Source organism: Apium graveolens, chromosome 11, assembly GCF_009905375.1.
Source record: "Apium graveolens cultivar Ventura chromosome 11, ASM990537v1, whole genome shotgun sequence".
Lineage (NCBI taxonomy): Eukaryota > Viridiplantae > Streptophyta > Magnoliopsida > Apiales > Apiaceae > Apium > Apium graveolens.
In genome coordinates, this window is record NC_133657.1 from 13,335,880 (window position 1) to 13,407,968 (window position 72,089).

Consider the following 72,089-nt stretch of genomic DNA (forward strand, 5'->3'; position numbering starts at 1 on the left):
AATTATAAGTTTTGATTTATATCAGTTATAATTGCATATATGCTAGATATTAATAGTATATTATAATTTTGCAAGTTTTTATTATAAGTAAAATTTATAAATTTATTAAGATTCACCGAAAGTAAACTAAATATAATAACACGTAGTTAATTAGTATCTTATATATATAGAGTAAAGTTCTATGGAGTCCACCTTTAATTGGAGTCCTCGGAGTCCATATATGTTCTGCAAGTAAAATATAGCTTAAAATATTGCAAAACATATTATTTTTCGACAAACATCACTATTCTATCAAAAATCTTGTAGATTGCATACATTTTACAAGTAGAACATTGCAAAAATATATATTCTACAAAACATGTTTAGTTTGCAGAACATAAATGTTCATGTTGCAGAACATATTGCAGAACATACATATTGTACCGTAAATATATGAGATTTGCATGATTTTGTTGAAGTTATGCTATTTGTGTAACATGTTTTGCAAAATAACACGTTTTACAATATATTTTATTTGCAGAACGTAGATGGACTCCGAGGACTCCGATAAAAAGGTGGACTCCATAGAACTCAGCCCATATATAATTTAATAAATAAGAAATGATAAGAAAATGATTGACGAACAATATTGCCCTTGAAGTCTGATTGTGGACATAATAATCCTTGAGGTTGAGGGAGTATTGGAAGAAATTTTGATAAAAGGGTTAAAATGAACGGATCTCATACTTGAAGGTTAAAATATATCATTTTTTTAAGGGTTTATGTGTCCCAAGTATGTTAAAATATACCATTTTTTTTAAGAATTTTTTTTAAGGGTTTATGTGTCCATGTGTTAAGTTATAATTAAGTCATCGTTAAATGCAATACATTTGTACATGTATTGATATAATTACACTCATGGTTCTATCTCTTTTGGTCCCATTTTTAAAATGATTCCTTTAAACAGACTGTATATAACAGCCCAACCAAGAAGTACTACAGATGCTTGATGGGCTTAAAGCCATTTTAGAGTCTTGTGTGTGTCCAACCCAAAAAATAAAGTGAAAAACAAATGCATGCAAGCATGGACTTTAATATGATATCAGTAGGAATCCAAATCCAGCATCCTAATTGGATGATGAGATACAGTCAGCAGCACTTCCCCGAGGCCATAACAACATATCTTATCTCTCTGCACCTATCTACATACTGAACTAATCACTTGTAAAAAAATAATCCACATCAAATATCAGCTAAATAAAAGAAGCAAATAACGCAAAGAGGTACTGAACTAGAAACAAGTCTTACTTTGGTGTGGTGTCATGGCACTCCAAGCAGCAGCTACTTTACTTCCATCTGCAGCTATCACCATTCACAAAGAGGTACTGTATGCTCCTGTCAATTTATCAGCCCTTTCAAATTCTAGTTTTTTTACAAGTAAAACTGAATGCTTTCATGTTATTCATGTTTCAGGGTAAATCTTCTCTAACGGAGACAAGTTTCTTTGGAGTTTCCAAGTCAGACATTTACAAAGCTGACTTCAATCCTCTTTTCTTGAATAACCAGGTAAGGACACTGGTAGACATTAGTACTAAATACTCCATAATTTCACAGGAATTTTTCTAGTTAAACATGATTGGTAGGCATAATGTGGTGGTATCTTATCCCAAGACACTTATTCCTCTTTTTGCTATATTTCAAATTGTCCTCCCCTAAATTACGACAGTATGATGTTACCCTTATATTTCCAAGGGCCCTAATGTTGGATAGGATAGATGTAACAAAGGTTCTCTGCTCTAGATTGTCAAAGAAGTACGATAGCAGGCGAATTTAAGGGATTGGGGAAAAGATACATAGGTGCATTAAACAGATATCAGGTTGTGATTGTGAGTTTCTAAAACACATAAGTAGGATACCTCTTCTCAATTTGGAACCTCTCTGCCATTAAATTATATAACTGTAAACTTTAATCACAGGGGTTCAATAGAAGACTCCAAATTGGACCTATTAAAGCCCAAACCACTGCTACAACTCCAGCAGTCTCTTCACCACAAGGAAAGAAAACTCTAAGGAAAGGCAATGTTATAATCACTGGAGCGTCCTCTGGCTTAGGACTAGCTACAGCAAAGGCACTAGCTGAAACAGGGAAATGGAATGTAATTATGGCATGCAGGAATTTTCTCAAGGCTGAGAGAGCTGCAAAATCAGTTGGCATTCCTAAAGAAAACTATTCAATTATGCACCTTGATCTTTCTTCTCTTGAAAGTGTTCGCCAGTTTGCAGATTCCTTCAAACGCTCAGGAAGACCTCTTGATGCATTGGTATGCAATGCAGCAATTTACTTGCCCACAGCAAAGGAACCAACTTTTACCGCTGAGGGATTTGAACTTAGTGTTGGGACAAATCATCTTGGACATTTCCTCCTCTCGCGCCTGTTGCTGGATGACATGCAAAAATCAGACTATCCATACAAACGCTTCATCATTGTTGGCTCCATCACAGGTATAGACTTTTTTAACTTGTTTTACTGTTTGATACAGCTGGAGATAGGACTTCAAATTTATGAGATAAAAGTATTCAATCCTAGGACGAGTATTTCCAAAGTTCCAATATATATCTATATATTTGATCTTTAAAACAAGAATGTAGAATCGAAAATGTAGAAATAAGCAATTGGCTGAAACTAATAGGGATACATGAGCCTGAGAAAGAAATTTTAGATTTTCTAAACGTGAAAGTATTTTTGGTACAAAAATTGGATAACGCTGCTGCTACACAAAACTAGATTATATGTGCGCATGCCTCTTTGGTAATGTAGTTATGTAGATGTTGTTTGCTCTACCTAACTTCAGGAAACACAAACACCTTGGCCGGTAATGTGCCTCCGAAGGCAAACCTCGGGGATCTAAGGGGACTAGCAGGTGGATTGAATGCCTTAAACAACTCAGCTATGATAGATGGAGGAGAATTTGATGGTGCCAAAGCCTACAAGGACAGCAAAGTTTGTAACATGCTAACCATGCAAGAGTTCCATAAACGCTTCCATGAGGAGACAGGGATCACATTTGCTTCCCTATACCCTGGATGCATTGCTACAACAGGATTGTTCAGGGAACACATACCATTGTTCAGGCTTCTCTTCCCACCATTTCAGAAGTACATCACTAAAGGTTATGTGTCTGAAGAAGAAGCTGGGAAAAGACTTGCACAGGTCAGTTTGAACAGAATTACAAAATACCAGATTTCATTTTCCAGTAATATGTCATTATTAAGTAAAAAAACCTCTTGTATTCAGGTAGTAAGTGATCCAAGCCTATCCAAGTCTGGTGTATACTGGAGTTGGAACACCAACTCTGCCTCGTTTGAGAACCAGCTTTCTGAAGAAGCCAGTGATGCAGAGAAGGCACGAAAGTTGTGGGAAATAAGTGAGAAACTTGTTGGATTAGCATAAGGAACAAAGAAGACTGCCACATAAACATCGATGCAAACTAATCTGTGTCAGATTTTTGATTGTTATTAGTTACACGTTTGTGCTAGCCTATTAGGCATAATCTCAGAAGTTTAAATATCCTATCATCTACATTTTGGATATTTGTTTTGCATTTTTTCACATCATCTCATCTCTGTGTCAATTTTTTTTATTGGTTTACCTAACTGCAAGTGCAAGAATTTTATAGATAGTCCTGTTTTTAAGTAATTCTACGTTTCTACCTATATTGCAGAAGAAACTTTTTCAAGTTAAAAAAAGCACCTTATTGGTAACTCCTCAATAACATTATTCATGTGATCATGCAACATTAAATTCTTGAACATTAGCAGTTTAGTACCCACAACACTAGCATATGTATAAGGGCATTTAAAGTGATTGAATAGTGCGATTAATTTCATAAATATATTTTCCAGCATAATTTAAGCTTTTCAGAATCATTCTAAAGGAATTTCAAGAAAATATGTATTACAAAAATTACCAAAACTTTCAGTGATCAACTAGAAGAATAATCTAATCAAGTGGCAAGATTCAGTTGCAATAAAATTATGACTTCCAAGATGATCAAATAGATTTCATATAAAATTTGGATATTAGCAAAACAAATAAAGTAAATTGCCATACATTTTCATTTGTTTGCTGAGCAAACACATTAAAAAACAAATCTCCATACATTTCCTTGTGTTCAATAGAAGTCTGTATGCAAGTAACAATCAAGATAATCAGAAGAATACTACCTCCTGTAACAAGCATCCGAGTAATCAAAATATAGTAGCATCGCAGTAAAAGAACGATTTGTTCATGGTCACTAGTTTAAGCTAGTGTAAAGCTGCATATTATGAGAACATAATGAGTGAGAAAAAACTGATGATACTCTACAAAATAAGAGAATCTACGCTATCACAATAATTAACAAAAATTAATCAAGTAGCTAGAACTCGATGAAACAAAAATAAAGACTTCAAAGATGATCAAAAGAATATATTCTAACAAAAGAACACTTTATAGCATCAAAATACAATTTGAAGATCAACAAATAAAAATCGCAGTGCATAAAAATAAAAGTAAATCTCAATGCATTTTCATTTTTTAAATGGAAGCACAAATGCAAGTGTAATACAGTGCATGCTGTAGAAAAGCATAATATTAATCACAGAAATAAGTTGGCATTACCATCAAAGATCAATTTGTTCAAGACCACTACTTTATGCAAAATTCAAAGCTGGTCCAGACCATTACAGAATGAATAAGAAGAAACTGTAGAGCCTGCAACTCCGCAAGATACAACACAATATCTAATACTCCAATAATAGATCACATAATTTTCAGGAGTTGCATCAATTAGCTTTTGTTATCTTCAGGACCCTTTTCCTTCCCAAGTGCAACTACTACTTTCTTCAATATGACTTCTGTTGGCTGATGGGAATTTTCTACCGCCTTTGATATTGCTTGCCACTTCTCCCCATGTTTTGGTTCTGCAGCAATGCATCTTTTCAAAACATCCTTCTGGCTTTCTTCGTTGCCATGCTGTAATTCAAATTTATAATACAAAGCCCAGAAATCCCCAATATCTGGTGCAAGCGTTACTGCCCTGTTAAGCCAAGTCCTGGCCTTCTCTACCTTTCTGTCATGCCAAAACAGCTTAGCAACAGCAGCTATAACATGAGGGTCATGGTCACATTTCTTGAGAGCATCTGAGCTCTTGGTTTTTCGTTGAGGACGTGGAACCATCTCGATTGAAGCAGCCCATAGAATGCCACTGTTAGGACACTCCTGCAAAGCCTTTGCCATCAGAATCTCAGATTCCTTCTTATTGCCATGCCTGGATTCAGCTTGCACGGCCGCGAGCCAAAGTTCAGGGCTCTGAGGATTCTTCTTCCTTGCCATGGTGAGAACAGCCCTAGCTTTGCTCAATCCATTCATTTTCTCTTCAAGGTTTGCTAGTGAAAGCCATAGTGGAATACAATTCGGACATCTCTTTAAACCTGACTCATACACTTCCTTAGCTTGATCCAAACGATCAAGTCGCTCTTCTAGCTGTCCAAGCATCAGCCACAGTTTAAAAAATGTAGGGAAATATTTCAGCCCTTCATCAAGTAACCTTCTTTCTTCAGATATGTTTCCCAACTCCCTCTCAACTATGGCAGATTTCATCCACACACGTTCTGTGACTTTCGTCTCTCCTCGTGCCTTAGCAAGAAGCATTCTAGCTCTTTCAAACTCCAAGTTTTCAAATTCCAGCTTAAAAGCAGCAAGCCAGATTTCCTCTGAATTTGGGATGGCTGCATATGCTTCCCGAAGAATTGATCTAGCAGAAGGCACATCACCAGCAAGCCACTTCTCTTTTGCACCCATTAACCATAGTACTTCAGCCTGTGGCCGGTAAGTAACCGCCTTACGAAGCAAGGCATCAAGAGATTCTCTTGTCCCGTGACTCTTTTCAAGTTGAGCAGCTTTTATCCAGATGCTCTTTTTGGTTAAAAAGACAGTAAGTGCATGAGCATATATAGCTCTTGCTGTCTCAATTGAACCTCTTTTCTTGCATTCCTCGGCATCAGCAACCCATGTTCTTTTTCGATCTTCCTCCTCCACTCCAATACCAATAGTATTACTAATTATAGCATTACAAGTAACCACCGAACCTGCTCGCTCAGCAGCCTCAGCCTCCTTCATCCAGGCTTCCCTGTCAATCCCTAGTCCTTCTCTTTGCAAAGCCCTGATACCCCTTTCTATAATCTTCCCAACCATGGCAGTGTTACCATTAGCCTCTTCCAGCTTAGCAGCGGTGATCCATATCGCTGGCTCCTTAGGAAGCTTCTCCCTTGCTTTATTCAGAACCTTCTTAGCACTATCATAAGTTTCCAACCTCGCAAGAGCAAGCCACAACTCCACATGCAAAGGACAGCATTCCACAGCCCTATGTAGCAAAACCCTAGCATTTTCTTCACTGGCAAGTTCCACAACCGCCTTCCAGAGCCTGACGGAATCAGGAATCTGTTCTAGCCCTTTCCTCAAAACCCTACTTTTACTTTCCTCGTCCTGCTCCAACCTGGCTGCCTGCATCCACAACTTCACTGAATTAGGAATTGCCTTGACCCCCTTTGCTATCACAGCCTTGGCTTCAATCGGATTTGACAACCGACACGCCTCCAACCAAACATCCTCGCTCTTGGGACACTCCTCACAACCTTTACTCATCAACTGCCTAGCCACCACAATCTTACCAGCAACCTCCTCCAACCTTGCAGCCGCAATCCAACCAGGCGGATGCTTTGGATTTGTTTGAATAACTGACTTAAGCAACAACCTAGCCTTCTTAATATCCGAAATCTCCGCATCACTAGTTATCTTCATACTCTTTAAATCCGTCAAATAACCCTTAGGATCAACAACAGTCAACCCCGAAACAGAATCCGACAACTTATCCAACTTCAACGAAAGCACAGTCTCTCTCCCCTCACCAACAGCAGTCAAATCCGTTGTCTGCGCCCATGGCGTCTCCATCCCACCAGCCGCTCTACTCTTCGGATCCAACGCCGTAACATGTTCCTTCTCTTGCCTCGCCTTCTCAAGCAACGTATCCGGAACCGGAACAAAACTCTCAAACCTCTTCTTCTTATTCCTCGACGAATAATCCCCAATTTCCGGAATACTATCCCACTCCTCCGTCGACAAATCATGCAACTTCCTCTTCAAATCCGCAAACTGCTCCGTAATCTTGGGATTAGACGCCCTATACTTCTCAATCTCCTGCTTCAACCTGGCCTCCCTCCTATCCTTTCTCCTCAAATCCATCTTATTATCAATCTCCTCCCAAACGGCATCCGCCTCCTTATCATCCTCATCATACTCCGCAGACGCAAACAACCCAACATCATTCCCCTCAAACTCATCAAACTTCTGGTTCTCATCGTACCCCTTCTCCTCCTCCTCCCCTTCCTCCTCCTCCGCCTCACCTCCTTTCCCTCTCCCTCTCCCAGCCCCAACAGGCCCAACAACAGGCCCTCCAACACCCCCAGCCGGCAAATCAGGCGCAGCACGAGCAGGCCCAATATCAGATCGAGTCGTAAAGCCCGTAGCACCACGACCCAAACCGGCCACATAATTAGCCGGAGGCTTAGCATTAAGAAGCTCTAATCTAGCCTTAGGCGCATTAGTAACAGGAGCTTGCATACCACCAAATAACGGAACATGTAAAACGAGAGTCGAGTCACGATTCACACCGAGTGACTGAATCGACTCAGTTGCATTGAATTCATCGATAATTAATCGACGAGATGAGAGAAAGATGCGTTGGAGAGAAGCGGGGAGAGTAGTTTTGGATTCAATAGTTTGAATTAGGGTTTGGAGAGATGTGGAATTAGGGTTTAGATTTAGGGATAGGGTTTGTTGATTGAATAGCTTTATGAATACCATGATTATGTGTGTGTAAAGAAAGAGTTGAAAAGCTAGTAAGTTAGTTACCTGAGGATGTGGTGAAGAAGACGATTGATGAATAAGGCGGCGAGTTTCGAATTACGATTGCATCCTGGTATAATCATCTATGTTGTTAAAAAAAAAATCTCAGGTGATATATACATTATTGCTAAACTTTTACTCCGTGCAGTTAGTTATCTGTAATTATAAGTTTGAACTTCACTTGTATTTTATATTTTGTGCAAATAAATGTTTTCACTTTATTTCGTGCAAATGAATGCATTAAACAGGTATATTAAGTGATTCTCTAAATACAATAGATAATCATTTTAATAGTCAAACTCTCTTCTTCACTTTTTCAAATAAAAGATTGAGAAAATTATTTTTCTTATAAATGGGTATACTTAATAAATTAATCGGTATTATCTTAAATTGCTTTGTATGTCCCTCTTAAGTGGCGATCGTGTATGTATGTGTATGTATTACTCCCTCTGTCCCAACTTATCTGTCCAGTTTGACTTTTGCACGTAACTTAAGGTGCATTGACCGCATAATTTCGTTGATTATTTTTCAAATTTTCTTTTTGTGAATAAATATTAAAATCTTAAATTTTTATTCACAAAAATAAAATTGTCAATGCACCTTAAACTACGTGCAAAAGTCAAACTGGACACATAAATTGGGACTGAGGGAGTAATTTTTAAGAGTCCTTAATTTTTTTTAGACTTCAAATTTCGCCAATACTTTTTAATGTTTCATGGTTAATCATGTAACATAGATTAAAAAAATTCTAACAAAATTTCAATTGATCCAAAAATAATTTTGCAATTACAATTTTTTCAATTGATCATTAAGTGAAAAATATAATTTTTATTATAAAATAATATGACATGTGTACATAATTTATTAATAATTAGACCATCTCTTATCCAATTTCAAAATTATACTTTTACTGAAATGATCTATACAAGAATTTGTCCAAGTAAAACTTAATCCGAATATATTCGAGTTGAGTTTAACAATAATGTAAATTTTATATTATTTAGGCGTTAAAGTGTGATAAATTAGAAATTATTTTTATTTTGAGTTCTCATTTAATAATAAAATAAACAAAATTAAATATTTACTATGAAATACGAGAAAAGGGACGAAAGAAGTATATTTCAAAAAAATACGAGAAAAGCAGATAAATCGAAACACATAAAAGAAGTACTCCCTCTATCCCTTCTTAATTGTCATATTTTTATTTCTATCACTAAATTTTGAATTATAAAAAAACTTTACAAATAATGTTTCTAATTATTCAATCAAAATATTTTAAATACATGCAAAAATCAAAGCGTCATATAAAAACCAAAAATCTTTAGTTGAAATTAAAGAATTTTATCTACCCAAGATAGTTCAATTTTTTTTACATACTTTCTCTTTTTTGTAAGTATATCTTTTTACTTTATATAAATAATTTTTTCTATAATTTTATTCCGATTACAAACATAGTTACTAAGTTTTGTCACCATACTTTTATATGTTCACTTTTTATTTTACAATATTATTATTATTCGAATTAAGTATAAATATTTTTTAATTCAAGAATAGTATTTCCATATTTTTTCAAGTAATTGTATTACATTAAATTACATGTTAACAATTATTTTATCAAAAATATTAGTTAATGAGACAATTTGGATTAACAAATGGATGCAATTTAATTAGTTTTGGTTCACACAAGATTACAAGATTTGTTCTGATTACCGGGCTATTTAATACTTGTAAGATTACACGACTGCTATTTAATGTTTAACTGCTATTTAATACTTACACGGTTAGAGATAGGGATATAGTAGTAATTGTTGATTACTGCATGGAGCAAATTATTACTGCATTTAGCACCACCCGATATATATTCGAAATGTAACCGAAACCTTTTGCCCAATAATTCGATTTCTCGTAGTAAAATCTCTTCTTTTAGAAAAGAGGTTGTTTGAGCAAATTGAACCTAGGTCTTCAGACTCACAAACACATTATCTTACCACACTGTTACTTAAGTTTTTCATCATACACAACATAATATGTGAGTGTCGTAAATAACGATAATTTATTTAACTTTAAACATTATTACTAATATATTTGTAAAGTTAGTTTTGAACAATTGGATATGAGATATAAAGTTAAGTACAGTATATAAACGGATCATTACCTTATTTATTAAATAATTTAGTTTGAAAATTATGTCTCATATATTTTTAATAAAAATAAATTATATATATAATTAATTTTTTTATATGTTAAAAAGAGATACACTAATATAAATAATATATATATATGTACCACATATTTAGATAAATTATCATTAGCGTATTTCGATTTATTTCGAATTCAAAATTAGAATTTGACCAATTTTTTAAAAATACTCAAAATCTGACTAAATGTTGTGTCCATAAATATCATGTCACTACATAGGTTTACTTTGAATTACGAGTTTGACGAGAAAATCTTACCAACAAAATTAATATCTTTGAGATCTTTATAGAATCAAGTCAATTGATTTATGTATCAAAATTACTAGTTTCAAAATCAGAATTTTACCCATTTTGAAAAATACTCCAAATTTGAATACATGACCCAGCCGAAAATACATCATCACTATCTAGATTTAATAAATTTAAATTACGAGTTCGACGAGAATATCTTACCAATAAGGATAAATTTTATAATATCTTATATTAATAAAAATTAATATTTCTAAGCTCTTTATACGATCAAGTCAATTGATATTATGTATCAAAATTACTATTTTTTATACTATTTTATTTGCAGAACATATATGGACTCTCGTACTGAACTAAAAATAAGGACTCTCATATATATATATAAGAAACTTGTAAAATTATATAATTCAATATTTTGAAAAATAAAAATTAAATTAGCAATAATAAATTTACAAAAATATATTTAGTATTGAAAAATATTGTACAACTATTTTAAATTATTTGAAAAAAGGTTAAAATTATAATGTATTTTACTATTTGATTTAATTCATGTTATGCTATTTAAATAAAATAATTAATATTAGTTGATATTTTGAAAGGATTAACAAGTTCAACTAATAGTTAAAAAAATCATCAAATCGAAAATATTTAATTTTAAAAAAAATAATATACAATGTTATCAAGTTACTATAAAAAGAAATATTAGTATCATAAATGAAAGAAACTTTAAAATAATTTGAATGATGATATTAGTACAAATTAATCTTCAGATTCTTGAAAAAAAAAACTTTTGAATATCAGTAGTTAGTCTTAACGATATATGAATTATTTTTATGTCAGATCCATGACTCATGCTCTGTTGAGTAAAAATAGATATAGTTTGATTTTAAATGCTACTACGACTACGATATATAAATATTTATAATTTATTAATTAGATAATTATAATTTTTGAATAATCATAATACAAGTTATTTACTAAATAACAATTAAATATATACATGACCAAGATATCTAAAATATAAATAAACGAGACCAACATAATTTACTAAAAAATATAATAAATAATAATTTACATACATACACACATACACATGTGACTTTATCTCAACTAATATTAAAAGATTCAATTTTGATATATATACTAGAAGAAAATAACAAAAGTCTTTTATGTTCTGAAAATAAGAATGATCAATTAAATTTAAGATTTTTTTCAATGTGTTAAAAACTAAATAGATTATGTCAATTTTAATTTATGAATTGATAATAATCTGACATCTTATTAAATTAACTTTGTATAATGAAGATGATTAGAAGCTAAATACATGGTTGAGATCAATTTTAGTTAATAAATTAAGACATTAGCAATTAGCAATAATATTAAATTAATATAAACACTGAATTAAAGAAATAATATTTTTTTAAAAAAATAAACTTATATTAATTGAACTGTAAATTCTACTTTGTTGAATATTACGATTGCAGCTCTTGAACACTTTTATTATGCATTACTGATCCTTTTAAATTGAGCAAGATAATTATAAATTAGTAATGACTTTAGTAATAAAATACCTCATTATTCCGGGTTTATTTGACCAAAACTCAAAAAAATTACTCAACTTTGCAATATACATATATGTTAATTTTTAGTTTCTTTTTATAAACATATTGACAATATTTGATGGATTAACTACAATTTTTTTCTTTTACACGTATAGTATATTGACTACTCTGCTTGTATTTATTTAATAAATACAAATTACACGACACAAATAAGAAAATATATATTATAGTCAATGAGATATATTTAAAAACGTTATGAACGCTATTAATGTTTTACATGAAATCATACACATTGATAGATACTCAACTAGTATTTGATATGTTTTAGACGTTATACAATATTTATTAATAAGAAAACGATTAAGAATTTTACTACTCGTGCCTCGCACGGGTTATTATGCTAGGTATTAAGATAATACTTCAACCGTCCCTTAGTTGCACATTTCCTTTTATAGAATTGAAATTTACTAATTTTTGACCAAAAATTAAACATTACTCTTATATTATTTTAAAAAAATAAAAATTATATTTTAACGTAGATTAAATCTACTTTCCGGTAATATAATTTTTTTTATTTTATTCAATTATAAAATATTAATAAACTTCAGTCAAAATTTAGTCAATTTGACTAGGTCAAAGTCAAATGTGACAACTAAAAAGGGACGGATGGAGTATTATAATTATAAATATTTTTTATTACATTTCTAAAAAAATATCATAGTATCTCACGTATATTATATTTTTCTTATTTTCTTAACTTAATCTAAATAAATAAAATTGGTTAACAACTTTTTTTTATCGTAGGTAACCCGCAGGCGCTACCCTTCGGGTGCGCACTGGGTAAATCCTACGGGCTCACACAATAGCCTGCAAACCACATGAACCAAGGTTAATTGCATTTAAGCGACATGCTCTGCTTCAGGAGACATAATCATAAATTCTCCTCCCGTAGTATTCGAACCTGTGACCAAGAGGATAATTATCCCCTCTTAAATTGGTTAAAAACTTCGTTGATATGGGTTAAAAATAATCCTAATGACGTAATTAATGCGCATTAATTGTACTTGATTTGGTCTAATAAAAAGATCCAATTAATAAGGCCTGAAAGACTAATTATTTATTAATGTCGTAATTAATAAAAGATCTAATTAAACAGTCTAATAAATGTGTTCAAATAAGGAACTACTCCAACAAGAAGTAGTCTCTTAGCAACCTAAATTCAAGATAAACTAATTCCTACTTTCTATGGCTCCAAAGTCCAATCAGAGATGGAGGTTTGCCCACCAAATATCCCACTTATACCCTAATTTCTAGACTATAAATGTTTATATAAGGGGCTTACCCCCTCAAATTCAGAACCACATTTTGGACAAGAGTTCATCACGTCACAAAGCCGAGAAGGCATCTTACAAGCCACGAGGTCATTACCTAAAATGATGTTTTAGACTCAGTTCTCGAGGGACATCAAAGTCACTATGTCCTTGGTGTGCCCTTGCCGCCATAGGGCATAGCCTCGAGGGAAATAGTCACCAAGAGCTACATTTTGACTTGATACTTGGTATACACCAAGGTGCATAGGCATCTTGTGAGTGCATATTTAAACCACGAAACTCAAGCGAGACCATTAAAGCTCAAAACTTATCAAACCATGACATTAAATGTGCGTAATAAACAAATCTATGGTTTTTATCCATAACATTTGGTGTCATATGTGGGAAGAAGACGACAACCATGAGAGCACGAAGAAGCGCCGGGAAATCACCTGTTGTCATGCACATCATCACATTCACCGTTGAGATACCATTACAGTCAAATCTCAATATACGAGGGAGTAATCTCTCAGGGACGAAGATCCCCATTACTCAACTTCCAATTCAAAAAACGGTCTTCTACCTCAAGGGATGCATAATTAAGGGAAGAGTCCCAAACTGTAGAGATGCTCTCACCAATGAACACTCGAATTTCATATGTTAATAATTGTGATTCCTCGAGGGTGAATGATCATCCACCTTATGGGATGTAGAAGTTTGAGGAGGTAAACTTCAATGTCGAGTACATGAGGAGTACGAAACTCGCTATTTGTAAGGGTTAAGCCTCATTCAAGGGAGAAGTTACGATTTTTACGGTCCCTATATATCGAGGATAAGGATTGTTCATATGAAGAGGAGATCGCCCCAAGAAGAGTGCAGTCAAGCAAGGAACCTGTTGTCAAATGGCATTTTTAGCCCCGGAGATATGAAGGGATGAATCCCCAAATCAAAAGAGGATCTGTGTTCATGAAGCACAGTAAACTTCAGCGTCGATCGCACTAAGGGTACGAATCCCAGTATTTACAATGGTTGCGCCCCATTCATAAAAAAGTCTGAAATCTCTCTTGTCCAAATACCTAGGACAGTGATCGTCCATATGATAAGAAGACCGAGCCACGAAGAAGACGACCAAGCACAGGGTATGTTATCAAAATAAGTTCTCAGTTTCGAGGGCGCGAAAGGATGATTTCTCAAACCATTGCAAAAAACAAGATTTAACAAATTTAGAGATGCATTAAAAGAAACTCGATCTCAACCTGAAGGGACGATCCAAGATCCCCAAATTGGAAAGATGGAACCCTCAAGTTCAAGGGTCGAATCCCCAATTTCACATGGTAATTGAGACCTTAGCTCTAGCATGCCTAATGGGACATATTTTTCTACTAATGTTCTCCTTTTCCGAACCATGGATGATCTGGGATATGGGTTCAAATATTATAACCAAAGAAGTTGAATCCAATGTCGATCGTGCAGAGGTTATACGCCCCCTTATATTCAGGTATTGAAATCCATCAGTGACCAACTTTGTGATTATTTTAGTCCCTGTACGGATGATGATGAAATCTGTAAGAAGAATTTCTACAATCACATGAAGTAATGCGGAGATGCCGCGAGATTGTAGGAAACGTATAGGGTCGGTCGAGATTTATATGACTAAATTGGCTGGAGGCCTGACTAAGAAATAGGTTTGGGTTGCATGGATAGAAAAACCCTAACCCTAGTCTAGGTGACTTGTTCCCAAGAACTATATGAGGCTTGATCCCTATAAATAGGGAACGTAAGCACTTGTATGAGAGATTGAGGAGTCATCAAACAAGCTCAGTCACCACCATATACAATCTTCCTCTGTCCTCAAACACTGCCCTTGATCTATATTCTAACCATCAACTTCCAAAACACTGTTAAACGAATATCTACCTTTAAAAGTTATTATTATTAACTAGATTGGTATATTCCAGAATTTCTATAACTAAAATAATCTTGTTTGATATATAAACATGAGTTTAGTGATTATTTTAAAATTTAAGACCATTTTTAAACAACATAGACCTAACTGGAATTTTTGGAATCTCTAATTTATCTTTATCATTGTCTGTTCTTATTATAAAATCATAAAATTAGTTTGAAAAAGTTGATAGTGCGTTCATCTCTCTTCTACAATCTCAAGATTGCATCTCTAGGGAATGACAATTACTATAAAAAGTCATCGTGTGTGACTAATGCGTTAACAGAGTTACTAATACCCTAAAATAGAGGAAAAAGGCCCCAACTCTCACATTTTCAATTGAAAAGGACCAATACATCACAGACTAAGAAGAAGGCCCAAACTATTACAGGAAAACGTCAAAAAAAAACATGTGTTTATATAAATTGACCAATTTAGCCCCGACAGTTACATACACCCCACAATTGGACATTCTACTGAATAGATATACAAATGTAGTTCCAATTGGGGGTGTTCAAAAAATTAGGGTTCTTCAATTCAACAAATCTCGTATAATCTACCATGGAAATTCTTGTATATGTTTTAAATTCTCTTATATATACATACATATATTGTTGTGTTCATTGTTTGGTAACTAAACTGCTTCATTCATGTGTTTTATTAGCTGTTATCTTCATTTTTTAAGTGTTTTATAGTAAGAAATATTAATGATTTGTTGTTTAGTAATTCATATATTGTACGTCTGATTGTATTTATGTGTGTTTGTGATAAAATAAATAGATGCAGAAAGTAGATAACCTCATAAAAATTATTCAATGAAATATATTTAAGTAGATTTTTATACTTGCGACTGTTTGCGTATTTTTTATATTCATTGTAGTCTTCTTTTCGAAATATCAATTGGATACATCTTCATAACATCTCACAGCTTTACGTAAGCATTTTACTACCCTGTCTTAAATTTTGTATAGCATGTATAACTATTACATACATAAAATTGCAACAAAAATTAAAATGGGAACAATGCACTGCCATATTAAGATGATTTTGTAGTTTCATAGTTAATTAAACCCAGGGTCGGCCCTTGGGTAAGGCGACCAAGGCGGCCGCCTAGGGCACCACCGCGCACAGGGGCACCAAAATATTTCAATAACATATGTATATAGGTGTATTTATTTTTTATATTATTTATTTTTATTATTTTTTATATTTTAAAATACAAATTTTAATTAGAATACATTAACATATATGTATGTGATTGAGGGACATATTAAAATTTTAAAATATATTATTATCTTTGTGATAACTTTATTTTAAAATTAGAATATAATTTACTTTAATTTACTTTAAAAATATAATTAGTAAATTTATTTAATAAACAAAACAAAGTAAAAATGTGAAAGGTTTGGAGAAATTGAGTTTTTGGACTATGCGCGTCTATACCCATTACCCCAGATGGCCAGATGAAGTCATATAACAAAAGTACAAAACCCTCTCCTTCCCTCTGCTTAGCTACCGAATAAAATACAGAACACAGATTGTTCTCTGTTCATTCTGAATATCAATTATCAAAACACTGGAAGTCATCGACTCATCGTGAAGATCGGATCATCTGTGCTTTGCAATTCAGCAATTATAACACAGGTATGGTTTAAAGATTTCTATTCTAATTACTTTTTTAATAATATTGTAATTTACTATTTGTTTATTATTATTTTTCAATTTAAGGATTTGATGTGAATAATTAGAGAATAGTTGAGATTTGTTTTTGTAAAAAGTAGTATGTCTTTTGGGATTGGTGACTAAAATTAATTGCATTATTTTGTTTGATGACTAGATAATTTGAAAATGAAGCATAACCAGTTACCGGGGCATCAAAAAAGGCAAAAGAAATTGAAAGCGGCGGAAGCAGATAAATTGCAAATGGGCTCTCTTGACAAGTTTTTTGGGAAAAAACAACTAATAGTGGTGATATTGTGGTTCATATTGAGAATACAGATATTAGAAAAGAATCTGAAAATGAAGCTGCATATACTGAATTTGAGCAGGAGACTGAAACTGAGGAGCCAGAAACTCAAAATTTAAAAGATGGGCCTGTCGAGAATAATGTAGAAGAGACTAAGAAAGAAATTTCAGATGTTAGTATCAATTATGATCCTGGTACGTGGAAGAAAATTGATCCTGTGTTATTTGATGATCTTGGGGTTACTGCAGCTGATGATGATCAGAACTTGAGTGCTAAACAAAAATTCAGAAGGTATTATTTCTTGTATATTGTTGATCAAGGTGCTTTTCAACTCAAAGAACGGTTTAAACAGTTTCAAGATTATAAGGAAAAATTTGGGTTTTTATTTAACCTGAAGAAGCATTTATCTGGTGATGATGAGGGGTTAAAATCTTTTTGCATGAAGCTTGAGGGATTTCTCAGACATGATATGCGATATGATATTGTTGGCGCAGAGTTGTTTAACGAGTTGCTAGTGCTTCGAATGGTAATACCTGATGAGATAACAAAGGTAATAGTTAAGTTCTAGTTCAAGAAAAATAAATTATCCAAATGCTTGGATAGCTTATAGAATCGTTGTGACCATTCCTGTTATAGTGGTAGAGGCGGAAATGACATTTTCTAGATTGAAACTGATCAAATCTTATCTCCGCTCTTCGATGTCTCAAGATAGACTTAATGGATTGGCTTTATTGTCTATTGAAAGTGAGCTGGCAAGTTCTCTAGATTGTAGCAAAATCATAGAGAGATTCACATCTCAAAAGCCTAGAAAAAAGTTTCAAAATCAATAAAGGTAAACTCATTTTTATAACTTTATTTTGACATTGTTGTGTACTAGTAATGATGATTGTTCTATATTCATGATACTACATCAGTGGCTTGCAGGAGATTATTGCAGGAGGTTGAAAACTTGGATATTTAGCGTACAAGAAATTCATTATATTCACTTGCTACTTTAGATTCAAGTAAGTTTTCTTTTATACAATGAATATATCTTATTGTGATTTTTTGGTTATGAATATGGGGCACCATTTTTGAATCCCGCCTAGGGCACCCAAATACATAGGGCCGAACCTGATTAAACCTAGACCAGTGTAATACATAATGCTTGTATATTTGTAGTCATACGACTCTTCCGTATGAATTTATTAGAGTTCTCAAGTTGCATGTATGGATTCAACACCTTCCTATGTGTGAAATAATTCAGATGTCACATTTTCCTACTTAAATATCATATGTGGAGGGGGTACCTGATGTCTGAGAATTTTTATGACCATAGGCAAACAATTTGTACAGATACATATAATCCAACAATAGAGTCATAGAAGTGTTTTAGCAACACACATACACACAAAAGAACTTATTACAAAGGTTATCGGTACAATGTAGGTGATATATGTTAATTAAGTTTGTACGCATGTCAGGGCAATCAACTATGGTGCTAATCCAGAGTGTCATATATCAAGAAATAAGTTCATGATAATCTATAGGACGGTGCAAATTGTTTTAATATTTAGCCATGACATTTTAGTCAGATGATAGTATATGTAGTTAAGCATTCATGTGTTTAATATGTTCATATATGAGTTCAATAATTTGAGAGATTGTTATTTCTAGGGAATGTTGATAAACCTGCACACACATTTCCTTGCATACCCACTAACGTTCCACATCATTTATGTGTTCAATAATGTATTGCGCCATTTATGTATTTCTAAATATAACATATATCCATTTGAATTTTATTTAGGATATGGATCATGGACCTCGTAATCCTAATCTCCTGCATTTACTCTCTAAGCATAGATCTACAGAGGTTTGGAGACTCGGTGGTGGTGATGCTCAGCGATGTCGTCGTTCCAATACAAATAAGGTCCGACTTTCTGAATTACACCGCAATATGTTTCCATTATTACAATCAACTGGTTTCTATGGAATTGCAAGGGTTTCTTCCCTATAGCTGGATTGGGGTCTCATTTCAGCCTTAGTAGAAAGATGGCGACCAGAAACTCATACTTTTCATCTACCAGTGGGAGAGTGTTCAATCACACTTCAGGATGTTGGAGTTCTTATAGGATTGGATGTTGACGGTGATCCTGTTATTGGTGCCACTCCTAGTGTTGATGAGGCGTGGCCTGATATTTTTGGATCGGTTTTGGGGCATTTTCCTCCAAGCGATCGATTCAATGGTGGTAGTTGCAACTGAGTCGGCTTGACACTTTTATTCCAAAAAAGTTGGATGACAATACATCTGATGAAGAAATTAGACACTATATTAGATCTTATTTGTTATAGTTGATTGTGGGTTTCATGTTTACAGATCATTTTGGTGGTCTAGTACATTGTATGTGGATACTATATCTTCGGGATCTCGATGCATGTGGTAAGTATGCTTGGGACTGTTCTTGCTTCTTATACAGAGAGTTGAGCAAATGGTGATTTGAGATGGCTGGTTGTTTGATATTGCTTCAACTATGGGCTTGGGAGCGATTGCCAACTATAGCACCATTACGTACTAACCATTCTTCAGTTGATGATCATTTTTGGGCTGGACAGCTTGCTGGTCCACTTGTGTTACGACCGGCATTTTGTGTAATATTAATTTTGGACTTGGTATAATATTAGAGCCGAATGTAAATATACTTAATGGTTGTACGTTGTGTGAATGAAAATTTATGCATTTTAAATTTGGTTTATGTAGTATATGATTTTTCAAAGCAAGAGTTTATTTATTTCCCTTATTTTTGATTTATAAGGAATATTCTAAACCTTGGAAAATTTTCTTTTAAAAGTTATTTTGTTCACAAATTTTAAAAGAGATTTTATAAAATTTCTAAAAATCCAAGTTATTTTATGGTATAAATTTTATAATTTTTGAACTTGTATTTTATTTTATAAAAATAAATCTTTACAAATTTTATTTGTTATAATTAGCAAATTACATAGAAGCCCTTGCATGCAAATCACCCTTCTATTCTTTCAAAGGGCAAAGAAAACCTTTCCAACCCCACTAACTCATTTGTTGATTACCAAATTACCACACTAACCTTGCATGCAAAATGGCCTAACTTTAGCTAGAGGTCATTTTTGTACATTCTCACTTCCACTCATTATTTTGTCAACCCAAAAGCATAAAACCAAAAACCAAGTGGGAGAAGTCATTTTCACTCACTCCACACTCCAACACACCTCATTTTTCTCTCCTCCCCTCCCTCCCTTGTTGATCTCGGCCGAAGCCCCCCATCCCCCACTCCCTTCCATTTTTCATTCCATTTTTCATTCCATTTCTCATCTTCCCTAGTATAAATCTTCTACCTACATTCATTTTATATACTTTCCAAGAGTTTTGTGACTTGGGAGATGAAGTTTCATGGTTGCATGTGTAGTTCTTGTGTGATCTCCAAAGAGAAACTCTTGATTCTTGTGAATTCAAGAGCTCTTTATGAGATATATTTTATATATGTGTTAACTAAGTGTTTTATGGAGAAACCATGCTTTAAAATCCTTTGCATGCTACTGAAATTTCATTGTATATTCATGTTTAGCCATGCATGCTAGATTTAAGATATTAAAATGATGATCAACCATGTTTTGCATGCTACTCTTTTTGAAATCATGTTGCTATGTCTAAAAATCTATAAATTCGAAATATGTGTGCTTAAAATAGATTGTTTCCATGATAAATTTATTATTAATAATTACGAGAAGATTTATTTCATGAATATTAAGGATGAGTAATAGGTACAAGTTGAATTTGCATGCATTTAAACTTTATGCTTTAGCCGAAATCTTGTTAAGTGTTTTCATGAGTTGCATGTTATATTTTTAGTTGCATGTTGTTGTTCTTGGGCATGAATGATCTCCCCTCCTGTTGAGGCACTATTTTAGGACATTAATGCACTAGGTTTGCTTTGGTAAGGGTTGGATGCTTGGTTATTAAGCGGGAGTCAAGGTGGAAGGAGATTAGTTAGTGTTTGCATTTTTCCAGATTTGATGCACTAGTTTATGAGGAAGTTTTGAATGAGCATTTGTTGTGAAATTTGAGGTCCAAGCCACCAGAAGCTAGCACTAGGAGTATATAAAAGGTTTTAGGTGTTTATTGGAGGTTTGTAAGTCGTTTGGTTAGGTGCACGAGTGGAATCACAAAATCTGTCCAGCAAGGGATAGTTTTGTTGCAACTTAGAAATAGGAAGTTTTGACCATGTCATGGGTAGGCCCTCATTAGGCCCTGTTGGGCCTTAGTTGGAGGGAGTGTCATAGGAGTTTTTCCAGCCATAGTTCATAAGATTTGAGTTAGAACCATGTGTCACAAGTTAGTTCAAGTCAGGACATTTTCTGTCCAGAAAAACAGGGGAACCATGGAATTTAAGCTTAGGCCCAAGGAGGCCCAAGCTAGGCCCTTGAGTCACATCGAGTTTGGGAGATGCCTTATGGTCAAAAGAGTCTAGTGTAGAAGTTTTGGAGGTAAACTTGTAGTTTAAGAGTGTCTAATGCAGTCAAGAAACCATTGATGTCATTCTGAAATTTTTCTTAGTGAGCACTTTCACTTATCACATAGTTTTAGAGCACTTATGAGTGAGACCTAGGTTGACCACTATGGTTGCAAGATAGTATAAATCCAATAGAGTAAAAGGCCCAAGTGAGTGTCAATAGGTTTTGGATACTTTAGTAAAGGCACATCGAGTTAGGAGGCCAAAATTTGGAGACTTTGTCTAGTTTAGCGATCAAGTGACTTAGTTGGGGATCAAGATCATCCAAGCCTAGTGTTGCATTATGTTGTGTGTGATATTATTTGATATTAAAATATGATATGTGAGTATATGTGGCTATGTGTACTATTTTATTTATAAGGTGATTAGAAATTGCGTGCATATAGGCCTAAGTGCCATTTGTGTTTAATTTCGGGTTGTAAATAGGTTGAGTTGGTGAGAATATATTATAATAAGGTTATTATTATTTATGTAGTATCTCGAGACGAGGGTAAACTTGCCATAAAGGTCGAGTAAAGCTTCCAGTTGCTCCTACCAGCCAGACCAGACCAGCCTTTCTCAAGGCAAGTGATTCAACTTGTATTTCGTTTACACTGCAAATGTGTGATAATCAGTTCATATATATTGATGCGAGTATCCTGAGTTATCTTGATATACTTGAACCAAGCGATTCTTAAATCTATCTTTGTATTATATAGAAATGCCATGAACCCTCAAGTACATATTGCAAGTAGATCAAAAGTCATATCACGCTAGTATATCAAAGTAATTGGAATGCCATGATAAAATAAAGATTTGAGATAATACTTGATTGATCCTCTTGATTATCATGCTATTGATTCCTAAAATATTGACATCTCACCCTGATGCTTGAACCCCAATAGAAACTTTACCTTGATACCTAAAAGCCAGATAATTCTTTAAAGTTGTTCTTAATTGATTGATAACCCTTTTTCTTACCCTAAAGTTCGACAATCCTGATATACCTTGAGCTAAAGATCATTTTCTTCATACCTTAACACCCCTAGTATTTATGAAGCTTACCTTTTTGATGTTCTAGTACTTGTACCTTGTTGAAAACCATTGCTTTAAGCCTAGTTTGGCATTACTCTTTCATATTATCCAATAGCCTTGCTAAATCTCCTTGTCAAAGTTCTTGTATATGGAAAACTTTCAATTACCCTAATATAGTAAAGTCTAGTAGATCATGGCCCTAAAATTTGGTGACATATTTCCAGTGTTTCAAAGTTGATCTATAATCCCTTGATAAAAATGTTTACTGCTTAAGAGATTTTATTATAAATCGGCATCAGTTTTTGAAATGATTAAAATGTGGATTTTCAGTCCCAAAGGGGGATAAATGTTTTCTTTGAATAGTGGATCTGGACTGAGACGCGAGTCCTTTCCACACTTATATTGTAGGATTAAAAGTTGCCTAGGGATCCCATTAATGTTTTAGAACCCAGCGAGGTTCGGGATTACTTCGCGGCTGATCACCGCTGTAATCTGTAGCGTCATAAAATGATTTTGATTAAGGTATGATTTTGAAAATGTTTTGATTCAAGCAAATGATGCCATCACCCAAAATTTCATCTCTTGTTATTATTAGTTATATCTTCGCATTGTCATTCTTTAATATATATCTCGATTTATGTTTCGTATCGTACTGTTTCGCACTTGTTGAGCATTTGGCTCACTCCTTGCATTAACCCTGATATTACAGCTAGCAGTCATGGTTAGATTCAAGCAGATAGCACGTAAGACTTGTGACGCCGATGCGTATGTCCGAGCTCAGGTAGAATAAGAGATAGTTTTATGTGAGGATTCGATATTAAAATCAGTTGTAATAGATGGTAGTGTTGGGCTATTCCAAACCCTAAACTGTAAGATCTTGGATTCGGTTATATTTACTTTCTTTTAAATATTGTAATAGTTATATATTTTGTTTGTTAAGTTGGGGGTGTGACAAGTTTTGGTATCAGAGCTACGGTTTAGAGTCCCTGGACATCCCAAACAGGTTATAGGATATATGTATAGGTTATAGATAATATGCGAGAGAGTAGGTTAAGTAAATTTATTATTAATACTCCTCTTATTGGTTTATCAGCAAAGGGCGCATTCCTCGTCATCCTCTGGGTCGGACGACACTATTGCTTTCTCCGTGTATGCTGAGTTGAGGCGCGAGTTTGACATGCTTCAGGGCAAGTACGACCGACTGATAGACCGACTGAAGAACGTGTATCCGGAGAGCCGAAACTATGAAGGGAAGCCTGAGGAGCAGATGACTGCGAGACTTGAGACTTTGGTTCAGTATGTCAACACTAAGCTTGAGGAAATGCCATCACACCGAGACTGTACCAGTCTGTATATCATCCAGATGGTGCGGATGAGCTCCAGAGCATTGCGAAGACGCTTCAAGAGGAGAAGACTACCAAGCCCCATTTCGATGGAGTGGAGCCTTAGTTCTTTCCATTATCTACCTTCCATGTTGTAGTATTATCAGACTTCGTAGAAATTTCTAGTTGTTTCCTTTAAATAAGCATGTTATTCCTAGAATCAGACTTTATCATGATCTTGATGTAATGAGACCTTTAGATTTCCAATATTATGCACTATCGTTCCATTTGCTATCAACTGTTATCTTACGTCTTTATTTGCATCACCATATTTGTTTAATTTGAAACTTGACCTCATATGTAAATAAGAATGCCATGCGATACCCTCGAATTATTCCATTATTTATACCTGTTTTAACATAACTCTTATTTCAGGATCATGCCCCCCAAAAAGAAGAACCCAACAACCACATCCACCACAGATCCAAATATTCTTCGATTACTGGAAACCTTGCAACAACAAACCAACGCTATAGCTCAACAACAACTAACTCTTCAACAACAATTTGAAAAATAAGATAACCGTGAACCACACCAACCACCTGATCCACCAGTACCACCTCTACAAGTTGTCACTTTCAAGGCTTTTCAGAATGTGAATCCACCTGCATTTCATGATACCACTGATCCAATAATAGCTAACACATGGATTAAGGAAATGGAAAGGGCTTTTGAGTTGGTACAGTTAGGGGATGATCAGAAGACACCATATGCTACTTACTTCTTGAAGGGCGAAGTCATCTATTGGTGGGAATCAGTAAAAGCTATGGAAGCAACTCAACAAGTTTCTTGGGAAAGATTTAAGAAGTTATTTCTGGAAAAGTATTACCCTAAGTACATGCAGAATCAGATGGAGCTTAAATTTCTTGAATTAAAATAAGGGAACATGATTGTACTGGAATATGAGAAGAAATTCACAGAGTTGTCAAGATTTGTGACAAAGTATACCAGCAGTGAGGAGGAAAAAGCAAAGAGATTTCAACAAGGATTAGAGCCTTGGATCAGAGATAGAGTGGCTATGTTTGAGCTTGATACTTATGCGGGAGTAGTACAGAAAGCTGCTCTGATTGAAAATAATGGGATGCAGTCAAGAAAGGAAAGGGATAACAAGAAGAGAAAGGTTCCATTTTATGGAGAAAAGTCTGAAGCCGGAAATTCAAAAGATCGGAATGTAAAGAGGTTTGGATTCCATAAAGGCGGAAATTTTCAAAATAAAGGGAATTTGGGCAAAAGACAAGAATCGAAAGGGAACAACCAGACAAGTCAAGGGCAAGTTGGAGAAAACAGATTCCAGAGACCGGAATACAAGCATTGTGGAAGAAGGCACCCCGGAGTGTGTAATAAGCTGAGCATGACATGCTATAGGTGCAACCAGAAGGGACATTTGGCAAACGAGTGTAAGATGCCGAAGCCAGGAGTTACATGTTACAAGTGTGGAAAGACTGGACACATAGCTAGGGAGTGCAAGACAACCGGACCAGTCAAAGCTCTAATGAATGTGGCAAGTACTAGTGCAAGCATGCCAGCCGAGGTATTGGCATTACCTCCACCACCTACAACAACTCCACAAGCAACATCAAGGACATTCAATTTGAAAATGAAGGACGATGTTCAGAACTCTGAGGTGATAGCAGGTACACTTTTACTAAATAATGTCAAAGCTAAAGTATTGATTGATTCGGGAGCAACGAGATCTTTCATATCAGAAACTTTTGTTGATAAACTTCAATGTGATAAAATGATTATGAGCGAGGTAGTAAATGTGGTAATTGCAAACCAAGAGAAGATTCATGTGAATCAATTCTGTCCGAAGTGTGAGATTGATATTTTTGGGCATAAGTTTTCAGCCGACTTGATACTCTTCAAGTTGGGAGAGTTCGATATAATTTTAGGTATGGATTGGTTAGGGAAGAATAACGCCCAGATTAATTGTAAGACCAAGAAAGTGTATTTAAAGACGAAGAGTGGAGAGAAGGTAGTATTTAAGGGACAGAGGTAAGAGCAACTGTTTCTTACAATCGTTCAGGCTAAGAAGCTACTTAGAAAAGGTTGTGAGTCGTTCCTAGCTTATGTAGTGGATTCAGAAAAGGGCAACCCCAGCATAGAAGATATCCCCGTAGTTAACGAGTTCCCAGATGTGTTTCCAGATGAACTACCGGGCTCACCGCCAGATCGACAAATCGAGTTCGAGATCAACCTTGCTCCGGGCACAGAACCAGTTTTAAAGGCCCCATATAGGATGGCACCAGCAAAAATGAAAGAGTTGGCGAGCCATCTACAAGAATTGTTGGAAAAAGGAGTGATACGGCCAATTACGTCGCCATGGGGAGCACCTGTTCTGTTTGTAAAGAAGAAAGATGGAAGTATGCGGCTATGTATAGATTATCGGGAGTTGAATAAGGCGACGATTAAGAACCGCTACCCGCTACCAAGAATAGATGACCTATTTGACCAGCTAAAAGGAGCAGAGTGCTTTTCAAAGATTGACTTGAGATCAGGATACCATCAATTAAAGATCAAAGAAGAAGATATTCCCAAGATAGCATTCAGGATCAGATACGGACATTATGAATTCTTAGTAATGCCTTTTGGATTGACTAATGCCCCGGCAGCATTTATGGATCTGATGAATCGGGTATTTAAAAAGTATTTGGACAAGTTCGTAGTGGTATTTATTGATGACATCCTTATTTATTCAAAGTCGGAAGAAGAACATAAGCAGCATCTATGGATAGCATTGGAGATACTCCGGCAAGAGAAGTTGTATGCCAAGTTTTCCAAATGTGAGTTTTGGTAAAAGGAAGTTCAATTTTTGGGACATGTCATTGGAGATGAAGGAGTTAAAGTAGATCCGACAAAGATTGAGGCGATTATGAGTTGGGAGAGGCCAAAGACACCTACGGAAGTGCGAAGTTTTCTAGGATTGGCAGGGTATTATAGAAGGTTTGTCAAGGATTTTTCAAAAATCGCCACGCCATTGACTAAGTTAACCAGGAAGAATCAGAAGTTCGAATGGAGTGCAGAATGTGAGGATATCTTTCAAGAGTTGAAACAGAGATTGGTAACAGCTCCGGTGTTAGTACTACCAGATGACCAAGGAAACTTTGTGATTTTCAGCGACGCTTCACATAAAGGATTGGGTTGTGTGCTAATGCAACACAATAAGGTGATAGCGTATGCGTCAAGATAGTTAAAACTGCATGAATTAAAGTACCCGACGCATGATTTGGAACTAGCCGCCATAGTGTTCGCACTTAAGATTTGGAGACATTACCTCTACGGGGAAAAGTGTGAAATCTATACGGATCACAAGAGTTTAAATTACATTTTCACTTAGAAGGAGCTCAATATGAGGCAAAGGAGATGGTTGGAATTGATCAAGGACTACGATTGTTCGATAAATTATCATCCTGGAAAGGCGAATGTTGTAGCTGATGCTTTAAGTAGGAAGGAGAGGTTGAATATGATGGAAACACCAAAGGAACTGTCTGAAGAGATTAAGAAATTTGGATTAGAACTTTGTGATTGTGGAATAGTTGAAGAAGTTTGTCGTGTAATGACTTTTCAGCCAACACTAGTGGAAAGGATAAGGAAATGTCAGGAAGAAGTAATGGAGAAAGAAAAGAATCAGCTAATTGGAGAAGAGATTGGCACTCAAAGGGATGAGCAAGGTATACTAAGGTTTTCCTCAAGAATTTGGATTCCTCATGTACCTGAATTGAAGAATGAGATCCTACAAGAAGCCCACAATTCAAGATTTTCAATCCACCCGGGGAGCACCAAGATGTACCGGGACTTAATGCAGAACTTTTGGTGGCCAAATATGAAGCGAGACGTGGCATAATGGGTTGCAAAGTGTTATACTTGTCAGAAAGTGAAGGCAGAACATCAACGACCAAGCGGATTAATTCAGCCCCTAAAGATTCCAGAATGGAAATGGGAAAATATTTCTATGGACTTTATAGTGGGACTACCGCAAAAGAAATCCGGACATGACGCTATATGGGTTATAGTTGATCGCCTTACGAAGTCGGCGCATTTCCTTCCAATTAAGGAGAAGTCATCATTGGATAAATTGGTTCATCTGTACGTGCGTGAAATCGTACTAAGGCATGGAGTACCCGTATCGATAGTCTCAGACAGAGATCCCCGATTTAACTCGAAATTCTGGAAGTAATTTCAAGAAAGTCTTGGCACGAAGTTAAACATGAGTACGGCGTACCACCCGCAGACTGACGGTTAGAACAAAAGGACAATTCAAACAATCGAAGACATGTTGCGTAGTTGTGCAATTAATTTTGCAGGAAGTTGGGACGACCACTTGTCATTGATAGAATTCTCTTATAACAAGAGCTATCACTTCAGTATTGGCATGCCACCATACGAAGCTTTGTACGGACGAAAATGTAGATCACCGACAAGTTGGGATGAAGTAGGAGATGGAAGGATTCTAGGCTCAGAATTGGTACAACAGTTGCATGAGACAGTCAAGTTAATTCAGAAAAGGTTACTTGCTGCTCAAGATAGACAGAGGAAGTATGCGGATCCAGCACGTAAGGATGTTAGATTCAAAGTAGGCGAAGCCGTTTTGTTAAAGGTGTCACCAAGAAAAGGGTTGTCTAGATTTGGCAAGAAAGGGAAGTTAGCACCTAGATATATAGGTCCTTTTGAAATTTTGAGTCAAGTGGGGAAGGTAGCCTACGAGTTAGCCTTACCACCTCAGTATCAGCATGTGCATAATGTGTTCCATGTGTCGTTGCTTAAGAAGTACAATCCTGACGCCAGCCATGTGATAGAATATGAACCTGTAGAAATTCTGGCAGGCCTGTCATTTGTGGAGCAACCTGTCAAATTACTCGACTGGCAAGTAAAGAGTCTTAGGAATAAGTCGGTAAAGTTAGTGAAAGTACTTTGGAGGAACCCCAAAGTCGAAGAATCAACTTGGGAGTTAGAGTCTGATATGCGTTCCCGGTATCCTCATCTGTTCTCTTAGATTCTGGGGACAGAATCCCTTAAGGGGGAGAGGATGTTACGACCGGCATTTTGTGTAATATTAATTTTGGACTTAGTATAATATTAGAGCCGAATGTAAATATACTTAATGGTTGTATGTTGTGTGAATGAAAATTTATGCATTTTAAATTTGCTTTATGTAGTATATGATTTTTCAAAGCAAGAGTTTATTTATTTCCCTTATTTTTGATTTATAAGGAATATTCTAAACCTTGGAAAATATTCTTTTAAAAGTTATTTTGTTCACAAATTTCAAAAGTGATTTTATAAAATTTCTAAAAATCCAAGTTATTTTATGGTATAAATTTTATAATTTTTGAACTTCTATTTTATTTTATAAAAATAAATCTTTACAAATTTTATTTGTTATAATTAGCAAATTACATAGAAGCCCTTGCATGCAAATCACCCTTCTATTCTTTCAAAGGGCAAAGAAGACCTTTCCAACCCCACTAACTCATTTGTTGATTACCAAATTACCACACTAACCTTGCATGCAAAATGGCCTAACTTTAGCTAGAGGTCATTTTTGTACATTCTCACTTCCACTCATTATTTTGTCAACCCAAAAGCATAAAACCAAAAACCAAGTGGGAGAAGTCATTTTCACTCACTCCACACTCCAACACACCTCATTTTTCTCTCCTCCCCTCCCTCCCTTGTTGCTCTCGGCCGAAGCCCCCCATCCCCCACTCCCTTCCATTTTTCATTCCATTTCTCATCTTCCCTAGTGTAAATCTTCTACCTACATTCATTTTATATACTTTTCAAGAGTTTTGTGACTTGGGAGATGAAGTTTCATGGTTGCATTTGTAGTTCTTGTGTGATCTCCAAAGAGAAACTCTTGATTCTTGTGAATTCAAGAGCTCTCTATGAGATACATTTTATATATGTGTTAACTAAGTGTTTTATGGAGAAACCATGCTTTAAAATTCTTTGCATGCTACTGAAATTTCATTATATATTCATGTTTATCCATGCATGCTAGTTTTAAGATATTAAAATGATGATCAACCATGTTTTGCATGCTACTCTTTTCGAAATCATGTTGCTATGTCTAAAAATCTATAAATTCGAAATATGTGTGCTTAAAATAGATTGTTTCCATGATAAATTTCTTATTAATAATTAAGAGAAGATATATTTCATGAATATTAAGGATGAGTAATAGGTACAAGTCGAATTTGCAAGCATTTAAACTTTATGCTTTAGCCGAAATCTTGTTAAGTATTTCCATGAGTTGCATGTTATATTTTTAGTTGCATGTTGTTGTTCTTGGGAATGGATGATCTCCCCTCCTGTTGAGGCACTATTTTAGGACATTAATGCACTAGGTTTTCTTTGGTAAGGGTTGGATGCTTGGTTATTAAGCGGGAGTCAAGGTGGAAGGAGATTAGTTAGTGTTTGTATTTTTCCAGATTTGATGCACTAGTTTATGGGGAAGTTTTGAATGAGCATTTGTTGTGAAATTTGAGGCCCAAGCCACCAGAAGCTAGCACCAGGAGTATATAAAAGTTTTTAGGTATTTATTGGAGGTTTGTAAGTTATTTGGTTAGGTGCACGAGTGGAATCACAAAATCTGTCCAGCAGGGGACAGTTTTGTTACAACTTAGAAATAGGAAGTTTTGACCATGTCATGGGTAGGCCCTCATTAAGCCCTTTTGGGATTAGTTAGAGGGAGTGTCATAGGAGTTTTTCCAGCCATAGTTCATAAGATTTGAGTTAGAACCATGTGTCACAAGTTAGTTCAATTCATGGCGTTTTCTGCCCAGAAAAACAGGGGAACCATGGACTTTAAGCTTAGGCCCAAGGAGGCCCAAGCTAGGCCCTTGAGCCACATCGAGTTTGGGAGATGCCTTATGGTCAGAAGAGTCTAGTGTAGAAGTTTTGGAGGTAAACTTCTAGTTTAAGAGTGTCTAATGTACTCAAGAAACCATAGATGTCATTCTGAAATTTTCCTTAGTGAGCACTTTCACTTATCACATAGTTTTAGAGCACTTATGAGTGAGACCTAGGTTGACCACTATGGTTGCAAGATAGTATAAATCCATTAAAGTAAAAGGCCCAAGTGAGGGTCAATAGGTTTTGGATATTTTAGTAAAGGCACATCGAGTTAGGAGGCCAAAATTTGGAGACTTTGTCTAGTTTAGCGATCAAGTGACTTAGTTGGGGATCAAGATCATCCAAGCCTAGTGTTGCATTATGGTTTGTGTGATAGTATTTGATATTAAAATATGATATGTGAGTATATGTGGCTATGTGTACTATTATATTTATAAGGTGATTAGAAATTGCGTGCATATAGGCCTAAGTGCCATTTGTGTTTAATTTCGGGTTGTAAATAGGTTGAGTTGGTGAGAATATATTATAATGAGGTTATTATTATTTATGTAGGATCTCGAGACGAGGGTAAACTTGCCATAAAGGTCGAGTAAAGCTTCCAGTTGCTTCTACCAGCCAGACCAGACCAGCCTTTCTCAAGGCAAGTGATTCAACCTGTATTTCGTTTACACTGCAAATGTGTGATAATTAGTTCATATATATTGATGCGAGTATCATGAGTTATCTTGATATACTTGAACCAAGCGATTCTTAAATCTATCTTTGTATTATATAGAAATGCCATGAACCCTCAAGTACATATTGCAAGTAGATCAAAAGTCATATCACGCTAGTATATCAAAGTAATTGGAATGTCATGATAAAATAAAGATTTGAGATAATACTTGATTGATCTTCTTGATTGTCATGCTATTGATTCCTAAAATATTGACATCTCACCCTGATGCTTGAACCCCAATAGAAACTTTACCTTGATACCTAAAAGCCAGATAATTTTTTAAAGTTGATCTTAATTGATTGATAACCCTTTTTCTTACCCTAAAGTTCGACAATCCTGATATACCTTGAGCTAAAGATCATTTTCTTCATACCTTAACACCCCTAGTATTCATGAAGCTTACCTTTTTGATGTTCTAGTACTTGTACCTTGTTGAAAACCATTGCTTTAAGCCTAGTTTGGCATTACTCTTTCATATTATCCAATAGCCTTGCTAAATCTCCTGTCAAAGTTCTTGTATATGGAAACCTTTCAATTACCCTAATATAGTAAAGTCTAGTGGATCATGGCCCTGAAATTTGGTGACATATTTTCAGTGTTTCAAAGTTTATTTATAATCTCTTGATAAAAATGTTTACTACTTAAGAGATTTTATTATAAATCGGCATCAGTTTTTGAAATGATTAAAATATGGATTTTCAGTCCCAAAGGGGGATAAATGTTTTCTTTGAATAGTGGATCTGGACTGAGACGCGAGTCCTTTCCACACTTATATTGTAGGATTAAAAGTTGCCTAGGGATCCCATTAATGTTTTAGAACCCAGCGAGGTTCGGGATTACTTAGCGGCTGATCACCGGCTGTAATCCGTATCGTCATAAAATGATTTTGATTAAGTTATGATTTTGAAAATGTTTTGATTCAAGCAAATGATGCCATCACCCAAAATTTCATCTCTTGTTATTATTAGTTATATCTTCGCATTGTCATTCTTTAATATATATCTTGATTTATGTTTCGTATCGTACTGTTTAGCACTTGTTGAGCATTTAGCTCATTCCTTGCTTTAACCCTGATATTACAGCTAGCAGCAATGGTTAGATTCAAGCAGACAGCATGTAAGACTTGTGACGCCGATGCATATGTCCGGGCTCAGGTAGAATAAGAGATAGTTTTGTGTGAGGATTCGATATTAAAATCAGTTGTAATAGATGGTAGTGTTGGGCTGTTCCAAACCCTAAACTGTAAGATCTTGAATTCGGTTATATTTACTTTCTTTTAAATATTGTAATAGTTATATCTTTTGTTTGTTAAGTTGGGGGTGTGACAACTTGGATTGGGGTAATCAATTTTATTTACCTACTTTTAGTTATCTGAGTTGTCTAGTAAATATTGTAGTTTGCTATTTTTGTTTAAAGTTCATATTGTACTGCAATTTGGTTCATTTTTTGATGATAACTTTTATATTATGTTTTATGTTTTGTATAGGTGGCTTGTGCGTCATTTATTTCTAGAGAAGAATGGACGGACACTTCCTATCTATCGGGTAATTTTGGATGATATCGGGTCGTCACATTTTATATAGAATCCTTACCATGTACATGTCTTGGACTCCCTACCTGCTTATTGTTCGAGTGGACGAAAAATATGGCGCTATTGTGGTCCGCTGATTTGTATTTTCATTGTTGAACCTTATCAGCCTAATAGAGTTTTGAGGCAGTTTGGAATGTTTCAGCATATTCCAGATAATCTTGAATATTCGAGTGACCTGCATAGATTGACATTACACGAAAATGTATCTGTCAATTGGGTCCAAAAGCATCAACCATCTATCAATGTTTGGAAATCTCGATTGAATAATATTTGTGAGTCAGATATGATTGATGGTTCTAGTGAAGATGCTGAGTATTATAATTGGTATATACACAGGACTCGAAGATTTCATTCTCGAATGGGTGCACTTCACGTCTATGTTTTAAGTATTATTTAAACTCTATCCATTTTACCATTAATCTTATTTATCTATGTACTAGTAATTGGAATAAAGGTTTTGATTCTTTGTTGTGATGATTAGGTTTATAACATGTGGATTCAACCTTACCCTTTAATAATCTTAATTCGGCCTTACCCTTTAACTAGTGTAGTAGTGTTTTCGTAACCATTGTCGGGGAAATAGAGGAAAATGGATAAACAAAAAAGAGGTAAGACTTATCTAACTGCCTGCTACTCACTTTATTACACAAACATAGACGCACTAACTTAACTAACTAGGCTGCTGTTGACCCAAAAAGCCATTATGTAATGGCAAATACTCCTAAAAAGCTTATTTATAATATGATGTCTCCTCTAACATTTGTGTACACTCTTTTACTCATACTCACAACACTTGAACAACCCATCTCAACAGCTGATTAGCCTCCTCGCTATGCCAACAAACATAAGCCCTCTTATATTATCTTTCCTATTACTGACAACGTGTATCCAAAACGGTAGCAAGGTTTTTGTTTAATTCTATCTGCTGTGAGTCTGATTATGGGTGCTTGATTATGAAGTCGCTTAACTAGTTTAACTTCAGTTTATGTTTTGTCTTATACATATTTTATCTTTTACTCTAAATACAATATTAATTTAATTAGAAATAATTGAGAAACTAATATAAAGTATTGGTTTCCTCTCAGGGAGAATTATTCAAGTCTATAGCAAGACGTACTGAAAATATACTACCAGAGGTCAGTGAATTAGCTACTCTCGGATGGCATACTGTTCAACAATGTTCAGTTCATGGGTTTTTTTTAGGCTTTACCACTGGAAGAACGTCGGGATAAAGAAAAAGTTGCAAGAAAGGTTCCTGGTCGACGCCCTAAACGGGGTGGTCATGGTGGAGGTCGTGGATGTGTGCGTTTGGTCCGGCATCGAGTAGCTGGTGAGGCTACTATTGATGTAGTTATACCAACAAATTTAGGGGATGATGAATATGATCCTGGTGATGCAGTATTTGGAGATAATCAGCCTGATCTTGAGGAGAAAATTGATGGTCAAAATATAAGTGCTTCTCAATTAGCTGCAGAGCCACCTCATTGTAATCAAGGAGATTTGTTACATCATGTACAACATCATGTTTAGCAGCTAACTGATTATTGTCCAAGCTTTAATCTCGGACTAACACTTGGTGGTTCATTACTGCCTACGCAAGTTGATGTTCAAGAAATTCAAGAACTTGCTCATCTGGATGTTATTCAGCATGTTCAGAAGCCAGCTGATTATTTTCCAAGTTTTAATCTCGGCCTACCACCCGATGGTTCATTACTGCCTACACATGATGATGTTCAAGAAGTTCAAGAACTTGCTCAGCCGGATGTTGTTCAACATGTTCAGCAATCAACTAATTATTGTCCAAGCTTTAATCTTGGCCTAACACCCGGTGATTCATTACTGCCTATGCAGGAAGTTATTGAAGAGCTTGTTCAACATAAGGTGACTTATTATGACCCTCTAGTGAATTTCTTTAATGTAACTATCTGTATACAGTGGCTCTAGCATGATATATTTATAATCCCTTATTTTTTATCTTGTAAATTGGTAATCTGATCAGCATGTTGAAGAATCTGTTCAACAGGCTGTTAATGCAAATATTCTAGGCGCAACCCTAGGAAATGATGGTATCTCTTCGCAATCTACTATTTCACTAGATATCACGGAGGAACAACCCTCTATTGTTGTGAATCCAACACTTGTTGCTGTAAGATTTGGTCAGACTTATGAGTTAAGGCGTTCAAAAAGGGTGAAAAAGCCCAAATGTGGTACTGATGGTCACAAATGCGTAAACATTATTAATCTAGTACGTCACTTTTATTAGTATTGATCATTGCATAAATCTTAATTTTAGTTCACTTTTGGTTTAGTTTTATTTTTGTTTAAGGTTCTTTTCTTTTTTTGCAGCATATTTGTGGTTTTGCTGCTTTTGGAGCGCAGACATGCTTTGACGCTCAACCATCGGAAATCTTTTCCTTTGAACTAGTTGTGTTTCTGATTGAACTAGTTATCATTCTGATGGTTTAAAAAATTGTAATAGTTAGAGACAGTATTCTGATGGTTTTTATGGTGTTAATTTGTGACTGTTTCCACTGTTAATGGATTTATTTTTGGATATTTGTATGGTCTACAACAATCTTGTTTTTGTCTAATTTTTGTTGTGTGAATCAATTGGCTGTTATGCAATTGTATTTGTTAAAAGGGTAGTTTTAAAACAATATTATCCCAAAATAAACTGAAAAGGAAATGCTAGTTTTACATCCAAACTTTATATATGTTTCCTGTTTGGACAGACTGTGTTAATTAACCTACACTCTGTATCACTGTTGGAAAACTGTAACTTATTTTAATCTAAATTCAAAATAATATAATGACAGTATAGACATTATTAAATATAAAGAGACTACACATAGGCATAAGAATAGAAAATTTGCAAATTACAAAGTTCAGAATAACATTCTAAAATATTTATAGTGGTTCCAATTCTTCCGAATATAGATAACAACATCATTCGTTCCAATTCTTCCGAATATAGATAACAACATCATTCATAATAATTTAAACTTTAAATAAAAATTCAGGGTGCCGAGTTAGTTTTCTTTCCCCATGGTGCTTGAAAATTTATTTCATTTCTAAACCTTGTTTATATCCTTCTCCCCTTCTTCTTTTGAACATCCTCATCATGAACAAGCTTTGGAAAATTAATTGTCATTGGCCAACATGGATCACCTTTGTGAGGAATTGGTTCGAACATACCACTATAAACTTTTGAGACATTTTCCAACTTAAAATAGTCGTCAACAAGATTATCATGTCTCATTTTTATATATGCGCAATAAGCTATGACATGAGAGCAAAGGATATGATAGTTTTGCCATTTTCCACATGTACAAGTGTACTCATGTATGCGAATAGTATGGTCATTTCCTCCCTTCAGTCCATCTTTTTTTGCAGTTACTTGAAATTGCCACGTGTCACAATAAAATAATTTGACTTGATGTCCACTTGCACGCGCTATAGCACGTCTCAATTTTATGGTTGAAAACTTGGTGAAAATACCTCCATTGAGAGATTGTGTTGCTATCTCCACATGCCTGACATCAAAATAATCAACGACCTTTTCGAACAATAATCTAACTAAGGAAGTGATAGGAAGATTTCTTGCATCAATTATTGCATTTTTCCAACTCTCGGCATGGTTTGTGGTCATGATTCCAAACCTTTCCCCCCATCATGTGCTAGAATCCACTTCTCCAAAGCTTTGTCTTCAAACCATTCTATTGTCCTTGGCTCTATTACCACTAATTGGTTCCACAACAATTCAAATTTTTTTGGTTGCACTTGAGAAGCCAATTTAACCTAATCTTTCGTCCACTACTAGAATTATGTCAATAGACATCGGTACTTAGACATCGGTTGCTCAAATGACCGATGTTAAAGACAATTTAGACATTGGATAAATTTTAAGTGATGTTAATTCTTTTATTATACATCGGTTAGCAAATTAACCATTGTCTATAGTTATTTTTTAATATGGGAAATGTTAGTTAAACATCGGTTCTTGATATAACCGATGTCGTTTTTTTAGACATCGGTCTCAGTTTACAACTGTTGTCGATGGTTAACTAAAAAAATTAAACAAAAATGCAAAAAGTTTCCCCCCTTTATTTCCTAATTATTCCCCCTTACCAAAAAATAAACCCGTTTCCCCCCTCTAGGACAAAATTATTTTCGTCTCTCCCACTCTTACTCTCACTCTGCTCTCTCCCCCTCTATCTCTCAGCTCACTCTCGTCTCTCTCTCCATCTCTCTGGTTCTCTCTATCTCTTCCATCTCTTTGTTTCCCTCTCTCTCACACACATACATCATATCAGTTGATTGCAAGTACATAGGGTTTCAATTAAACCCCGAATTGATTAATTGAAGGTGTTCTTCAATTAATCAAACTCCATCTACGAGAAACCCTAAGTTCTAAACATGTTTGTTTTTTCAACTAAGTTTATTTGTTCAATTAGGTTTTTTTTCAATTAAGTTTGTTCATAATTTTAATGGATTTTTTAACAGGTTTTGAGATTCAGAGAGCTTCAATTAGGTTTGTGTTCTTGTGTACACATCATTGGCTCTTTAGATAATAGTAATCTGACGAGTGTTGTTATAACATGTATAAGATTGTTATTTTTGATGATATGGTCAGGTCAGTGTTTGGTGGAACTGGTTCCATAATGGGAACTTGAATTATACTAGACCCATATGGTTGAGTTAATGGACTCCAAATGATGTGTTCATCTCGAATCTGACCTTTCTTAATTCACCTTTCTGGAACATCCATCTTATTTATTGCAGGTTCTCATCTCTTCTTCTCATTGTATACGATCAATCATAGTATGTCATAGATTATTTCGTATCTATTATTAAGTAGGACAATATGTTGTCTCTCTTTAAGATTGAAGATTACCACAAAATTATTGAAGAACCCCTAGAGATTAAAGTAACGTCTGAGAATGTACTGGTCATGCTATGGATGAACTAGCTCAGAAGGTTATTTTATCAATCCTCTATTTCAACTCATAATATGCTTCTTTTATTTTCTCTTTAAATGTTTGTGAGAATTTAAAATCACTAATGCTGGTTATTATTTATCTTATGTGTATTTGCTTTATGTATTTCATACACACATATACAATAGTTGCCACTGCTAGTGTTATCGAAAGTGTTAATGGCACCAGAGTAATACATGTTTGTGTGCATACAAGTGTGTGAGTTTTATTTTCAGTTATAATTGGTTTGGATGATACTATTGCTTAGTGCCTATATGATTTGGTTTTATAGAAAATTTATTAGCCATAATTTAGTTTTCATTACAATTTAAAGTTAATATGCCATGAATTATATTTGTGTAATAAATCTATATAAAAAATTTCTTCCATTCCGCTTTTATTTATATTAAAACAGTTGTCTGATTGTTAGAATTACAATGTTTCAGCATTAAAGAGCATCAAGCTCCATTTAGAGTTGTTGCAGAAGATGTTCGGGGAAAAGCATCATGTTATAGGCATGAATGGCTTGCTGGAATTGCTCTTGATTGGGTTGCACAGATTAATATCTTCACTTTAATTATATTTTTCGATATTTCTTTTCATAATCAGGTGATTTTGACTAGATGATAGTCATTGTTGTGGGATACTTGCTCCAACTACGTACATTTTTTTGCTTATATGTGTTAATTAGGCAATAAATTTCAGGTTTGTTGATCAGAGTTATTGTTTAAGATATTCACTTAAGCAAGAGTGCCGGTGTTCTTGTTGCCTTTTACAGTTGTGAAACTTTACCCAATACTGCAGAATTCCATAATGCATCACTAGGAAATGCTTCTCTACCTGAGATTCATCATGTCAAAGATGTCGATATGCTGATGAATGGAAATCTTGGTAATGTAAATGATGATCAATTTAGCAACTCTAGCTTGTCGATATCCAAGACGTCTCTAACAGGTTCAGATTCCACCAGTTGCCAAAAAGGATGGAGTAGATAACACCGATGGTCCAAGTAAGCCGATTATTTTGATTACATTTATTATAAATCTTCTTTATTTTATCAAACACTGTTATGTTTCCCAATTACCTTCCTTCTTTTTTGTTGGCACATTTGATAATTCTATAAATATGAATATCATGAAACTAGTAAAACAACTTGCATATGCTGGTACCTATTCAAATCATTGGAGTAAAAATATAAAATATAGCACGTTATTTCATAATTTTAAATCTTTGCAATGATTAATCTTCTAAGTTTAAAGTACTGATGACATATTTGCAATGACTCTTACTCTATTTGTGTTTATTTATTTGAATTATGTTACTAAGCCAGTAATATATGGACAGATTGATCCCCTCGTCGAGACTTCAGATAACAAGTTAGTAGCTGTTGATGCCAAACTGAACTTTGATGACAATGCTTACTTTCGGCAGAAAGAGATTTATGCTCTTCGTGATCCATCTCAGGAAGATCCCCGTGAGGTCTAGTGTTAACATTCCCTTGAACATATGTATCTTATGTGCCTAATGCATGATTGTATTAGAAATAAATGGGCAATTTATATTTTATGTTCATTTATTTGTTGTAGCTTATGCTTGTACAAGATTGTAAAATCAACATATATGTTCCCTTGCTTAATAGCATTGGAAATGTTATTGTACAGTTTGTATTGATTGTCATGAAACTGAAAATGCTTTTATTTCTTCTGGGAAGGTTGCTTTCGCAAAAGCAATTTTGAACTACATTGGTGTAGATGGACAAATTGGCTGTATGGTGAATGGCGATGCTCTTGTTCTGGCAACTATGGATATAATTATGTTACATTATGGACCCCTGCCAATTTTCTTGATGTAGGAGGGAATGCTTCCGAAAACTAGGTAATTGGTACATTTTGCTTCGTTCGTGATTAAGCCATGTACTCGCTTATGATGGAAGTTTTTGAGGTATTTCAAGCTGCATTGGACTCTGATCAGTCATACTCTTCTAATCTGACTCGAAGCCTTTCCCTTGCACTGGAGGAATTTTATAAAAATTTATGAATGTTGGATTCTCCGCAGTGAAATGTGATGGGGTGGATGCATTTTTTAAGGCAGTTGAGTGCTGAAGAATACATGGAAACTTACAAGTATGTCAAAAGCTAAATTGGTTACAAACTGTTAATTTCATATGGTATTATAGGCATCTAGCTGGAAATGAGATGTTTTTATTTTTTGCTTTGTTGTGACAAGTTCCAGTAGAATGCTCATTCAAGTTGAATTTTGTGCTTTACATGTGAAGGGATGACCTTGATAAGAGGCGGGAAGAGAATCAAAAGTTGGAGAAAGATCGCAGAAAAGAAGCTATGGACAAGTTGAGGAAAGATATGGAGAAATCTGGCGGAGAAACTGTCGTTTTGAGCACAGGTTTGAAGGACATGTACATTAGTAGTGGCAGGGACACTACCATGATAGTGGATGAAGAAGAGAGAGAGGAGAAGAAGAGGAGGACGGATACAAAAGGTTTGATGAGGATGAGGATGTTACAGATGACGATGATGAGGACGAAGACGACGAAGTGGCCAGTTTCACTTTGTAGATTGGAACGAAACCAAGTTACTTTCCTCTTGTCTATATGAAGATAACACACAATGGGGTCAACAGGCAAGAGAACTACTATATTATGAAATTATAATAGTAATTATTTAATTTCTATGTTCTCTCTTATAAGTATACATAGAAGATTAAATTTAGTAATGTCTTAATGATCTGAAAAAGTATACTAGAGTAGTTTGATAGCAACTATGTAGTAGCTCTTGTATTATTCGTCTGACCAAATGTAATTCATATAAAGTTGTTGATATTTACTTGAGTAAACGTAATTACGGCTAGAGTTATTCATGTACATGCATTGTAAAACTTAGTGCGGGAGGGATTCTAGTATCTATTTGTAGAAGATTACGACTAAATTGTTAAAAATCATAAATACACATCAGTTTACACATATAAAAGCAATGTCTTAAAATCACAAAGACATCAGTCAAAAATAAATATCCGATGTTAATGAAGGGATATTAGCACATGTAAATAGGGCAATAATATCAATTTAAAAATAAACACCCGATGTCTATTTATCATATTAACATCGATTATTTAGAAACAACCGATGTCTAATAGTATGACACATCGATTTTTTATTTTTAAACAATGTTAATTCATAAATATTGCTTGTGTGCTATAGTTTTAAATATGCCTAATCATCCTAATATTACATTTCTGAACTTGACATTACTCAATCAGATAACAAGAATGTGAATTAGACATCAGAAATTTTCCAGAAACGTTGTGTAAGATTACTTAGACATCGGTTTTTAACTGTTGTCTATGAGAAAATATCTTTAACATCAGTCGCGAATACATCATACATCTAAGGTATTTTTTCTAGTAGTGTTCAATCCCTTCTTCCTATGCGCATTAACGAAGTTTATAGCGAGGTGCCTGATACAGAATCTATGGTGGTCAAGGGGCTCACACCATCCAGTCCGTTGCATAACTGCCATGATCCCGACATGCCTGTCAGAAATGATACAAATATGATGCTTCTTACCCGCTACAAACTTCCTCACTCGATCCATGAACCACCCCCAACTAGATAGGTTTTCAGCTTCCACAATCGCAAATGACAATGTGAGAATGTGATTGAAGCCGTTTACAGCCGTGGCACTCAAAAGTACACTGGGATAAAGGCCATAAAGGTGAGTACCGTCTATCAGAATGACTGGCATACAATGCTCAAATCCATCAATACATGGCTTGAAAGCCCAAAAACACTCTCTTGAATGTAATTACCTGTTAAAAATGTAAATTGCATTCATTAGTCATTAGTTAAATTATGAGGGTTAAATATATCATGTTTGGGTTTTAGAAGATATGTACACGATTTAGGGTTTAGAGCCTTTTAGAGCCTAAAGGCTCTAAACCCCTAGCAACTGAAACTCATGATTTAATATTTTTTTCTTTTAGGGTTTAACAATTAACTTATAGGGTTCAATATATTATTTTTGGGTTTTAGAAGATATGTACATCGATTTAGGGTTTAGAGTTTAGGGGCCCCTAAATCCTAGAGCGTAAACCCTAATAGATGCAGGGGTTTAGGGCCTTTATGCCCTAAACCCTAGGAACCGAAACTCATGATTTAATATTTTTTTTCTTTTAGGGTTTAACAATTAACTTTTAGGGTTCAATATATTATTTTTGGGTTTTAGAATATAGGTACACCGATTGAACATTATAAAGAGTAAAATTTACTTGAGTACATTATAAGGTGTGAACACCACCAAAGCATTAAATATATTTAAAAAGTACCTCTCTCATCTCATCCTCTTTGAAGTCCCAAATGATTATAGCGCTTCCATTAAATGTGGAAGGTCACTATATGACCCTTCCCAAGATCCATGATATCTTCAATCACAAGCTTCTTTGTGTTTCTAATCTTTTTTCTATTTGGATGGTATCCAAATATATCTTCGATCGTTGCTAATAGTACTCTTTCCTTGATGTTTATATCGACAAGTATTTGAGCTATAATCACTTCGGCAATGTCCGAAGATTTCAAATTAGAATGATCTTGTGTGATAGTTGTGTTCATACATGTATGTGCACCCGAAGTCTCCATTATCTAAAAATGATTATGCACACTACGCTTTCTAGCCTTCGACTTCCAATTTCAACCATTTTCCTTCATTTTACAACAAACATGCCAATTTAGAGGTCTGGTCTTATCATTGAAATTTCTTGATAGTTCCGGATATGAACTTGCCTTACCACACGTGCCAACTCCTTTTTCGATTTAAATACCATTCTTTTCCTCAATTCCATTGGTATCATAATATCATCTCCACTTTTTAAAACAGAATCATTAATAGAAGCTGACATTGTTGACCTACTTGAAGTTTGGAATGATGATTTTTCACTTGATGCCCTACTCTCAACAATTGCATAAACTTCCAAACATCAACGAGAACTCGATTTGCTTACTCGCTCAACAAAATTATTTTCAAAAGTAAACCCAATACGCGGATTTTCAATCAAAATTTTTGCGAACCAATTAATAACTTTTTCACATAAAGTTCCATAAACAATGGATTTCCCTTTGAAACCACTACTCCAAACATCAATTCTACATCTTCATCATCATCAATTGGTATCATGCCAAATTTCAAATCATTATCTCTATCGATTTTAAGGTCGAGAACAAAACATCACATAAATCATCATATTTCATACCAATATTAAGTTTAACATGCTTCACAACAGGCTTATCATAAATAACACCATCTAATTGAGTTTTTAGAATATTACCATCAATGTATATCCATCCAAGTACGGAACTTGTTGAATCGGTTGCCATCCGTAAATAGGGGTGAGCAACGGGTCAGAACCGGACCGAACCGGAACCGAAAGAACCGAGAACCAAAATAACAATATTTCAAGAACCGAACCGGACTCGTTTATATGTAAGAACCGAACGAGAACCGAACCGTAAATTTCGGTTTGGTTCCGAACTGAAAGAACCGAAGTTATATTTTATTTTATATTTATTTCTTTTGCATATTATTTTATATTCTAACTTTTAAAATATTGACTAGTTTTAATTATTTATTAAGAGTAATTTAGTAGAAAAAGATTTTTATTAGTGGTGGATCATTTTAAATTCGATTACTTTATAATATATAAGAAGAAAAATATTTATAAAAATATTGGAAACTCCATATATATTTAAAAAAAACGAGTAATACATTAAAAATCATATTTTTCTTAAAATTTATCAAAATATTATAAATAAAAAAATATAATATGTAATATATATATATATATTCATTTATATACGGTTCGGTTCTTATGTTTCTAGTATGTTAAGAATCGAACCGAACCGAGAACCGAAATTTCTAGAAAAACAAAAACTGAACCGGACCCGAATTAGTGAAGAACCGAACCGGACCCGAATTAGTGAAGAATCGAATCGGAACCGCAATTTTTGATCGGTTCGGTTCGATTCTCGGTTCTGAACCGGGAAATGCTCACTCCTATCCGTAAACCCAAGTTTTAATATAGAAGATAAAATCAATTCAATTGATAGGAGTTTGGTACATTACGGAATTGGGGGGGGGAGTTTTTTGGGGAGAAAGAAGCATCAGACCAGTTTTCCAGAGAGCAGGAGTGGGTTATATTTGTAAGACACAAACATAATAAAAACATGTGTTTTACCCGTAACGCATTTTTCAAGTCCGTTGACACATGTTTAATTAAAAGTTTTACGTTTACATGATACACATATAATGAATGCGTTTTTAGTGTAACGCAATTTTTCTCTGCATTTAAAGCCACAATTAATTTAAATTTGTTCTGTCATTTTAAGAGTAACGAACTTATTATATGTGTTTGCACATAAATCATAATAACTTCCCAGGAAACGCAATTAATAATTGTGTTGTCTTTTCAAAAATGGAAACACAAAAAACACAGCATTATCTTGGCAAAAACGAAAACGCAAAAAATAATTACGTTTCTCTGTGATTAAAAATGCCATTATTTGCGCGCGCCAGATTTTAGGCATTTGTTTTGCAGAGTATGATACTAAGAACCAATGTCCAAATAGAGGGGGGAATTGTATATGTTTGAGATGCGGCCTCTTTATTAGTGTTTAAAATGTTATCGAAGTGGCAAATTTTCTCAGAAGACGAACTATCACTTGAGTTGACCCACCAACTACATAAATAATTTGGAAAACCACATAAACATTATTGGTATATGATCATTTAGATCTATAAGTTGACATTCTTATCCTAGAATGCATATCTTGTATTATAGATAATAAGATGGAAAAGATACAACACAAGTATCTAGATGTTAGAGGACTTAAACTTCATGTTGCTGAAATCGGAACAGGTCTGTTACTTAAATTTCTAGTCAGGCTTCTTTCGTTTCTGTTTATTGATGTACAAGTAATGTGTTGTTAAATATAAGCAGGTCCTGCTGTGCTTTTCATTCATGGATTTCCGGAGATTTGGTACTCATGGCGGCATCAGATGATCGCTGTTGCTGATGCGGGGTTCAGAGCACTGGCTCCCGATTGTAGGGGTTATGGCTTGTCCGAAAAGCCTGCAGAACCAGAGAAGACAACTTTCAGGGACCTTCTTAATGATCTTGTCGCAATTCTTGATTTGCTTGGCATCCCCAAGGTAAAATACTAATAAGATTTAAGTATCAGCACTACTGCTTTTACAACTTTAGCCGAAAATATGTTACTTGTGATTTAATTGTGATCTGTTTCTACTCAAATAGTGTGTGTAAGCATATTAAATCTCTACTATGTGAATATTAATTCAGCATGCATCAGGCTAACCACTATATTATTGCACTGAGCCTGGTTTTAGTAAGTAGAAAATTCAAATCAAATTAAAGAAAACAGGAACTGTCATTTGGCTTGAACAGTGTAGAATAAGTTTATGCTCCTTTAAATCTTCATTTATACAGAACCAAGTGTAGAGAACAGTCATTTGGCTTGAACAGTGTAGAATAAGTTTATCCAACAACTCAGGGGGTTGGGAGAATGAGCTTTCAATTATAATTTTTTTTCCTTTAAGCTAACAGCGGTATAAGGTGTGGCTACTTCAATGTGCAGGTTTTTCTTGTTGCAAAGGACTTTGGAGTTCGACCAGCTTACCATCTTGCCATGGTTCACCGAGATAGGGTATCTGCAGTCATAACACTAGGAGCGCCTTTTATTCTCAATGTAGTTCCTTTTGGTATCCCCAAGGGTTTCTACATGCATCGGTGGAGGGCAAGTTCTCGTCTTCTTCACCTTCAACAAATTTAAGATAATGCAGCCGGAAAATAACAAGTATATTTGATTTTTCCTTCTGCTTACAATTGGCCTATGTATCTTAAGCAGGAGCCGGGAAGAGCTGAAAAGGACTTTGGCCGCTTTGATGTTAAAACAGTGATAAGGAAGATATACGTACTTTTCACAGATAGTGAACTACAAGTAGCTAGACAAGACCAGGAGATATTGGACTTGGTTGATTCTTCTGCACCATTGCCCTCCTGGTTTAGTGAAGAAGATCTAACTAACTATGCAAACTTGTACGAAACATCTGGTTTTCAGACCCCGCTGCAGGTTCCATATAGGTACAACTAAATAACTTCTATCTAATCATACTTCTCAAAAAAAATTGAATTTATATACTTCCATGGCGAAATTTATGAACATAGCTAGAATATGGAAATATAACTCTCTTGAAACAGGGCTTGGCTCGAAGACTATGAATTAGACGAGCTCAAAGTTAAAACCCCGGCATTGCTGATAATGGGAGAGAAGGATTATGTCTTAAAATTTGGACCACTTGCGGAGTATATTTCAAGTGGAATGGCTAAGGAACATATTCCTGATTTGGAGGTATCATATATACCTGAAGGAACACATTTCGTGCAAGAGCAATTCCCTGAACAAGTCAATCCCCTCCTTGTCAACTTTCTCAAAAAGCATACTTGATCTAACGTTTGTTGGCGCTTCGACAAATTCTCGGTACAAAGTTGACATGTTATTTGAACTAAAATTTCAAGCTCTATTCTTTCCGTTCCTGTTCTCTGCTTTTGTGACGAAAAAAAGTGTCTGTTTTAAATAAATATATGAATTGAGTTTCTTGGCATGCCGGGAGGAGGCATGTATAAATCATCTGGTTCCTCTTGGGTTAAAATCCCAGTTCTTTATTAAGAAATTAAAGCTCTTAATTATGCTAAATCCAACATCTTAAGGATAAGAAAGTTAAAGTTAACTGGTGAAGGGAAGGCCACTACATAACAGTTCAGCTTTTTTATTTGAGGGAGACATTCAGATTGTTTGCCAGTATCTTACAATAGCTAAGCAATTTCGCAGGTTGGGTATGTCTTGATAGATCTCTCAAGCCTAAATGTTATCAAAATTTGGATGCTTCTAATTACGCCTCTCTTACACTCAGAATTGCGACGAATCTTAAGAATCCAGTTGTCATAATTTCCGAGTCATTGAAAGCTTAAGACACTGAAGATGATACCGACTAATGTCTACCAAACGACAATCTGGTGCTCCCCAATCCTATTACCTGTTATAGCCCTTACAATGATTACTTGGTATCACTGAAATGTGGTGTTACAGTTTCTTGATTCTTGATGTAGAGAATTACCTACTAGGATCAGGATCATTTAGTGAGAAAATAAGGAGTTCATTAAACTTTTGTTAATATTGTTGAAAATCAGGTTTTTTTCCTGTCAAAAAAGATTAGTTTTAGAAGCAACTTTCGGCAGAAGTTGCAAATTTTGTTTTTTCAACGCTGCTTTAACGCTGCAGATGCGGTTTGAAATTTACTGGTCGTCCAAGAACACACAATAAAATATTAGATGTCAAATTTTTATTTGCTCTCATCTATTAATGATAATGTGTTCTTATATTTAAAAATTCACCACCAATAATAAATAGGCTTAATTATAATTTACCTTTAAAGTATAACCTGATGTACACATGAATCTTTGAATAAAAAAAGTATACATTTTAACCCCTTAACTATATGTTATGTACACTTCAACACTTTTGCTGATTTTTTTTCTAATATTACCCTTCAATATTGTATACTTCAGTCCCTAAACTATGAATTTTGTACACTTTAACTCTTTAATCATTTTTTATATACTTGTTTTGATTCTTGCGAAAAATTATTTAAAATTATTTAATATCTAATTTCTTAATAATATTATTTATCATATTAATTAATTTATATAATCATATAAGTTTTAATTTATATCGGTTATAATTACATATATGCTAGATATTAATATTATATTATAATTTTGCAAGTTTTTATTTTAAGTAAAATTAATAATTCTAGTAAAATTCACCAAAAGTAAACTAAATACAATAATACGTAGTTAATTAGTATCTTATACATTTATATATATTTTATATTATTTAATAAATAAAAAATAACAAGAAAATGATTGACGAACAATGTTGCCCTTGAAGTACCTGATTGTGGATATAATAACTCTTGAGGTTGAGGGTAGTATTGGAAGAAATTTCGAGAAAAGGGTTAAAGTGAAAAAATCTCATACTTGAAGGGTTAAAATATAAGACTTTTGTTTTAAGGGTTTATGTGTAAAGTGTGTCATACTTTAAGGGTAAAATTATAATTAAGTCTGATAAATAATGGTCACCTATCAAAATTGCATGAAAGTAAGCGACTATTGTGCGGCTACGAAGCTCTTTTCCATGAAACTAAACAAAATTTAGTGAGTCACTCGAGAGAAATGAACAGAGTACTACAATAACAGAAAATAGTCAAAAAAACCGGTCTAATCCAATCCCCACCTACCAAACTTGATGTTTCAGAGATGCAAACTGCATGTGAAAGCTGAAGTTTTTTCTACTGCTACTCACAGCTTTTCTTACATTCTACTGTCCACACATCTTTGGGGATCCCAGAGCACATGCAAATCTAAGAAAACAAAGAAAATTACACACACACGCACTGTTACATAAATGAATCCTTTGAGCTTTGGAAAACAAGTCTAGCAAGGTCATTATTTTTCATTGTGGGTGTGCCCCCCTGTTGTTTACATTCCTCCTGGTCCTGAGGAGCTACTTTGTTCATACATCCCCTGTATTTCAGTAACTGCCCTTTCTTCGATTCTTCTATTTAGTTTTGCTTCATCCCCATAAGCTCTAGAACGCCACCCTGTCTAATAATAAACTTACTCAGATTCCTTGAATTAAACTTTTAGTACAAATATCGACTTAATTATAAAAATTGGGTCGCGGACCAAAGAAGCAATACACTTTGATATATATTCATGGTAAAATATAATCAATCCACATTACACTTATAAATTGTAAATCAAGAACGACGCTCGCTCTCCTTCTGGAGAGGGCTACAAAGCAGACACTACAACTTCAATCACAAACCAAAGCCTTTTTTTATCCAATACTATTGGCAGGCTGAAGCAAAAACAAATACGAATTACAGATAACACTCGAATTGGTAGGCTGAACAAAAAAAACTAACAGCGACTCATGTAAAACACTCTAAGAAAGAACGACAGCATTGCGTTTGCTTCTGAATTGGTAAGGACCTCACTAAAAGATGAGCTCTCCACCTTGCGTAAAAGTAAATGAAATAATTAAAAGTTAAGGCGAGAGGTGTAAGTAGCCTTGGGAGACCATTTGTTAGGAATGACATCCCTGGCTGAGAGAGTTTTTGCAGTTGAGAGTGAAGTTAACTTTACTGAAAATGGTCCCTTTAATGGTCCTCCATTGATGATCCAATTTGCTCCCCATAAATGACTCATTTCTAACCACTCGCTTGATCCTGCCTGCATTACCAACACCGTGACCAGAATTGTTACTGTTATCAATCTTGTACGATAAAGACATTATTATATATATATTGAATATATAACTAATTCATAAGAACATTGCTAATTCTTAAATCACATAAGCATATAAGAATTAACAATTAAATTAGGAGAAGGGTTTGAGAAAACAAACAGAGATTGGATTTAATCTCGAGTCCAGAAAACTGTCTCCTTAAAGCAGTTTCGCCCCGCACCATCCGTGTTTAGCGACCTGCTTCCCAGGATAAAACGAGATACTAGTATAATCGATAGATCGAATATACTCTCAGCGAACTTGAACTGGGCCCGAGAACTATCACCGGAATATTGGAAAAATTTAAGACTAAAGAGACCAAGAATGAAAGAGATGACTCTTATTTTCTTGACTTAATAAAACTGGTGCCCTAAGACTCTATTTATAAAGAGAGGCTTGAAAGGACTTATTTTTCTTTTCGATGTGGTACATGGTATTTATAAGAAAAACTAAGGAATAGGTTTGTGCTACTCTCGATGTGGTACAAAACCACTTTTCATATTAAAAGGTAAAACTCTGGAACATCAGTTCTCATTCACCTTTTACTCATTTTGAGCGTGTTAATATGCGTTGGAATCCCCTCGAAGAGAAGAATACGTTCCAATAAATACACACCACTAACACATAATGTGTTTCACTCATATAGAGTCTCAAAATGATTGACAACTTAGTCTAAAATACTAAGTTTGTCCAACAATCCCCCACAAATGAGATTGATGGTCCAGTAGCACGCACCATATAGACAGACAGACGCGGAGCTTGACTTGGTGATAGTTCCGGCGGTCGGATATAGCATACGATAGGTAGAGAATGCTCCTTGAACCTTCGCTCGAATAAGTATATCGACTTTACTGGTAGACAGTATGACGCGATGTCCTTGAACTGTTCGACCGTTTGTGTAAACGATGACATACTCATCACTATATCTTTCCTGACTCATTCAGTTCTCATGATTATGTCCATTTTGGCCCTGGAACATCGTCCTGGTTCTGCAAGAGTTTCTAAAGAATTGTGCCTCGCAATTCTCCTTTGAAGCGGCCATACTTCTCTCTTACATAGGTGATCTTTATCTTATAGAGTAACCCGCATTTACTCAACCGAATATTATGTATTCAAACTTGAAATCCCTGTATTCGTCAAAGATCATTAAAAGCATAAAGCTTAACCTCGTACCTTACGGGTCTCACTGTTTCATCATCATAGAAATAGGCCAGGGGTTACCCCCACAGTGATTTGGTCATCATGATTTAGTTGTCCCATTGAACCAAGTTCTTGGGATCTCCAGTCAGCAAGGTTGGGTGTCCACCATGACGCCGTTAAGCAATAGGCAAGGCCCATTCCTCTCGATGATTTGACAACTATCTCTCGGTCTAACTAGATTCCCTTGGCTTAAACAGATTCGCTCAGTTTAACCATCTGGTTAGTGGATCCAAACATTATCATTTAACTTTACATAGTCAATCATGATAATTCTCGTTGAGAATAGTTGTTTAATGGTATTATGTCCTCATCATAGATGTGAGACATACCATTTCATACACAATAATGTGATCTCCCAATTTGCATATTGATTACACGATATATGCATATTGAAGACACATTTTCCTTGTCATTTAGGAATATCCTTACAAAGTGGCTACTCGGCCTTTTAACTGCATTTATTTTATGCACCAGACTCGTATTTCATCATGAATCGAGCTAAGTTTAGGATTTCCATGACACGACTGCTAAGTGTGAAATGTATTCTCGAATGACTTTTAAGTTCTTAAAGTCAAATATCTAATTTACATACTATATTCACATAGTACAATTAGATATCTTTCGTATTGCAGTCCAAGCTCACGAGCACATATCATACACCTTAAATCTCATTTCCATTGTACTCGTGCATCTACCCAGTTTACCAACTGTGTAGCCTATGTCTAATTTTGTACAATTTTTAAAAAGTACAACAGACTTGCAATCCTTCTTGAGAGATCCTTGTTCATCTACGCTTGGATATATATAAATCCATTCCAGCTATGACAATTTTAGCTTCGTTGACCTCTTCAAAATTCACATCACCAACTTGTGACATGTATCATCTAAAACTTCTAAAGTCACGAAGATTGTAATCTTCAAATCAAAACTTTTCAATCTCATCAAGATTTTCAGAGATGATCCTCTTGTCATTACTTCTCGTAATGATCAGATCACTCACATGCAATCAATTATGACTTGCATATCATGTGTAAATAACACATGCACACTTGTCAATTCTCTGATTTTGAATCAGTTTGACATCTCATATTGACATATTTCATATTTATGAAATAACTTTACTAGTTATTACTTAAGGCTTCACTTGTTATTGATATTACCAGCTTTTAGCGTCCCAAAAACCAGCAATTTCAGTTTGCATCATTACCGAGTTTAAGCGTCCTTAAACTGACAATCCTTATTCACATAGCAACCAATTTTTAGCGTCCTCAAAATGGCAACCATGTCATTTATTTGAAGCCATTGCTTATCATAGCAATATCAAATTTAATATGTCATTATTTCGTGTCAATGTTGTTTCACTCAACATGATCACCGAAAATACAAATTTTCTACTCTTGCTTTATCTAGAGCAACCCTCGGGTTCACGTAAATAGATATTTCTCCAAATATCTATTTAGAAAGACCATCTCAATGTTCATTGATGCACTTTTAAATTTCACAATACGATAATTTTAGTATCATCTTAATGAACCTTATTCTCAAAACTCGAGAATATTTCATAAATTATATAAGGTCATCACTTTCGACTGTAATATTTTTGTATCAGTCTGACCTTATACTTCCTTCAGACCCAGATATATTTTTCCAATTTAAAAATTCATTTGGGTCCTAATGCTTCTATCTCGTAAGAAGATCTATATATTTTTTAAACAAGATTCTGTCAAACAGAACTACTCTCTCTATTTCTTAACATCCTTTCCCCCACAAAGGACATAGAGAGAACATGCACAATCCATTTTCTAGTACACGTGCTAGAAAATCTTGATTTATTGACTCTTAGTAATAGTCAAATTTTCTCTTGATATATTCACTTATCAAGAAATTATACGAGAAGCGCATTGCTTCTATTAAATTTACGAGTTCACCTTCAAGCAAATTATCAAGACAATCGGGACTAGCAATTGTCCAAGTCTTTTGCTCTCTGCAGGTTCATCATCACATTCATCCAATAACTCGTAAGTTCATTTAGATGACTTTTAATTACAGATCTACTGGGATCTACTAGATTATCGCATAAGCATTCCTAAACTCTGTAATAGTATTCTTACGAATCTCAAAAATTAGATTCATATATCGGATATTATTAGACTCAACCATTGTCTATGTATCCATCCAAAATATCTCAATTGATTTTGGATCTCATGCTACCAACAGAGGTATTGGTATCAAGTTTCGAGATACCCCCACATTTCAATTATTTTCAAGAATGTTTCATTACATTCCACTATTCATAGAAAATTCAATAATTTTCTATTTTAGATACCCCCACAATTTTAATATTTTACAGAATGTCAGAAAATATTCCAAAACTAATAGGAAATTTAATTATTTCCTTCTGTGGTATCATGTTTAAGGAACGATTAGCCCTTCGTAACTAATATCCTCAAATTCAGTGATAGTCTGAGCTGATCACAATCGTTTTGCATCTCTCTCAGAGCGCAACTCAAGCCTGCATCTACTCCATTTATTTAATGCGAGTAAGGTGCAACGACCTCATGAATATTCACGTTGCAAACAGAATTTGCCCGGTGATTATTCATCATCAAATTTATTCACTACCATCTTAATTATCTGTATTAAGTTGGATTTGCCCTTGAGTTTATAGAGCACACATCTCTCTATTTAGCTTCAATATTGACTCGACTACGAGTACGAGTGATAAATGTTTTACTATCAAACCAGACAGTAAACACGTATCGCGTCACTACCTCTCATCTGAGCAGGTTTTACGTCATTCATTAAAACCTATAAGATTTTAATATCATGTTTAAAGAACTTCCCGTGGTTCTTATCATTAAAAATTCAATTACCGAATTTCTCTAAAATATTTACATGGTTCACACGAACCTACATTTCTGGCTCACCTACTGGTACAACCATAAAAGGCCCAAGGAAGAATATAAATCTTCAATAACCCCACATTCAGTGATCCTTGATCAACTGATGCGTTAGGGTTAACAACTTTTCGGATTCTCTCCGAAGTTCAGCGTAACTACTGAGATCAATATTCGCCGTATTAAGTATCATATGGATCACTATAATAGGCTCGTGTGTCACTGCCGCAGCAGACCGACACCAACACGTGAAATTACTATTTAACTGGAGGAAAAATCCAACCAGAAAAATATAATTTATGTGCCGACCCATAACCTGTACTCCAGGCCCATTAGGTTTTTTAATGTGGAGAATCCTGAGCAATTGTAAATCTGGTTCACTTCAGCTGTCCACCTCGTCACATTATTTAACAACAAACATGTTACTGCATTCTATCCAGTATTACAAATTTGTGATATAACTCCATTATTAAAGATTAAACAATAATAATTGATGCCTTATCATCACTCAACAATGATTAAAAAATTAATCACCAAATAATCAAGTTCCATCATGAAGGGTCACATTTATGTAGCCATATCATTTAATTGCATAGCAATATCATGTTATGAACTTGCAAACACGCATGTAAACTATAGCATATACGATTCTTGTATCAGTGTACTAATAATTCCAAAATCAATTCAGAATTAAGAAATCAATCACCATGTTAACAAAACATAATAAGCTATCCATTAATAGCGAAAACATGAACGAATTATAAATTTGGGTTTAATCTACCAATTTATAATGATCAACCCGAGAGAGATGTCACCAAATATGTCCACTTGAATATAAGTTGATCATAAATCAATAACCATTAAAGCATCAATAGCCTTATAAGAAACCAATTATCCAACAACTTTGTGCTTACTTTTGCCTCGTACCTGTTATGCTTAAACAAAGCACCACTTAAAATCAAATTTATATTAATTTCAAGCACATGGCAACAAGTGATCAAAGAAATTAACGCACTAAATTTAATTTAATTAATGAGACAAATAATGGCCACTCATATACCCATAAATAAATCCAATTTAAACAATAAAATTGACCTTTGCGTCTACTCACAAGAAAGTATGAAAATTGAAGGAAACTGCTTTAAGATTGTTATCAATCTTGTACGATAAAGACATTATTATATATATATTGAATATATAACTAATTCATAAGAACATTGCTAATTCTTAAATCACATAAGCATATAAGAATTAACAATTAAATTAGGAGAAGGGTTTGAGAAAACAAACAGAGATTGGATTTAATCTCGAGTCCAGAAAACTGTCTCCTTAAAGCAGTTTCGCCCCGCACCATCCGTGTTTAGCGACCTGCTTCCCAGGATAAAACGAGATACTAGTATAATCGATAAATCGAATATACTCTCAGCGAACTTGAACTGGGCCCGAGAACTATCACCGGAATATTGGAAAAATTTAAGACTAAAGAGACCAAGAATGAAAGAGATGACTCTTATTTTCTTGACTTAATAAAACTGGTGCCCTAAGACTCTATTTATAAAGAGAGGCTTGAAAGGACTTATTTTTCTTTTCGATGTGGTACATGGTATTTATAAGAAAAACTAAGGAATAGGTTTGTGCTACTCTCGATGTGGTACAAAACCACTTTTCATATTAAAAGGTAAAACTCTGGAACATCAGTTCTCATTCACCTTTTACTCATTTTGAGCGTGTTAATATGCGTTGGAATCCCCTCGAAGAGAAGAATACGTTCCAATAAATACACACCACTAACACATAATGTGTTTCACTCATATAGAGTCTCAAAATGATTGACAACTTAGTCTAAAATACTAAGTTTGTCCAACAGTTACTACCATTTCCTATATCATTATTCGGCACAACATTTGTCAAACATTTTAATCAAACGCTGTCAAGTAAACTGCTAACAAATGTTACATTTTGTGACCTACCATTACATTATTTTAAAAAAAAGGAGGTAATATGTTCTTGTTATGTCCTATTGATGAAACTGAAAACACACAAAAGAGTAAGAGTGGGGACTGAAGGAGATGGAGTTATTAGGCATAGAGAGTTGCAGGTAATGTAACATGTATATTTCACCTGTTTCAGGTAAGTACTACAACTTGCAGACTTGCAGTAATTAGTTGTAGTAAAAGATCAGGTTGGAGCCAAGAACATATTTGTTAAAGTAGACAAAAAAGTTGGTCCAAGCACTTAGCTAGGCACTACTGAGTATGGACAAAAGAGGGTGGCATATAAGGTTAAACTATTATGGTGAACTTTATATTCGGAAATGTCACATGCCCCTTTTTATGCTAAGAAAGAAGAGCCCTATTTGACAAAATTACCCTTTCAATAAAGCTTCTTTTGACCGCGCAACTACTCTACTCTAATCTCTATTAGTATTATTAAACAACCCATTGGCCATAATCTTTATAGTTACACTAAAAACAGTTTAAAAATAGAATGTGCATCACACCATGTGATGGATGGTGTAGAAAGTAAAGCAAAGTTAAAGGTTGAAGGAAGATTAAGAAGACCTCTCTAATATGCATTGATCCAACCGTCCCATCTCCGTCCTCGAACTCCACTAACAAAGATAGCCAGAAAGGTGTCGATCCTTCGTTTACACGAAACGCTACATTCTTTCCCGGGTATTTACACGGAGTCCTACAAAAAATTAAATATTCGTATAAATTAACAGAGTTTTTGACAAGAGATTGACAATTCCAATCTTAACAAAAAAGTACAAGTTTAAGATAAATTAAGAGATTTCATGACAAGAGATTGATAGATCGAATTTAAACCAAAAAACGCGTCCGTAACATAAATAATTAAAGTTCGTGACAGTAAATATAAGAGTATGGAAGTGGTCAACGGACAAAGGTGAGGACCAGTGGTAATGGTCAGCAAGTCGTACTATATTAGACTTTGAGAACAGTGACTTCAACAGACTTAAACTCGTAAAAGCCGAAGGTTATTTTCGTCATTCTACACCCAAGTAACATCTGTTGTTTAGTAGAAAAACCAACGAACACAAACAGACAGATAAAAGGAAAAAAGAGACCGTTAAACAAGATTAATTAATTAAGCAAGTAAATAAATATAATATTACCGGCGATACATAACGGAGATCTCGCCGCGATTACGGAGCAACCCGTGTTCACCGGAAATAGCCATGCGGCCAAATGCAGCTCCACTGAGATCAAAATGAGTACGTCCTCCGGAACAGTAACCGCCGGGACACTCGTCGGTAATAACAACAGTAACGGCTCTTCTAGAACAAATGGACTTGTCTAAACACCTGACTTTGTAACAAGCTCCACAACCTTCACCTCCTTTAAATAGAATTGGACTCACCGCTCCTACTCTCGCTCTTAGTGGCTTCACATCAACCATTGATCCGTACCCGCATGCACCACCTAAACCAAAAAACACACACGAATCCTAAATATCAAGTACATTACTACAATTTATACATTGTGTTAAAAGGATTAAAATAATAAGTACCGTCGCTGCCATCGCCTTCAGCGCTGCCGTACCAAGTGGCGGTGGCAGGACGCCAATGCAGGTCGGATTTAGGAGCGGAAGAAGAAGCGGAAAAAAACAAGAGTGAAAATGAAATGAGGAGCTGTGGCAGAGACCGGTAGCTGAAGCTGGCCATTGTAATGTAATGTAATGTGAGTGATTTGGGGTTGTAAGAAGCGGAGATATCGAGGAACTAGTAGAAGCAACAGTTGGAGTAGTATAGTACCGTTACTGTTAGACCTTAAACTAACTAGACACTCTTTTTCCTTTCTTTTAGTATTTCACTGCAATCATTCTTTGAGTTTGACATAACAAGTTATTAACATGCACTAACTGTATGTTTCATTTATATAGATGCTGAATATTTGTCTTTTTAATACATATAACACATTTCAAAAATTAGAATTATTTGATAAAAATACTAATTTATGATTTATTGAATAATTTTTAAAAAATTAAATAATTTATTATTAATTTTTCAAAAATTGATCAAATTAGACAAATAATTTTAATCAGTTTTGGAATGATTTATCAATTTCTATAACCATGCAAGTACTATATTTTTTTTTATTTTTATTAAAGATTAAGTTAAATATATTAGACTCGTAATGAGAATGAAGGCCTGGTTATCAATTCGATTCTGACCAGTAATTTTATAAACACAACTACAATTTTTAAGGGTATAGGCCTAGTTATTTTGAGAAAAAGTTAAATGACAAGCATATATCAATTTTATAGAAGATTAATTTTTTTTATTAAATATATATGAGTGGTCGACCCAAAAGGGAAGGGGGATGTACAGCATGTCCACGTGTGGCTATGTGAATAAAATAACAACGGTAGTGCCGTCGTCTTTTTTGGACCCACCGGCGGTTAAGGCGTTAAAACCGCGTCTCCGATGTAAATGATTTTAGATGGTAGTATATTTTGTGTACAACTTTATAGCCAAATTTAGAGACTAACTTTGTCCGGAATAAACAATAAGAATGAATATTTAAGTGATATAGCTGGGTTTTACACAGGACTGTAACTGGGCAAGTGTGGATGGACTGACTTAGACTTACTATAGAGGAGGAAAGGAGATGTGAAACAGACCGGGAAGAGAAATGAACGTAACTGGAGAGCTGACATTTTCGCTTTTAATAGGGTCCTGCTACTGCGACTGGGTATTCATTACTAATATTAACTAGACACGCAGAGGCTGGTGACCATTTACCAGTGCAATTCATGGACCAAATTGTATGTATGGTGGACGCTGTAAAATTAAATTCAACGTCCGACCACTTCATATCATCAACAACATATACAATTACCCATGTACACTAGTATGTTCAAGGCTCGTCTAGCCGTACAAGGGTAAAAATGTGTCAAGTAAATTGTTCTTGCACCCGTTTAAAAATTACTCACCCCAAAGTGCGATCCTTTTTACAATGTTAATGAATTATGTCATTCCAAGGGTCCTGTTTAATTCTATATAATTTTCTTTTTGGGACGTTTCCTGCAATTCTTTATATTTTAAAAATAATAAAATTTTATAATATAAAAAATAAGTACACTCACCTACATCCACCACTTTTTCTTACTACATTCGCTCTATATATAAAAAATTAATCGGTCTCATTACTTTACATATTTTTTTACTTTACTCCACTAAATTACATTTTTTTAACCTCCGCGCCACACCTCTGACACCTGCAACATATACTACTCTCACACAACATATACTAATCAACGGGTAGGAGGGAGTAGGTTGTTTGGAATAAATTCAGCGTAAATGTATCTCCAATAGTTGTTGGCAATAATGGTAGGCTAAATAATTAAAAATATTATTATATTGAACTTGTAAAAAATTATATTTCAGCGAATTTAGATGTAATGGTCGGTTATATTTTAAAGTTAGTATGTGTTAGCAATAGGCCCAATAAGGTCTTCTGAACTAAAGACCGTCGACAACCTCGCTATTGGGCCGAAGGCCCACCAGGCCCATAGGAGGAAGGCCCGCGGAGAGTCATGGGTCAAAGCCTTCTCTCCTTCAGGACCGTTGGAACACAGAGGAAGCATAACGCCCCACTTTCACTCCCTCCATAATGAGCAGTAACGTAAGCAGCAATTATGGTGAGGTTGAGTATAAAAACCCCTGGAAAAGTAAGACAAACACACACAGCAATTATGGTTGGGATGGGTCACAATGATATCATGTTGTGCAAAATGTTTAAGACTTATCTCAAAGGGTCGGCTTCGATGTGGTACAAGTCCCTCAAGCCCAGGTCTATTGGATCTTACGAGCAGTTGAAAAGGAAGTTTTTGAAGTACTACTCGCACCTGTGTCAAAAGGCGAAGGATACTAAAGCCCTAGTCCACTGCAGACAAAGGGCGAACGAAGAGCTGGGGGACTATCTCGCTCGGTTTAAGGAAGAAGCTGGAATGGTTACTAATCTTGACAAGGTCAAAGCAATGGGCTTCCTAACGGCGGGGCTGGACCCCTATAAAGGTAAAAAGCTTCGCTCATCTCTTTACGATTTTCCCCCGAAATCCTTGAATGATATATATGTGAGAGGCGAGAACATTCTCCAAAAAATGGAAAGCATTGGGGGGTATAAGGATTCCCGAAGGGACGACCGATCGAAGCGAGCCGACAGATACGAAGGCTCAAGATCAAGCGCTGACCGAAGGGATAGTAGGAAAGAAGGAAAAAGAGAAACGGATCGCGGGGCCGAACGGCGACGAGAAAGAGATTTGGCCGTATTCACCCCTTTGAATGCACCGATCTCCAAGATTCTACATGAGATTAAGAGCAAACCCGGATTCGTCCATCCGGCCAAAATGAAGGTCCCAAACCACAAGAAGAACCCTGATAAATACTGCGACTATCACAGGGACAAGGGGCATAACACCGATGAGTGCTATCACCTCAAAAAGCTCATCGAGCGTATGATCAAAGACCGCGAGCTTAATCAGTTCGTCCGAGATCTAAGAGATAGGATGGGGCCGAAGGATAACTAGGAGGAGGAGATAGAGTCCGAGGAGACAGAGCGAAGGGATATAATTAGGGGCAAAGTAAAAACCATATCTGGGGGCAGCATCCTGGATAAGGACAGTATGACAACCAAGAAGAAATACGCCCGACAAGTATACAATCTATATCAGTTCGGTCAGGAGAAGCCCCATATGCCCATGACCTTCAGCATAGAAGACTATGAGGATGTCATTCGCCCACACGAGGACCCTCTTATGGAAGGTAATGGTAGATACCGGAAGCTCGGCCAACATACCGTTCCACAAAACCTACTGCAAGATGAACTTGGCCGGAGAGCAGTTAGAGCCCTGCAATGAGGCTCCCCTTTACGCCATTGGAGGACATCCCATTCAGTTTGAAGGAACGATTACTCTATCAGTCCTAGGCAAATTGCCATATACTGTCGAGAAGCCAGTGAAGTTCTACGTAGTTCGTATCAAAAGCCCGTACAATGCAATATTTGGCATGCCATTCTTGTCGACCTTTGAAGCGGTGGAGTCTATACCCCATCTTAAGCTCAAGTTCCCAACTGAGAAAGGGGTAGGAGAAATGAGAGACGATCAGAAAACCGCCGGAATCATAATGCTGGAGGATCTCGAGAAGGATCAGGAGTACGAGGGGTCGGACGGAACTGAAAAGAGAAAGCGGGCTGAATCCGAGCCCAGTGGAAGCCGAGAAACATTAAATATTGAGTTGGAGAAATTTGGGTCCGATCTCTCGAGCCCGATAGCCGAACCCGCAGCCGAAACCGAAGAAGCGGAGTTGTATGCAGGCCATTCGGGAAAGATGATTCTGATTGGGAAAAATATGGGGGCAGATCTGAAGACCAAAGTGATAGCTGTCCTTCGGCAATACCATGATGTGTTCGCCTGGGGGCCGGAGGAGATGCCCGGCTTGGATCCCAAGATGACAGAGCACTGCTTGAATGTGCAGCCCGAGGCCAAACTGGTGAAGCAGAAGAAGAGGACATTCGCAGTCGAACAACAGAAGATCTTAACTAGGCCCGAAGCATCGGGGAGGCTAGTAGCTTGGTCCATCAAACTGGGAGAATTTGACCTGGAGTATGTCCCCAGGACAGCAATCAAGGCCCAGGCTCTAGCTGATTTTGTGGTAGAATGTACGTTCACGGGCCCCCAAGACCTCACCCCCGATGCACGACTCATTCGAACACCCGGGAAATGGAAGCTTTTTGTGGATGGTTCTGTAGTTGGTAAAAGGTGTGGGGCCAGGCTATAAGGTTCACCTTCCCTCTGGCAAATAATGAAGCCGAGTACGAAGCGCTGCTCGCGGGGATGGAACTGGCCCGCATCCTAGAAGCAAAGCACGTAAGAGCCTTCAGCGACTCCATGTTGGTCGTAAAGCACTTTTCGGGGGAATATGAACAGAGAGACCCCTTAACCAAAGCTTATGCCACCAAGGTAAAGGATTCTTCCCTGTCATTTGATACTTTTGAGCTTAGTCAAATTGACAGGGAGAACAACGAGCGGGCAGACGCCTTGTCAAGGCTATCCTCGGCTGAGACACAGAACCTAGCTGGTTCCATCTACCTCACCGAGGCCAAGACGCCTTCAATTGAGAAAAAAATATGTTTAGAGATACACCAGGAGTACGACTAGATGACACCCATAAGAAGCTTCCTGGAGAAGGGTATCTTACCTCCGGACCGAAGGGAAGCACTGAAAATAAAGTACAGAGCGTCGAGCTACACAATCATTAATGGGCGAATGTATCGGCGATCCGTCAGCCAGCCCCTCATACGGTGCCTGAACCCTGAAGAACAACGCCAAGCCCTAGAGGCTGTACACGAGGGAATTTGCGGTGAGCATCTGGCCGGTCGGTCCCTCGCCTTCAAGATCCTTCGCCAGGGATTCTTCTGGCCAACCCTGAAGGCCGACGTCATCGTATATGCCAAGAAGTGTGTCTAGTGCCAACTCTTCGCCACAGTCCCCAAGCAGCCCCCAGAAGAGATGCCTTCAGTGTTAAGTCCCATTCTGTTCGCCGTCTAGGCCGTAGACATAGTTGGCATTCTCCCAACTAGTACGAAGCAAGCGAAATACTGCATAATCGCCATTGATTACATGACCAAGTGGGTCGAAGCTCGTCCTCTGTCGGCCATAACTGAGGAAGTCGTAAAAAAGTTCTTCTTAGAACATATCATTCTTCGTTTTGGCATTCTGAAGACCTGCATCTCGAACAATGGGCCACAGTTCATTGGAAACAAGTTCCGCAAGTTTCTGCACCACTTCAGAATAGAACAAAAATTTAGCTCGGTCGCCCACCCGCAAGGAAATGAGGCAATCGAGGCGGCAAACAAAGTGATCTTTCGAGGAATAAAGAAAAGGCTGGGCAAGGCTAAAGGAAGATGGTCAGAAGAACTCCCTTGGATCTTGATGTGGATCGCGCCATAAAGAAACAAAAACAAGAAGAAAAGGGATAAGAGAAGAAGATGATATTTCAAAAGAACACGATCAATCCAGAAACGTGAACTTTGAATCTCAAATTGCTTAGATCAATCCAGAAACTAAGTAATTCGAATCTAATCTGCAAAACAATCCAGTAATTGAAGTTTAGAGAAAAGAAAAACTACTCATAGTTTATCTCAAAACACAAGTTTTATATCATCCATTGTCTCCCTTAAAAGATTACATGAAAAGGGTATTTATAGGCTTAGACAATAACTGATGTGGATCGCTCCACAGAGAAAGAAAAGAAAAAGAAGAAAAGGGATAAGAGAAGAAGATGATATTTCAAAAGAACACGATCAATCCAGAAACGTGAATTTTGAATCTCAAATTGCTTAGATCAATCCAGAAACTAAGTAATTCTGTTAGGTCCCAATGTGTTTGTAGAAGGGGGGGGTTGAATACGAACAGTACCGAATAATCGAATTAAATGCGGAATAAAAATGTGAAACAAAATTCAAGTTAAATAAAAATATTATTAAACTTGAAAGGTGTTACAACAACGGTATCGATTACAAGGGATTAATCTCAAATTAATTATCACAAATCTAGAATAAATTTGACATGAACTTTTTCTATTTTAGCAATAAAAAGAATCAAATGCTAAACGTAATTTGAGATTAAGTTCTAGGGATTTTGATCCGCTAGATAGTTACACAAGAACAAGAGAATAATTTCTAGTTATTTGGATTTAATTTTAATAACTAGAAATGTGATATTGAATTTAGCAGATGAAAAATAAAATGTTTTCTGCGGCTGTTTTTCTTTCTGTGTTCTTGGTTGTTGAATTCTGTTGGATGATAATGAATGTATGCTGCTTCTGTTCTTTTTAAATCAATCAACAGACTCTCATTGAACTGGCAAGACAATCCTGAGCTCAGCAAGACAATCGGTAGGACTATTGATTGTACTAGCAAGACAATCTGATTGAACTACAATGACTTTCGGTATGACAATCAGTTGAACTAGCAAGACAATCTCCTTCTCAGTAGAACTTTCGGTATGACTATTAAAATGACTTGGCATGACAATCGGTATGACAATCCAGATTGTCATGCTAGTTCATTTTCAATTGTCTTGTTGATTTAAGACTATTTTAATCCAATTAAACTTCTGAAAATTCTTAATATTAATTCTGAATTAATTAATCAATTAATTCAATTAATAAATAAATTAATCTTTGTAGATATAATTTATTTTCTTAATTAAATTATATGACTTAATTAATTAATAGAGAATTAATATTAATCCTGAGCAGCAACCTTTATTCTGAAAATCTTCTGAAAATCACTGAGAATTATGAATTAATTCCACCACTTCAACACTCGATGTACTGTCTGGTTCATGAGTGATTAACTTCCGTGACGTTTCTTCATGTCTTGACTTTGATAATTGATTTTCTTCAGATTAAATCCTTGTAATTCTTTGATACCCTGACGAGATCTCTGTCACTTGATTAAATCCATAATCTTGATTTATATCACTGAGGCTTGATCAATTTCTTGAACTTCTTCCAGTGAAGTAATTCCTCAAGTCTGTAGATGAACCTTGTTTATGAATCCTTTGACAGATGTTACTTTGCGAGATCTCTTTGACGGTAGATCCACTATTTACTTATTACATTCATATTTGAGTTGAGTTAAATCCCCGAATATACAAATAGGCTATGACATATGCCTTACAATCTCCCCTATTTGTTTGTTAGACAATAACACATAAATACCTAGAGGATAACTTAACTAAAAAATAAGAAAAAGATATAAACATAAATGCAAAGTAAATAGCAGAAAAGTTCTGGATAACATTTAACATTTTCCAGATTCTAAATAGATGTTCCTCTAGACTGAACATATCTTCAAGTAGTTTCATCTTCTTTTCTACAACCACATTTCCTGTTGAGAAGCACATATCTCTCTTGCTTCCCCCCCTATGAGAATCAACTGATTAAAGAAGATCACATTCGTTTACCACATCTCCCGTACAATAGGATCCGTAGTTACAAACAACAATGGTGTGGTGTAGTGTACATACGCAGGATCTTTTTCTTCCTCCCTGCTATTTCTCCCCCTTAGTTGAGGAATCCTCCAAACTATTACTTAAGCTTTTATCTCCCCCTTAAATAAGGAATGTATGCCTTCGTCTGAAGGAGTTCTCATATTTCACTTGGTTGGAAAAGAAATAACAAGAAGTTTGTCTTTCTTCCTCACTGTGAGTGTGTGATTCTGTTTAGTGTACCTCACATGTGTTTCACTCTTCTCTCCACTCATGTTTACACTCATTCTCACAAGTGTATCACTCCTCTCATAGCTCCAACATTCAGATGTACCTGCAAGGAAAATCACCTTAGCCATCCTTAAGGAGGTCACAAGTGGTGCAATGGGAGTTCGCAAATCCCCATCCTTGTTAAACTCGTCAGATGAATCTGAGTCATAATCTACAAGTTGCTAGTTTCCCTTTTAGGGTTCCAGATTTGAATTCTGGGAAGGTAAACAATGATCCAACGAATTTAGCATAAAGATCAAAGTTTCCTTCTAATGTTTGTGAAGACATTTCCTTGTGACTCATCAGGTAATATATGAATCATTGTCAACAAGTTGCCGATCTGCACCTATGTCAGATCCACTATCCGCAGATGCATCCAGGGGATTTAAGCCTGGGGAGGTAGACACTGACCACTGACATATGACTTTTAGATCAGTATCCTCTCCTAACACCTGTAAAGGCAATTGGTCCATTAACGAACCTTGAACAATCGAATCTGACCTTAAAATGGTCGAAACTCTTGTTTCCGTCAACTCATCCTTTGTGTGTGTAACCTTTCCTTGTGAATCAAGAATTGTTTATGTTTGAAGTGGTGACACTACATCGGATGCCTTGGCCGACAGGCAAATTTCAATAAACGCACCCTGTTGAGAGAATGAATCTAGTAACTATTTTTGTGCCTTTTCAGCCATTACATCTTTTTGAGAAGATGTATGGGGGCTAGCAGTTGTCTCGGTTTAAATACTACTCATCTATGTATGAGACAGAGCTACTGGGTTGACTACATAACCTTCCTTATTTGGTGCACTAAGGCACTATCTCCCTCACGCTCATTCATACTACATTTAGTGGTAAGAGAGTGTTGGTTGGTTCCGAATCTGTGTTTGTCTTTACAGTCTGGGATAGAAGTTGTGGGTTTTCAACCTTATGACTGTCAATGAAAGAAAGTCATTGGAGACTGAACCTATATCACAGAACATATGACAATAGAGAGAAAATGATTTACAATAGTGATTTCAAAAGATTTTACATGAAATAAGAAATTACTAATGTAGAAAGAAGTTTGAGTTCAATGATAGCATTATCAATATACCACTGCACATATAAAACAATATGATTGTACCTAGTGATAAGAGAGTTATAAATATGACGACTCTACTAGTTCATATAAAATTATAACTTTAGTTAGAGTGCCATGCCATGTCCTTGACGATTGTTTGAGTAGTACACTAGTTCATACCAACCTGAAGTGAGACTGTGAAGAAGAGATTGCATAGTCCAATAGATCTGCAGCTGCAAAGTCCATGAACTGTGGTGCATTGACTTCCTCTTTTGACTCACCAACCAGGAGTACACTTGTACACATCTTACTAGAGTCCAATTCCAAATGTAATGTGCAGCAGGTTCCTGATATGTCATAATATTCTCAAGTCTCGTCACTGGTGCTATATGTTAGATACTGCTTCCTGATAATAACCTAGCACAATATACAAATTTTCAATGATAACATTCCCAGCTTGCAAACAGCCATATCCCTCAGATAAACCTTTGTTGTTATCTCCAAAGGTAAAATTGTTAGTCAGAAGGCTCTGATACCAATTGTTAGGTCCCAATGTGTTTATAGGGGGGGGGTTTGAATACAAACAGTACTGAATAATCGAATTAAATGCGGAATAAAAATGTGAAACAAAATTCAAGTTAAATAAAAATATTATTAAACTTGAAAGGTGTTACAACAACGGTATCGATTACAAGGGATTAATCTCAAATTAATTATCACAAATCTAGAATAAATTCGACATGAACTTTTTCTATTTTTGCAATAAAAAGAATCAAATGCTAAACGCAATTTGAGATTAAGTTCTAGGGATTTTTATCCGCTAGATAGTTACACAAGAACAAGAGAATAATTTCTAGTTATTTGGATTTAACTTTAATAACTAGAAATGTGATCTTGAATTTAGCAGATGAAAAATAAAATGTTTTCTGCGGCTTCTTTTCTTTCTGTGTTCTTGGTTGTTGAATTCTGTTGGATGATAATGAATGTATGCTGCTTCTGTTCTTTTTAAATCAATCAACAGACTCTCATTGAACTGGCAAGACAATCTTGAGCTCAGCAAGACAATCGGTAGGACTATTGATTGTACTAGCAAGACAATCTGATTGAACTACAATAACTTTCGGTATGACAATCAGTTGAACTAGCAAGACAATCTCCTTCCCAGTAGAACTTTCGGTATGACTATTAAAATGACTTGGCATGACAATCGGTATGACAATCCAGATTGTCATGCTAGTTCATTTTCAATTGTCTTGCTGATTTAAGACTATTTTTAATCCAATTAAACTTCTGAAAATTCTTAATATTAATTCTGAATTAATTAATCAATTAATTCAATTAATAAATAAATTAATCTTTGTAGATATAATTTATTTTCTTAATTAAATTATATGACTTAATTAATTAATAGAGAATTAATACTAATTCTGAGCAGCAACCATTCTTCTGAAAATCTTCTGAAAATCACTGATAATTATGAATCAATTCCACCACTTTAATGTTGACACTCGATGTACTGTCTGGTTCATGAATGACTAACTTATGTGACGTTTCTTAATGTCTTGACTTTGATAATTGATTTTCTTCAGATTAAATCCTTGTAATTCTTTGATACCCTGATGAGATCTCTGTCACTTGATTAAATCCACAATCTTGATTTATATCACTGAGGCTTGATCAATTTCTTGAACTTCTTCCAGTGAAGTAATTCCTCAAGTCTGTAGATGAACCTTGTTTCTGAATCCTTTGACAGATGTTACTTTGCGAGATCTCTTTGACGGTAGATCCACTATTTACTTATTACATTCTTATTTGAGTTGAGTTAAATCCTCGAATATACAAATAGGCTATGACATATGCCTTGTTGGATTTTTAACGTAGCGGGGGCATGGCAAAACACTTTTACACATACAAAATCCAAATAAAAGCATATAAATCGTGAATAAAAATTCGAGGGATCGAATCTAACCTTTTAAAATAATTCGGAGACAACGATCAGAGATCCTTAGCAGTTGCTCCTCAAGTGTGAAGCACTCCACCGGTATCCACCAAGAAAACGATGTTAAGGAGGAGGAAAGAGGTGGAGAGAATTGGGTTTTCCAAACTTTTTGGGTTTTGGGGTTCAAGGTTGGAATAAAATTAGGGTCTATAATAGTGTATTTATAGGCAAAATTTTTAGCTGAAATTTTCCCATAAATATTATTATTATTATCCCATTTATTATTCTCATTAATAATTAAAACACCTTTTAATCATTAATCCTTTTTCTAAATACTTTAGAAATAATTCTCTCTCTTGATTTAATTTCCAAAAATTAAATCCTTTAATTAATAATATTAAGAACTTTTCTTAATTAATTTATAATCAATTAAATCTCATTTAATCAATTATTAAATTTGCCAATTAATTATTTATTTCACAAATAAATAATTATTTAGCCATTATTAATTAATTCATCCACCATTAAATCATTCTCTTTTTATGGTGTGACCCTGTAGGTTCAATATTAAGCCGGTAGTAGAAATAAATAATAATAAAACTATTTTATCATTATTTATATAAATTCTCTAATTTATTAAATATGATTAATTAATTAATCACATTTATTCTACATCGTGAGGGATACTTCTCAGCATATCGCGACTATCCGGATAATATGAATTCACTGCTTAGAATACCAAGAACCTATTCAGTGAATAGTTACCGTACAATAAACTCTTTCTACCCTACAATGTCCCGATTAAATACAAGGCATGGATCTCGTGTCAAGCCTATCTAATTCAATCACATGCTTACCATTTACTATGCGTAGTTCTATGCAAATTAGAAACTCCTTTCTAATTTCATTCAATCTGGCCAGAGATTCCTGAACTAGCATAAGTGGATCAGCCTTGAACATTCGCTTCCTTCACTGGAAGGGGTAGATCCTTTATTGATCATACACTATCTTCGTGTACAAATTCCTATACCCAGAAGAGCCCTAATAATTGTCCCTGGAGACTAAGAACTAAACCAAAGCATAGTTCAGTGTACACAAGATGACTATGATGACCTCAAGTCTAAGGATACTTGTACAACTATCACTATGTGAACAACTGCTGACACGTGAGTGAACTCCATCAGTTGTTCAGCTGTGCGAGTCATGTTCAGTGAACTTATTCTACAATAAGCACCTACATACTAGCTATAGTGTCACCACACAAATGTCTATGAGAACATACATCCTTCATAATGAAGCAAGCATAGTATGTACCGATCTTTGCGGATTATTAATTACCAGTTAGTAATCCTATGACCAGGAACTATTTAAGTTTAGAGTTATCATCATTTTAGGTCTCACTATTATGATCTCATCATAATCCATAAAAAGCTTTACTCTAAACTATGGTATATCTTATTTAAACACTTAAATAGATAGAGCCCGTAATAAAAACAAAACAAGTCTTTTATTAATATCAATGAAATCAAAACAGATTAGATAAAAGTTATTCCTAAATCCTCATACATGATTGGACTTAGGACATATTCCTTTCAATCTCCCACTTGTACTAAAGCCAATCACTCTGGTATCTAATACCCATCTTGTGTTTATGACGATCAAAGTGACTTTCAGAAAGTAGCTTTGTGAGTGGGTCTGCTATGTTGTTATGTGTGTCAACTCTAATTCAATACAATACAAGAAATGTTACCGAGCTCCCACTAACCCTTTTGTAGACGCATGGTTCATCTATGTTTTTGATAAAATCAAACTCTTTGATTGTCTCATCAAAACGAATGTTCCATCTACGAGAAGCTTGCTTTAAACCACATTTGGTTCGCAGTAGCTTACACACTAGGTTTTCATTTCCCTTGGAAAGAAAACCATCTGGCTATATGCCAGATCTCATAGTCGTAGTAAGCAGCATTCGCAAGCAAAATCCGAACTGATTTTAACAGGGCTACAGGTAAAAGGTTTCATCAAAGTCAATCCATTGCCTTTGTTTGAATCCTTTTGCCACAAGCTTGGCCTTAAAGGTCTCCACCTGGCCATCTGCTATAATCTATCTTTTGTATACAGTATACATAGATTCCATTCTGGATTTCATGGCACAATGCCAGTTCTCTGAGTCAACACTACTCATAGCCTCATTATAGGTTACAGGGTCGTCATCATCAATGACCGACAACTCATTGTCATTCTCAATGACAAGGCCATAATACCTCTCAGGTTGGCGAGACACTATCCCTGATCTATGAATGGGCTGTTCCACAAAAGGTTGTTCAGTCAGAACATGTGTTTCCACTTGAACCGTTGTAGTTTGTGCTTCTTGAACTTCATCAAGTTCAATTTTGATCCCACTGTTTCCTTCAAGGATAAACTCCTTTTCCAAGAAGGTAGCATGTCTGGAGACAAACACCCGATGATCGGTGTAAAAGTAATACCCTAAAGTCTCTTTAGGATATCCCACAAAACTACATTTTACGGATCAATATTCCAGCTTATCTGGGTCAACTTACTTGACATAAGCTGGACATCCCCAAATCTTAACGTGTTTAAGACCCGGTTTCCTTTCTTTCCATATCTCATACGGAGTTTGAGGAACAGATTTGGAAGGCACCTTATTCAGTAAATATGCTGAGGTTTCCAATGCATAACCCCATAGGAATACTGGAAGATTTGCATAGCTCATCATGGACCGAACTATGTCTAACAAAGTTCAATTTCTCCTTTCAGATACCAATCTGGAGGAGTCCACTGGGAGACTATACCATTTACTTTGAGATAATCTAGAAACACTCCATTAAAGTATTCACCACCTCGATCTAATCGAAGAATTATAATACTATGTTTCGTTTGTTTCTCCAATTCATACTTATACTCTTTGAACTTTTCAAAGGCTTCAGACTTGTGTTTCATCAAACACATATCCGAATCTGGATCTATTATCCATGAAAGTAATGAAGTATGAAAATCCACCCATGGCTTGCTTAGACATTGGTCCACATACATCTGCGTGTACCATTCCTAGCAAATTTGCAGTCCTCTCTTCATGTCTACTAAATGGAGACTGCAGTGCCACAACAAAATGAGATTTTCATCATCCCTTTTCTTTTATTAGTTTGTTCAATCTGAAGTAAATTATGTCACATATATACAGACCATTATTTAAAGCACCACGTCCATAAAGAATATTATCTCTAAGAATAGAACATTCATTATTCTCAATAATAAATGAAAATTCAGCCAAGTCTAACATGGGAATAATATTCCTCACAATCGAGGGAACAAAATAACAATTATTTCAAAACAATAGTCTTGCCCGTAGGCATATGTAAATGAAATGATTCTACATCTTCAACAGCAACTCTTGCTCCATTTCCCATCAGTAGAATCACCTCCTCTTCCTCAAGAGTCCTACTTCTCCTTGGTCCCTGCAACAAATTGCAGATTTGAGAACCACAGGAGGTATCTAATACCCAAGTAGAAATTTGGCTTAATGACATATTCACTTCTATCATGAACATACCTGAATCAGAAGCGGTAGTCTCACTACCCTTCTTCTTCTTCAATTCTGCAAGGTAAACCTTGCAGTTACTCTTCCAGTGCCCCACCTTGTTACAGTGAAAACAAACAACTTTGCTCTTGGGGTCTTCAGCTTTTGGTGGAACCGGCGTTTTCTCACCTACTTTCTTCTTCTTGGAAGAGTTCCTCTTCCTTTTCTTAGGATTGGAACCTTCACCAATTAGAAGAACAGAACTCTTCTTAGGGGGAAAATTCGATTCCGCAGTCTTCAACATGTTGTGGAGTTCAGGCAGGCTGACATCCAACTTATTCATGTGAAAGTTCACAACAAACTGCGAGAACGAACTCGGAAGCGATTGCAAGACTAAGTCTTGGCTCAGCTCCCCATCCATGGCAAAACCAAGTTGTCCAAGACGTTCAATCAAATTGATCATCTTAAGTACATGGTCATTCACAGATGATCCCTCAGACATCCTACAACCGAACAACT

The 72,089-nt window shown here is 35.4% G+C and overlaps 6 protein-coding genes across 8 annotated transcripts; 4 read left to right on the forward strand and 2 right to left on the reverse strand.

Moving 5' to 3' along the window:
- The first annotated feature begins 1,181 nt into the window (after positions 1-1,181).
- Positions 1,182-3,594, forward strand: LOC141696891 (protochlorophyllide reductase-like). The gene is made up of 5 exons (XM_074501026.1): positions 1,182-1,361; positions 1,453-1,545; positions 1,956-2,481; positions 2,832-3,190; positions 3,275-3,594. The coding sequence occupies exons 1-5, from the start codon at positions 1,302-1,304 to the stop codon at positions 3,428-3,430; spliced, it is 1,194 nt and encodes a 397-aa protein (XP_074357127.1). The 5' UTR covers positions 1,182-1,301; the 3' UTR covers positions 3,431-3,594.
- Positions 3,015-8,071, reverse strand: LOC141696890 (protein STABILIZED1). The gene is made up of 2 exons (XM_074501025.1): positions 4,640-8,071; positions 3,015-4,295 (listed from the first exon to the last, which is right to left on the reverse strand). Exon 1 carries the CDS (start codon positions 7,880-7,882, stop codon positions 4,808-4,810), a length of 3,075 nt encoding a protein of 1,024 aa, XP_074357126.1. The 5' UTR covers positions 7,883-8,071; the 3' UTR covers positions 3,015-4,295; positions 4,640-4,807.
- A 30,941-nt stretch (positions 8,072-39,012) lies between these two features.
- On the forward strand, positions 39,013-40,853 carry LOC141696687 (uncharacterized). Its single transcript, XM_074500805.1, has 4 exons — positions 39,013-39,228; positions 39,564-39,698; positions 39,931-40,342; positions 40,495-40,853. Exons 3-4 carry the CDS (start codon positions 40,284-40,286, stop codon positions 40,829-40,831), a joined length of 396 nt encoding a protein of 131 aa, XP_074356906.1. The 5' UTR covers positions 39,013-39,228; positions 39,564-39,698; positions 39,931-40,283; the 3' UTR covers positions 40,832-40,853.
- A 3,967-nt stretch (positions 40,854-44,820) lies between these two features.
- Positions 44,821-47,566, forward strand: LOC141696672 (epoxide hydrolase 2-like). Its single transcript, XM_074500786.1, has 5 exons — positions 44,821-45,140; positions 45,222-45,433; positions 45,877-46,035; positions 46,147-46,382; positions 46,500-47,566. The coding sequence occupies exons 1-5, from the start codon at positions 45,071-45,073 to the stop codon at positions 46,744-46,746; spliced, it is 924 nt and encodes a 307-aa protein (XP_074356887.1). The 5' UTR covers positions 44,821-45,070; the 3' UTR covers positions 46,747-47,566.
- A 904-nt stretch (positions 47,567-48,470) lies between these two features.
- LOC141697784 (expansin-B3-like) lies at positions 48,471-57,605 on the reverse strand. Of its 3 annotated transcripts, none has more exons than XM_074502331.1 (4): positions 57,279-57,605; positions 56,884-57,190; positions 56,309-56,438; positions 48,471-48,961 (listed from the first exon to the last, which is right to left on the reverse strand). In XM_074502331.1, exons 1-4 carry the CDS (start codon positions 57,430-57,432, stop codon positions 48,923-48,925), a joined length of 630 nt encoding a protein of 209 aa, XP_074358432.1. In that variant the 5' UTR covers positions 57,433-57,605; the 3' UTR covers positions 48,471-48,922. The 3 variants fall into 3 exon arrangements, with proteins under 3 accessions (XP_074358432.1, XP_074358431.1, XP_074358430.1); XM_074502330.1 differs by having other exon boundaries at positions 48,471-48,965; XM_074502329.1 differs by lacking the exon at positions 48,471-48,961 and adding an exon at positions 49,039-49,595.
- Positions 57,606-59,465: 1,860 nt separating this feature from the next.
- Positions 59,466-60,299, forward strand: LOC141695366 (uncharacterized). The gene has a single exon (XM_074499615.1). The coding sequence runs from the start codon at positions 59,466-59,468 to the stop codon at positions 60,297-60,299; it is 834 nt and encodes a 277-aa protein (XP_074355716.1).
- The last annotated feature ends 11,790 nt before the right edge of the window (positions 60,300-72,089 follow it).

Coding starts and splice junctions, on each gene's coding strand:
- LOC141696891 (XM_074501026.1), top strand. CDS start 1,302: ATGGCACTCCAAGCAGCAGCTACTTTACTTCCATCTGCAGCTATCACC. Junction 2,482..2,831: donor CATTGTTGGCTCCATCACAG/GTATAGACTTTT, acceptor ACCTAACTTCAG/GAAACACAAACACCTTGGCC. Junction 3,191..3,274: donor CTGGGAAAAGACTTGCACAG/GTCAGTTTGAAC, acceptor TCTTGTATTCAG/GTAGTAAGTGATCCAAGCCT.
- LOC141696890 (XM_074501025.1), bottom strand. CDS start 7,882: ATGGTATTCATAAAGCTATTCAATCAACAAACCCTATCCCTAAATCTA.
- LOC141696687 (XM_074500805.1), top strand. CDS start 40,284: ATGGGGTGGATGCATTTTTTAAGGCAGTTGAGTGCTGAAGAATACATG. Junction 40,343..40,494: donor GAATACATGGAAACTTACAA/GTATGTCAAAAG, acceptor TTACATGTGAAG/GGATGACCTTGATAAGAGGC.
- LOC141696672 (XM_074500786.1), top strand. CDS start 45,071: ATGGAAAAGATACAACACAAGTATCTAGATGTTAGAGGACTTAAACTT. Junction 45,141..45,221: donor TGTTGCTGAAATCGGAACAG/GTCTGTTACTTA, acceptor AAATATAAGCAG/GTCCTGCTGTGCTTTTCATT. Junction 46,383..46,499: donor CCGCTGCAGGTTCCATATAG/GTACAACTAAAT, acceptor CTCTTGAAACAG/GGCTTGGCTCGAAGACTATG.
- LOC141697784 (XM_074502329.1), bottom strand. CDS start 57,432: ATGGCCAGCTTCAGCTACCGGTCTCTGCCACAGCTCCTCATTTCATTT. Junction 56,439..56,883: donor ATCTCCGTTATGTATCGCCG/GTAATATTATAT, acceptor AATTTTTTGTAG/GACTCCGTGTAAATACCCGG. Junction 49,596..56,308: donor GATCAATGCATATTAGAGAG/GTCTTCTTAATC, acceptor TTGGTAATGCAG/GCAGGATCAAGCGAGTGGTT.
- LOC141695366 (XM_074499615.1), top strand. CDS start 59,466: ATGGTTGGGATGGGTCACAATGATATCATGTTGTGCAAAATGTTTAAG.